At 34.9% G+C, this 60,996-nt stretch overlaps 1 protein-coding gene and 2 pseudogenes across 1 annotated transcript; 1 reads left to right on the forward strand and 2 right to left on the reverse strand.

Moving 5' to 3' along the window:
- Positions 1-23,728: 23,728 nt before the first annotated feature.
- Positions 23,729-25,738, reverse strand: LOC120214501 (heavy metal-associated isoprenylated plant protein 6-like). Its single transcript, XM_039212389.1, has 6 exons — positions 25,636-25,738; positions 25,376-25,529; positions 24,918-25,135; positions 24,730-24,808; positions 24,446-24,618; positions 23,729-24,304 (listed from the first exon to the last, which is right to left on the reverse strand). Exons 1-6 carry the CDS (start codon positions 25,642-25,644, stop codon positions 23,972-23,974), a joined length of 966 nt encoding a protein of 321 aa, XP_039068320.1. The 5' UTR covers positions 25,645-25,738; the 3' UTR covers positions 23,729-23,971.
- Positions 25,739-51,267: 25,529 nt separating this feature from the next.
- On the forward strand, positions 51,268-53,800 carry LOC120214502 (annotated as a pseudogene).
- Positions 53,801-55,475: 1,675 nt separating this feature from the next.
- Positions 55,476-60,664, reverse strand: LOC120214556 (annotated as a pseudogene).
- Positions 60,665-60,996: the final 332 nt, after the last annotated feature.

The following is a 60,996-nucleotide window of genomic DNA, read 5'->3' on the forward strand; positions in this document are numbered from 1 at the left end:
GATTATTTCAATGATTCCCTTTATTTCTTCTTCTTCTACGTGGTCCTAGTATGCCCTTGATCTGCAATACTCCATCTTGTATTTCTTGCAGGAAAGGTCCTCATCATGCCCCTAGGATTTATTGAGGTTGGGAATAAATGTTGGTTTTATGTCTAGGAAGGTAAAGTACATGTTTTGGTGCCTCGGGGAGGATAGAGGCATGATTTTATGGTTTCTTGGGGAAATGATGTCAAAGTTCAGTCTTGGTGTTATTCTGGGTAAGAAACACAACAATGGTTCTTTCGGCTTTGGATGGGACATGGAAGGTCTAATCTCGCCTCTTGTCAAAAGCATATAATTAATGAAGTAATAAAAGAACCTTTAATTCATTTGATATTCAAAGAATTACAATATTAAAACTTAATACACTGCTCATGATCTTGGAAAATGACGTAAGTTAATTTAAAAATCCTTTCAAAAAGTTAGGAAAAAGGACAAAAACATGATCAAAAAAGATGTTGCAAATGACATAAAGCTCCATAATGAATGAAATGATCTCTTCCTAATTTGGATGCCTTATTACTCATCTAATGTAGCAACACCTGACTCAAACGAATGTTACATATTATTCATTGATGCAGTGGCCTTTAACTCGATCGGGTGTTACACATTGTGCTCTGGTGCCCACTCGAGCTCGTCATCCATTGTTTCCATTTGTTTGTTCATGATGATGAGGAAGCAGTATGAATGAATCATCTTGGTATTACTGTCACATAACCTTCCATAAATTATTTTCATGTTTTCATAACTAGTGCATGTAAAATGCTTAAATAAACAAATGCGATGCAAATGCATGTATGCAAAAAGTGTCATTCCAGAGTGATCATCTTAAAACAACTTTCATTGAACACAAAGGTTTTGATACATCAAACAACTTTACAAATAAGAAATAGCTTTAACTCCTAACTTCTCTATCTCTCTCAAAAGCCAAGTTAACTTCCACTCATGTTCGGGTGTTGAGTTGTCCATCTGCCCCAATTTTCTTGCAAAGTCAACTAGATCAATCAACTTGTGAACCAAATGGCTTGCTTGGATCATAGCTTTTTTCATGACATTGTCTTTTTCCTCCATCTTACGTGTCAATTCTTAGAGCTGTAAATGAAGTTGTTCATTTTTCCTCGTAAGAAAATCTTCGTTGTTATGAAATCTTTGGGCAATATTTTCAAAATTATCTATCAACCTCATCAATTTCTTGTTCCTGGATCTATTGGCTTCTAGCTCAGCATCAACTTCACGCTTTTGGCGTTGATATGAAGCATCCATGTTGGCTATGGACAAATTCAAAATCTAATTCTCAGCTTGACATCTTTCCAAATCATTAACAGTTGTATTGCGTCTTTTTTCTGCAATTTGTAAATCATAAGAGAACTTCTTGGCTCGACCTTCATGCACCTTACAATTTTTTCTCCAGTGTTCAGCGTCTTTCTTCAGTTTAGTGACCCTTGTTATCCACTTTTCTGTGGTATTTCCTATACCAGCTTTTTTAAAGGTTATATTTATTATTTGAAAACCATCACGCATGGCTTCCATCTCTCTATTTAGTGACCCTTTGAACACTTTTGGCTCCACCTTAACAGGACAATCAGTCACCAAACCTAGTTGACCTTTCATTTTAAACTCCAAAACTTCATGATCCAAAAGATATTGGACTCGATGTTTGAAGGCGGTGCAATTCTCAATGGAATGTCCTTGAGCCCCGGCATGATACTCACAACGAACATTGACGTCATACCAATTTGGATACGGAGGCTACAAAGGCTTCACATAATGCGGGGCCACCTCCCAAACTTTTAAAAGTTATCATATAACTCCTTATATGATATAGGGATAGAATCAAAACGAAAGCCACCTCTCGGCTTGGATTGAACTGGAGTCTTCATGTTTATTTCTCTTGACACTATAAGTATACTCTCAAATGCCCACGAGTTCTGATTGTATGGTTTTTTTCATCTTTCTGGACTTCTACAGTTGTCACCATTTCCTTGGGGTCTCCAGACAACTTGTTGATACGAATGGTGACTGTGCGTGATTTCTCATATTGATTAGGATTAGGTTGTTCTAAAGTAGCCCTTTGTGTACTTGACATCGTATGACTATTTTTGTCGAGCTCAATCTTTTCTTTTACATAAGTCTCTTTTTCTTTGGCCAAAGCAGTTATTATATCTATCATCTTGGACATTTTCTCCCTTATCTCTCTTATCTCCTTTTGCTCTTCGTCGGACATACGATCCTCGGGCGCATAGCTCTCCATTATTCTCAGAGTTTCCTCATGATGCCATTCCTTAGCTGTGTTACTTGACTATGAAACCCTTTTTCCATCATGAAAACCTTTTAATATGATGGCCACTCACAAATTAACACCTTGATTATGTCATGAAAATATGATGCAAGCAAAAAGGAAAAATAACATAAAAACTAGTTAGTACGAAAAATGATAATAAGATGACAAGAATTATTATAGAAGAAAATTGCAAATTAAATAAATTAATAAGCTAATGCAAAACAAGAATGTGAATGCGAATGCAAAGGCACAAGGTGTTAATTCCAAAAGTGACCATCATAGAACAACCTTCATTTCGACAACAAGATTTCATTACACCATGTAGTCAAAATACAATTGAGATTCTTCATTTCTTCATTTCCTTGAGTCATACTCTTCATGGAGTCTAACATTTCACCCAAATTTTTCGGTGTACTTTATCACCTTTGATGACGTCGGATGTCCTTAAATTAAATCTTGATATCTTCATTTTACTTCAATGCAACATGGTCTTCATGTCTTTGTGAAGGGACTTCTCGTCCTTGTCCTTAGTATGACTGCATCTATCTGTTGAGGGAATATCTTGGCCTTCTCTCCTTTAAAGGAAATCTTCAATCAGCTTCAGATATCTTGATTCATCAGATGTCCTTCTTCATGGATCGTTTGAACATCTTTGGATCTCCAGGTTTTGACTACATGGTTAAGAATTTCTTGTCTCATTAAGACCAGCCTTCTTATTAGTCAATCACTTGCGAATTAACACCTTTGAATGATATAAAGATGTGAATGCAATAAAATCAAAATAAAATAAACATAGAACAAAAATGGGTTAGTGCACATAAGATAAACAACAAGATAGTAAGTACCATAAACATCAAATAAAACCTAATCTCACATGCTGGCTACCCAATCATGCTTTATCAGATCCTACCCAAACATGATATCTACCTCTATGCTTTGTTATTCACAAAAAAACCCTAACCGGATGATATCTAATTCGCATGCTAGTTTGAAAAATAAACCTAACCGCATGATCTCTAGTTCGCATACATTTATTCAAGAAATTAAAATTACACTAAAGAATGCTCAAATAAACTTTTCCTTGTGTACTCTCCTCACAAGATCATATAGTCTGGGTAAGGTTGTATATGGGTTCTAAGTTTACTACATACTGGGTTCGGTTCTAAAGTAAGAGGTCCTCAAATTGTCCTTTGTCGGTGCCCTTTGGGCTACCGAACCCTCAATCCTAGCTCATCACAGGCTTTCAAATAGAGTTCAATTCGAGGGGACACATTTCCTTATGTCATTGCGGAGGTGAAAACCTCACGAGGATCATAAGGCGTGAGCCCAATTAGCGTTTCACTATCTCGCATGGAGGTGAAAACCACACGAGGGAGTAGTTACTTACTCCTACTTAAATAGGACGGAGCGGGGTTTTAGCTCATGTTATGAAAATGCAGTTGTGCAGTGTGTGAGGAAAAGTGAAAACAAAGCAAACAACACTGAACAGAAAACTCAAGACCCTGAACAATTATTTAATTTGAAAACATTAGCAAACAAATCAGTACAACTATTTAGTGGTTAAGCAAATTAAGAATCAAAATGCAAACAAAACTTATTTAAAACCAAACAATGGATCAAAAACCAAATTAGAACGAACTTGTAATTTTATTTGCAAAGACAATTTATTAATCGACTAATGGTCTGACTCTCTAAAAGTCCCCAACGGAGTCGCCAAGCTGTCGAAATTGTTTTTTTCCCGAGTGAGATTTTGAAAACCGCTCCATTTTTAATTATCCCTTCATGATTAAATTTTAATTAAAAGTGAATGTGATTTAGAAAACCTCTCGTTTCGAAAATTTTGGGATTCCTTTAAAATAAAAACATACGGTTCGAGGACTCGCCACCAATCTTTGATTAGGGTGTGATTGGGCACCCAAAAACGTTTTGTCATTTTAAATAAAACAATAAATTGAGGTCTGCGTCACCAGAAAATGCTTTCAGGAGTTGATTACGCGTAGGGAATGATTAGCTCCCTCACAGCGCCCAAAATTGGTACCTAGTCGATTAATTAATATCTTTGTAATGAAATTTACAAATTCGACTTTAATTTGATTTATGATCAAAAAAAATAACAAAAAAGTGAATTTTATAATATTCAAAATCACCAAAATATATTAAATTAAAATTACCAAGCCTTTAGAACGATAAAGAATATTCGATTATTTAAAAATAGCGTGACCAAATCTTAGATAAGTTCTAACAATCTTTTCTCAAAAAATTTAAATAGCCGAATATTTTTTTCATTCCCGAGTTTTAAAGTGGTGAATCAATTTTTAGGTGTTACTAATGAGATTCACTTCTAATTTAAAATCGTCAAAAGTGGATATCTAATACGTTAAGACAACCCACTTAAAATAATTTTAAATTAAAAGGGTATTACCCTTAATCCAAGTATGTAATAATGTTGAGTTATGCACATGAGGATAACATACATTTCATACAAACTGAAAAGTATATATAAAAAAAATCTACATATTCTAATCAAATAAATTCACATGGCTTTGCACATATTAAATTGATGAATATAATTAAAGGATATAAAAACATCATGTGAATGACTATTACTATTATAAGAGATCTCATATGCACACATATCTATGATTATACATTATATATATATTTATAGAATATAGAAAGATTCCTCAAATAAAACATAGATTTACACGTATATTTATTATAATATGAAGTACATGTACAATACGAAATAAACTATATGCACTATCTGTATTTAAATTTATTTTAAGCATCTTAAGTCACATGAAAACCACAAAAGGAAATAAGTCATGACACGGCAAAATGAAAAGGATTAAAATATAAATTAACATGATTACTAATATTGAAATCAAGAATAAATCCCTAAACATGCATTGGATTGAAATTAAATGTGCATGAAATGAAAGAACAAAATTATAAACATGCAAACGTTGATTTGATGACGTAAATGAATTATAAAGAAAAATACGATGACCCTGTTATCAAATAACTCTAAAAATTATAACTAAAATATAAATTTGGAAAAACTAAATCAAGACAAACACAAATGGATAAATTTGAATCAGTCATTATTAGTGAATAAAAAAAACGCTTAAAGTTTAGGGGTATGAGAGAAATTTACCCTAAAACTATGATGGCTAAACATCAATTAACCCTAAAAGTTTAATATATAATTTAACTAAAATAAAAATCTACCCTAACTTTACACTAACAATTCAGTCGCACCAAACTCATCTTCATTCTCTTCTCCTCTCTTCCACACTCGGACGCACCCTCACCCAAAGATCCATCGCCGCCGTTCGGCCACCATACCTTGGTGCCTTTTCCAATCACAGCACCTCATCACTCTCTCTCTCTCTGTTGAAAACATTTTGATATTTCGATATAACAAATTAAGTTAAATGAATTTTAAGATTTTCCAAATGATTTTCTAAGTATATTCGATATAATTATTCGAATATCAAAACATTACTCCAAATATTTCAAAAATCATTTTTAATCCTTACTTAAGTGTAAAATTAAGTTTTAATCTTAAAACAATTTCAAAATAATCTTTCAAAGTATTTCGAACCATTTCAAAGCCAAAAATTCCAGATTGCTCAGAGGGAACCGATTCCTCCCCAAGGGGGTACCGATTCCCCTCTGAATGGTTTGGCTCTGAGATTTCCAGAATGCTCAGAGGGAACCGATTCCCCCATAGGGGGTACCGATTCCCCCCTGTTCAACGGTCGAAATATTTGAATTTTACACTTAGGGAACCGATTCCCTATGAGGGGGTACCAATTCCCCCCACGCTCCAAGCATTCTTATTAAATGTTTTCACACTTAAACGGCTATATTATCTTCACTAATCATCCCCAACATTCAGAAGTGATTCAAGGTGTATTTAAGCAAGCTTAGAAGCCATTGATCAACAACAAGAAATATCAAGCAACTAGAATCAAGAGAGAATCAAAGAGAAAGCATCAAACCTCAAGTTTGAGCATTTCAAGCCTATTTTTTCATTCAATATTCATTTTGCTTTCAAGAACACTTATTGTGCTCAATTGTATTCATCTTTGAGTGTTCTTTTCTTTGTTCTAGAATTGTTCAAATAATCTACCTTGTGAGGATTTCCTTGTAAGTTTGCAAAATTTGTATTGTTCTCTTTGGGAGAGAGTGTTCTCAAGAATTTGGGGTATAATTCTTGAGGGTTTGTAAGGTTACTTTTTGTCCTCAAAAGAAAGACAAATTAGTGAATTTGTGGAAAATCCTTAGTGTGGATAGCTAAGGTAGTGGACGTAGACTTTGATTGAGAAAGTCGAACCACTCTAAATCGTTGTATAAATCTTTTCAATTTTCTGCAAAAGCTTCCACTGAAATATTTATTGCCAATTCACCCCCCTCTTGGCCGATTCCGTCGATCGATTAACTCAACAATTGGCATCAGAGCCTAACTCATTTGAAGGTTTAATCGCCTCTTGAGTCGATTCGGGAAGATTTATATCGATAATCAAAGTCATCAATGGCCTCTGCTTCAAACTTCGACTCCGGTCTCGATTCGATGCTCGTCAACAAGCCTCCTTTCTTCAATGGGGCTAACTATGCCTATTGGAAGAATAGAATGATGTATTTCATTCAAGCAAGTGACATGGGAGTATGAAATGTCGTAGTAGAAGGATACATCAAGCCTCTCACTCATCCAAGATTGTGGAGTGAAGGAGAGACAAAAATGTTCCAGCTCAACTCCAAAGCCATCCATATCATTTTTGTGCTCTTGGACTAGAAGAATATGGAAGAGTTTCTTCTTGTACAACCGCCAAAGAAATATGGGACAAACTTCAAGTCACTCATGAAGGTATCTATGAGGTAAAGAAATCTAAAATTAGTATTCTAACGCATAGCTATGAAAATTTCAGGATGAAACCAAATGAAGATATCAAAGCTATGACGGATAGATTTTCAACGATTGTCAATGGTCTCAAATCATATGGAGAGATCATTTCAAATGAAAAGCTTGTGAGAAAGTTAGTCTACTCCCTCTCAAAATCATGGCAATCAAAGAAGACGGCAATCATCGAGTCTAAGGACCTAACATCCTTAACTCTTGAAGAGCTAATCGGTTCACTCCTCACCCATGAAATGATGCTTGAAGATGAGGTGGACCTTGATAAGATTGAAGATACACCAAAGGAGAAGGAGAAGAAGAAAAACATTGGAGTTGCTCTCAAATCCACAAAAGATGAGAGTGATTCGGATGAAGATGACGATGACGATGACGAGGAAATGGCATTGTTTGCCAAACGGTTCAGAAAAATGATGAGACCTTACCGAGGAAGAAAATTCAAACGAAATGAAGGCCTCAAAAATGAACCAAAAGAGAATGACCCAATCATTTTCTATGAATGCAAAAAGCCAGGGCATGTCAAATATGATTGCCCACAATTGAAGAGGAAGGGTCAATCAAAGAATAAGCACAAGGCTCATGTGGCTATATGGAGCGATGAAGAAGGTTCCGATGAAGAGGAACAAGAAGTAGCAAACTTGTGCTTGATGGCATTCGAGAAAGATTCTAAGGTAACCTCTAACTCATCTGATTTTGATGATTTATCTTATGATGAGCTATTAGAGGAATATAATGGGTTGGCTTCGGATTATGAGAAATTGTTTTTAAAATATAAAAATGATGTTTCAAAATTGAAAAATGAAAATAAACTCATATCCAAAACCAACAACGATCTTGAAAGTAAAATCAAAGATTTGTAAATCAAACTAGAAGAGTTTGAAAAAAAAATTAGATTTGCAAAATTTACTTTCAAAGGTCAATGATGATCATCAAAAGAAAATTGATGATCTTAAAACTTCTTTTGATAAAGTTGGAACCAAACGTTTTGAAATTGGAGAAAATTCGAAATCCAACTTTGTTAGAAAAGGTTTTAAAAACTACAATCATAGAGGTCCCCAAAGAGCCTCTAATGGAAAAACCGTTAGAAGTATATGGGTTCCTAAAGAACTCATTACTACTAAAGATAAGGATATCCTACACAAATGGATACCTAAGGGGACTAGAATTTTGGAAACTAATGAATATGGACCCAAAAGAATTTGGGTACCAAAAATTAGAAATTAATCTATGTTTGTAGGAAAATGAGCATTGCTACAAGGCACGGGAAACAAATTCAAACTCATGGTACCTTGATAGTGGATGCTCAAGACACATGACCGGAGACAAAAGTCGGTTCATTAAGCTTAACGCCAAAAATAGAGGAGAAGTGACTTTTGGTGATGATTCAAAAGGTCACATTGAAGGTATTGGTACTATTGGTAATACCTCTTCCATACAAATTAAAAATGTTTTATATGTGAATGTATTAAAGCATAATATATTAAGTATTAGTCAATTTTGTGATAAGGGATTCAATGTCATGTTTGATATTAATGGTTGTAAAGTCATTGACATTGTATCTAATCAGATTATGCTTGTTGGTCATAGAATAGGAAACATATACATGGTGCATTTAGATTCTATTGATATGACTAATTTGTGCCTAGTTGCTAAGGATGAACATGATAGTTGGTTATGGCATAGGAGACTAGGACATGCTAGTATGAGTGTTTTGCAACGGCTAATTCAAGGTGATTTAGTTCGAGGGTTGCCTAAGCTTAAATTTGATAATGATAAAATCTGTGATGCTTGTGCTAAAGGAAAACAAAAGCGTGTTTCTGTTAAATCCATTAATGACGTCTCAACTAGTAGAGTATTACAAGTGATCCATGTAGATCTTTTTGGGCCAACTAGGACTACTAGCTTGGGTGGAAAACAATATACATTTGTCTTGGTAGATGACTATTCTAGATATACTTGGGTTCTATTTTTAAGTACTAAAGATGAAGCATTAGAATAGTTTATCACATTTTCAAAAATAATCCAAAATGAAAAAGGTTACTCTATAACTAGTGTTAGGAGTGATCATGGCACTGAATTTGAAAATCTTAGATTTATTGAATTTTGTAATTCTAATGGTATTAGTCATAATTTTTCAGCACCTAGAACCCCTCAACAAAATGGAGTTGTTGAGAGGAAAAATCGAACTTTAGAAGAAATAGCTAGAACCATGCTTTGTGAAAATAATTTGCCAAAATATTTTTGGGCGGAAGCCACAAATACTACTTGTTATGTTGTTAATTGAGTAATGATTAGGCCAATTTTAAAGAAAACTCCATATGAAATTTTCAAAAATAAAAAGCCTAACATTAGCTATTTTCATCCTTTTGGATGTAAATGTTTTGTTTTAAACAACGGTAAAGAAAACCTTGGCAAATTTGATGCTAAAAGTGATGAAGGAATTTTTTTGAGTTACTCCTTAAATTCTAAAGCTTATCGAGTATTTAATAAAAGAACTTTAGTTGTAGAAGAGTCTATACATGTTGTTTTCGATGATAATCCCCTTCCGAGGAAGGATTCTTGTGTGAATGATGATGTAGGTGTTATAAATACAAATGATGTTAGACATGAAGTTGGAGAACCATCATCAAAGGAAGAAACGAAAAATGAGGAAACTCATGATCCTCTTGAGAATCCAACCATTGAAGAAAGGGAAGTATCTTATCCAAGAGAGTATAACTATGTCAAGGATGGTGAGATTATAGGTGATCCATCCAAAGGGGTAACAACTTGATCTTCTCTTAGAAATATTTGTAATTATGTTGCATTTATTTCATGCATAGAGCCTAAGAATATTAAAGAAGCATTAAATGATGAACATTGGATTATGGCTAAGCAAGAAGAATTAAATCAATTTGAGAGAAGTAAAGTATGGACATTAGTTGAAATGCCTAGTAATAAATCTATTGTAGGTACTAGATGGGTATTTAGGAATAAGCTTGATGAGAGTGGTATAGTGAGAAACAAGGCTAGACTTGTTGCTCAAGGGTATACTCAAGAAGAGGGCATAGACTATGATGAACATATGCTCCCGTAGCTAGGATGGAAGCAATTAGAATGTTATTAGCATTTGCATGTTTTCATGAATTTAAATTATATCAATGGATGTTAAAAGTGCATTTTTAAATGGTTTTATAAAAGAAGAAGTGTATGTGGAACAACCTCCAGGTTTTGAGATTCAAAATTCCAGATCATGTTCTTAAATTGACAAAAGCTCTTTATGGTTTAAAACAAGCTCCTAGAGCTTGGTATGAAAGATTGTCAAATTTTTTAATTGAAAATGGTTTTTCAAAAGGGAAGGTTGACACCACATTGTTTTTAAAGCATAAAGGTAAAGATTTATTAGTAGTTCAAATTTATGTTGATGATATAATATTTGGTTCTACTAATGATGTTCTTTGCCAAGAATTTTCTAAGCTAATTCAAAGTGAGTTTGAGATGAGCATGATGGGGGAGCTCTCATTTTTCTTGGGACTCCAAATCAAGCAAAGAAAAGATGGCATCTTCATTAATCAAGCTAAGTACGTCAAAGATATGCTCAAGAAGTTTGGACTGGAAAATGGGAAACCTCATGACACTCCAATGAGCTCTTCAACAAAGCTTGACTTAGATGAAGGAGGTAAATGTGTAGATGTTAAATTATATAGGTCAATGATTGGCTCTTTGCTTTATCTAACTGCAAGTAGACCGGACATTATGTTTAGTGTTTACTTATGTGCTAGATTTCAATCATGTCCTAAGGAATCACATTTACTAGCTGTTAAGAGAATCTTTAGATACCTTAATGACACTCCTAGTTTAGGACTTTGGTATCCTAGAGACTCTAGTTTTAGCTTGCATGCCTTCTCTGATGCGGATTATGGATGATGTAAATTAGATAGGAAAAGCACATCCGGTACTTGCCAATTCCTTGGAAATATGCTGATTTCTTGGTTTTCAAAGAACAAAATTGTGTTGCATTATCTACCACTGAAGCGGAATTATTTCAGCCGGTAGTTGTTGTGCACAAGTTTTATGGATGAAACAACAACTTTTTGATTATGGAATTGAAGTAGGTACTATTCCTATCAAGTGTGACAATACTAGTGCTATTTGTCTCACTAAAAATCCCATCCAACAGTCTAGAACTAAACACATTGAAATTAGACATCACTTCATTAGAGACCATGTCGCTAAGGAAGATATAATTCTAGAATTTGTTGATACTTTGCATCAATTAGCGGATATTTTTACAAAACCCTTAGATAACGAAAGGTTTTGGACACTTAGGAGAAAATTAGGTTTAACTGACATATCTTCACTTAGTGTTTAAAATAATTCAGCACTTTTAATAAATACTGAAAAATGCTCATAATAGTAATTTTTGATTGCATTCATTGCTATTAGTTAGGGGGAGTTTATGATTCTTGATTAATTTTATGTTCAAATATCGATTAAAGATTAATTTAATTGTTTGAACATAATTATTTTTCAATATATGAGTTGCCAATACCACTAGAGAAGATTAATTTAGCATTTTGAATGTTTAAAATCGGATTTTAGCATTTTGGTGCAGATGAAATCGATCCCCCCATGGGGAACCGATTCCCCCTTTGAAGGGGAACCGATTCCCCCTTTGAAGGGGAATCGATTCCCCCCACAGGGGAATCGATACCCCCTGTGGATCTGTTAAAATCGGGCAGAACACCCCCAAAACCCTCTTATTTTTCTTCTTGCCGTCGTTCCCTCTCAACTCTTTCCCTATCTCCATTCTTGCCTCAAATCAACGATATTAATCGGAATTCGAATCAAATATCATCTTCTAAACCTGTTGGAATCATTAAAATCGTGCAAACAACATCTAAATCCCCTCAATCTTCATCTTTCAAGGTAAATTTTTCTAAACTCTCTATTTCATTGATTTTGAACATAGGATTAGTTTTAATTAGTTCTAGGTTGAAATAGTGATCGGGAATTGATTGTTTAGTGATTAGAAACTAGATGTTACAACTAATTTCATCAAAAACACAAGAATTTTCCAAAAAATTTTAAATTTTCGAAATAAAAAAAAATTGTTGCTTTTCAAATTATTGTGTTTTGATTAAATTATGTTGTTTGTTTGAAAAACTATACATATATTGTTTCTCAAAAACCGTATTTTTCAAAGTTTCTCAAAACTTTGACCCATTAGGATTGATTTAGAGAACCTTGAAATATTGAGGACTCAATTGAGTTTTGGGATTAATTGAATTGCATACATTTGTTTTTAAATTGCAGGTTATTCGATCTATTCTGATTTCCTTCACCATGTCCAATCCTAAACGTGCTAGGTCTTCATCTAGTCGTTCTAGTCGTCAACCAAATCCTCCTCCTATCCCTCAAAATCCTATCCAAATCTTTCCAACTTGACTATCCAATTCTTGTTTCAATCAACCGGGTCCTAAAGATATCGTTTTTGGTTTACCATATTTTGACTCGTATAAGATTAGATCTTTGGTGGTTGCATTGTTTTGAACACAATATAAAAATAAACCTTTCCGAGATTATCTTTGCTGAGATTGTTGAAACCGTTAACCTAGTGCCAAATAAGAAACTCTGTTCTTCACTAGTTTACGGTTGTATCCTTAGTAATCTCTTTTCTAAAGCCGAGCTTCGAGTTGGTCTAGATGCCTCCTTTCCTCTTAAGAAACAAATCAATCTTCTTTCTTTAACAAGAGCGGGATGGGTCAAAGATAAAGAAACTGGTGAATGGGTTCGATCTTCTGCAACTACTCCGGGAGCTAGTTCTTCACAAGCTCCACTCGAAGCTGACGAAGATCCAGAGTTTGAACAATTAATGAGGGATATCGATGAAGCCGAAGATGAGCCTGAGCAACCCGAGGGGCACGCACAACAATCGACTCAAATGCCTCCATATTTTCAATCCTTTATGGAGACATTTGATTTCCGATATGCGACCATGGATTCGTGCTTTACTTCTATAGAGTCCCATTTATCCATAATGGGAGCTCAACAATTAGAGATTCTCTGAGAGATGCGCACAAACAACGCTTCGATGAATGAACGTATTGATGCACTCTCACACGAGATGGCCGCTATGCGAGCTCGTTTTCCTCCTCCCGATCCTCCTACGGATGTTTGATTCTATATTTTGCTTTGAACAAAAAGAATATTGTTTCAACATTTTGAATATTTTGGATTGTTTGATTTTGTGGATTGTTAGACTTTGGATTTGTTTGAATGTTTGAATTTATATATTTGGTTTAGTTAAATTCATTGCATCATTTACATCATTATTAGCAATATGACCAATTTTGCCATATCACATTGTTTATGAATATTGATTATGGAACTAATGGCTAACGTTTCTCTTGATTGTGATCTTAGCAGCTTATGCATACATATACCTAATCAATTGGCTAAATGATTTTCACGTTTCTGTGAATCTTTTTGATTTAACAAAAAGGGGGAGAAGTGTGTGTTTTAAGTGTGTTTTAAAAATGATAAATGGGAGAAGTGTTAAAGTAAGGGGGTAATTTCAAACCTTGATTTCAAAATCTTAAAATACTAAAATGTTTTGTTATATCAAAAAGGGGAGATTGTTTGAAAACATTTTGATATTTTGATATAACAAATTAAGTTAAATGAATTTTAAGATTTTCCAAATGATTTTCTAAGTATTCGATAATTATTCGAATATCAAAACATTACTCCAAATATTTCAAAAATCATTTTTAATCCTTACTTAAGTGTAAAATTAAGTTTTAATCTTAAAACAATTCAAAATAATCTTTCAAAGTATTTCGAACCATTTCAAAGCCAAAATTCCAGATTGCTCAGAGGGAACCGATTCCTCCCCAAGGGGTACCGATTCCCCCCTGAATGGTTTAGCTCCGAGATTTCCAGAATGCTCGGAGGGAACCAATTCCCCCATAGGGGGTACCGATTCCCCCCTGTTCAACGGTCGAAATATTTGAATTTTACACTTAGGGAACCGATTCCCTATGAGGGGGTACCGATTCCCCCACGCTCCAAGCATTTTTATTAAATGTTTTCACACTTAAACGGCTATATTATCTTCACTAATCATCCCCAACCGTTCAGAAGTGATTCAAGGTGTATTTAAGCAAGCTTAGAAGCCATTGTTCACCACAAGAAATATCAAGCAACTAGAATCAAGAGAGAATCAAAGAGAAAGCATCAAACCTCAAGTTGAGCATTTCAAGCCTATTTTTCATTCAATATTCATTTTCTTTCAAGAACACTTATTCTCAATTGTATTCATCTTTGAGTGTTCTTTTCTTTGTTCTAGAATTGTGCAAACAATCTACCTTGTGAGGATTTCCTTGTAAGTTTGCAAAATTTGTATTGTTCTCTTTGGGAGAGAGTGTTCTCAAGAATTTGGGGTATAATTCTTGAGGGTTTGTAAGGTTACTCTTTGTCCTCAAAAGAAAGACAATTAGTGAATTTGTGGAAAATCCTTAGTGTGGATAGCTAAGGTAGGGACGTAGACTTTGATTGAGAAAGTCGAACCACTCTAAATCGTGTGCAAATCTTTTCAATTTTCTGCAAAAGCTTCCACCGAAATTTTTATTGCCAATTCACCCCCCTCTTGGCCGATTCCGTCGATCGATTAACTCAATACTCTCTCTCTCACCACTCATGTGGCGCCACTCATCGGCGTCCGTCAGAGACCCTTCGATCGACGTTGCCAAGAGTCTCCTCCGACGAAGACTCCATCTTTAAAGCTCCAATGAGATTCGACCCACTATGGTAAACTAACCCTCACCTCCTCTTTCTATTTTGTTTTGTTTTAAAATTTATGTTTACTAAACTAATCTCGATCCCTATTCTTGATAACAGAGCCCGAGCCAAGAACAAATAGAGTCAACAAAACTCCACTTGAATTCGTACAATCCAAGTAAATTTCTAATCCCTCTCTATTTTTTGTTTTTCTTATTTATTTCGAAACATACATGCACACACAAGGAAATTATGAAAGCAATAGAGAGTAAAAACTAAAAATAAATACCCTTTTGATTCTGTGTATTGCTTTGGTTCGATGAAAAAGAGAGAGACTTGGTTGTTTTTTTTGTTTTCCCCCTTGCAGATTAGGATTATTTATGGTGTCGACCACGAAGATTTGAAGCAACTTTTCAATGTTTCTAAATTAATCAGAGAAGTGTTTGTATTAATCTTTGAGTGGGAGGAAAGCCTCATTTACACTGTTTTTTTTTCATAGACTAGCCGAAGCTCCACCACTTTTACAAACTGTTTCCCCTCTTTCAAAACCCAGATTCCCCTGCTCCAATCATTTTTTTTATGTGAATTGCTCCTCCCCTGTTCAAAAATCGAGCCCCCTATTGATCCCCCGTGTCTACAATTTGTTTCTCTCTTTTCTGTTAAAAAACCGAGCCCCCAAAAAATGTAATGCTCTCTCATCGTGATTTTTGCTTGCTTATAATTTATAATTTTTTTGGTTGCTGAATGATGAGATTTAGTGCGGAGGATCCTTGAATTATTTGGTAGGTAAAAATACCTAACATTTTATTTTAGTCTCATTTAAAAATGGATAGTGAATTTGGTGGGATGACTGATTTAGGTGCTATTTGCAGGTAATGGGCACTAGCATGTTGGTGGCCGACAGGTTGGTGCAGGTGCTTCACGTGATGGGTGTGTAGGATGTGAGTTGCTCAGGCGTGGTGCTTCACGTGGGAGCTAGAAATGACACGAGTATGGGTTACTGTAACCGGGTCTGGGTCGGGTTATAACCGGGTTGGATTGGCTTTGTGGGCTCTAATTTTGTTGGGCTTGACATGTAAAGCCTACAAGAGAAATAAAAAATAAAAATATTAATAATAATTAATAATAATAGTAATAATATAAAAACATGACGAAAAATGAGTGTCGACACAAGAAGTTAGGGTGTAAGGTCCATAAGTTGAAGAATTTAAAAGGTTTGGGACAATTAGCAGGGGTATCTTTAAAAAGCCATGCAATAGCCATACAATGGTCAGAGATTCCAGGTGCAAGAAATTCAAAAAAAGTGTTGAGGAAATTATTTACCCACATGGTATTGATGAGAACCTTGTCAAGCTTCTTCATTGCAAGGTAAGAATCAAGCTGTTTGTTGCTCCAACTGAAGGAAGGGCCAAAAAATGGGTGATCATGAAGGACCAAATCCTTAGAAACATCTTGGAAATCTTTCATATCAGAAGAAGAGTAAGGACATAGCTCATAGTCAGAGTTTTCATTCGGGGTGAAGTATAATGTTGAAGTCTCCTCCCAATATCCAAGGAAGATGACCTATACTTCTATTCAATTCTCGCATTTGCTGGCAAAGCTGTCTCCGGGTAATGCCAACATTACTTCCATAAACTGCTGTAATAATAAAAGGATTTCCAAGGAACAATCCTTTTGCAGAAATGATCTGGTCACAAGCATGAAAGATAGATAATTTCAATCCTTTCCTCCATAAAACCCATATTCTTCCATTAATAGCATAATCATAATTAGAACTAACATTCCAATTAGCTAATTTAGATTCAAAGATGTCCTTAGACTTATCAACTTTGACTCTTGTCTCTAGCAAACATAAAATATCAACATTATTTTGAGATGCCCTTTGAAGCACTCTATCTTGCTTTAGAGGATTATTAAATCCTCTAGCATTCCAAAAACTGATGATCATTGGGATGGTGATCCCAAGGTACCCCATCACCCCTAACTGAAAGACTTTTAACTTTTTCCATTATATCCTTCTCTTTCAATTTGAGATCATTAACTAGTCCTGCAACTCCCAAGGAAGTAGGTCGAATTTTCCTTGGATGGCCTTCTAAATTAGAAGAATTTTCATCATTCGAAGTTAGAACTTCAAATCTATTCCTTGATCCAGCTAATACTGCTTTATCCTTAGTAGGCCTTCTTCTACCTCACTTAGGAATTGTTTGTTGTGAGGCTGAATTACCATCATTCGCAGAAACAGGAGGATCAGAAGAATTGTTCTAACTATCAACAACAGAATCTTTGGACATTTCAGTAGAATCATAACTATTTGAATCAATGGTAGTTCCATTCTCATGGTGATCAACATTAGTATTTGATCCAGTAACATCAGGATCATGTAGAGCTTCAATTCCTCCAACAATTGGGGCTACTGACTTTGAAATTAACTCATCTTCTTCTTCCAAACTTGAGTTAAGACTGGAGCTAGATTTATTTTCTCCAAGCATCCCTTTTTACAATGTCCGAATACCTTGCATTTTCTACAACATGGGGACACCCAGGGTATCTCAACATAAATCGATGTAGAATGACCATCTTGTACGACAACATCCATATATTTGGGGATTTTATCGTTTACCCCAATTTCAACACAAAGTTTAGCAAATTCTAGTCTAGTTTTGGAAACAGTAATTGAGTCCATTGAGAGAGGGACACCAATGGCATTAGCAATCTAACTAAGACCTGCTTGTGAAAATAATTCCAGAGGAACGTTGTACAAGTGAACTCAGACTGGAATTTTTGATAAATCAAAATTAAGCCGTTTCAAATTTGGTTCCCATTTTCTAAGAATTAGAGGCTTGTTAAATATGTGCCAAGGACCATTTACAAGAACCCAATCTCTTGATGATTCAGAGTTAAAATAAAAAATGTTTCATTCAGAAATTCCAGCTTCCAGTATCTGAGGGGGAGGATGAACCGTGGGAATCTCGTCTCGTAATTTTGGAGGGAAAAAATTTAGGTCTTTCCCATATGAGCTTCCAAATAGCTTTCTCCAGTCCATTTGGCGTCTGAGAGAACACAAAGTAGTAATTGAAGGAAAACAGGTTGACAACCAGAATCGAGGACAGAAAAGACCACCGGAGACACGACGGAAATCTTAGATTCCGTTAAACCTGCTAACATGCACCCAAAGAAAACCACTATTATGCGCCACAGATCAAAAATGATCTCTAATATTATTGTTTATTGTTTAATCTAATTTTTATTAGGTATCATCTGGAATGGGATATGAAGTTTATGCGGGTACATCTCTGATCAAGCTGGTAAATCCTTATAAACCTAAAACACCCCTTTAGGATGACTCTTATACCCAATGGACCTGGGGTAAGTCCTTATGGACTTAAGTCACCCCCTTAGGACATAAGGTACCCCCTTAGGTTAGCTTCTCTATTTCGGTTAGGGTAAGTCCTTGTGGACCTATGGTATTCCTTTATGTAGGCTCATATGCCTAATGTGCATAGGGTACGATCTTATGGATGTAATTTAGGGGAACTTATAGAGTATTAATATGATGTTAAAATATGTTTTACTAAAAAATATTATTATTTTAAAATAATATGTACATCTTTCTCGACATATATTGGAACACACTAGACTCTTCAGCTCAACCTCTTGAATTTGTCTCTCTTCATGTTTTCCTTCAGGCTTTAGGCTTCTAGATTGTTATCTGAAGAATCATTATTGAAATTTCAAGCTCTTCACTAGAACCTATAGATGCTTAGATCACTAAGAAATTTCCATGTCTTATTATATATCTCTTTAGCTTTTAGCATCATTTGGTAGTTTTGTATTACTAAGCTTTTCTAAAATTAGTTTTATTATTTACCATTTCAAGTTAAAGGAAATGATCATGTGCAGTTACCCACATCAATAATGGGAGTTTCTTCGACGTTGCTTGTGAAGTACGGTATATGTGTAATTAGGGGCATGTAGGTCATTGTTTTTATATTAGAGTTTGAAACTCATTTTATAACTTGTATTTGTGAATTATGTTTTAATGTCCAAATGTTTTCTGAACTTATATTTTATTTTGATTTTGAAATTGTTTCATGGTCTTAAATGGTTTGATAAATTTTGAGTTTCCCAAATTTTATTGTGGGTCACTTTGGTGACCCTAATAGGACGCCTAAGATTGGATCGAGTCACCCGTATCAATATGAGGGTGTTACACAACCATATGACAGTGTTCAAGTATAGATTTATAACATAAAAATTACATACAATGCAATCATAACATGACTATTCCATCCAGCCTTCCTTAAATTTTAGTGTGATTAAATTTTACTGAGATCAGAATGCGGATAAATAAAAAAAATATTTACTTAGAAAATAACCTTTAAATAAACTTAATATGGAGTAATTGAAATTATATTTATGACATATGATCATTTTAAAAATTACATAGTCTCACAAAAATAAGTATCCTTAAATTACTTTACACTTGCATGAGTAGGGTGCTAATGAAAACGTAGGATGATGGTTTTTTAATAAATGTGTAATTATAGAGTTTGTACTAATATATTCTATATACACATAATTACTTTGATATCTAATTATTTTGAATTTTTTTTAACGATTAGAAACTACCATCGTAAACTAAATACATAATTTGAATTTTTCCTATAACATTGAAACTAGCCACTTTAGATCATATATGGATCATACATAGAAAAGGTTAAAGAACCCAACCAAGAGACTAAAATAGATACAAATAAAACTGATTGCATCGGAAAATAAATCACAAAAGGGAATTAAGCTATTGAAAGACCATCGAAAAACTCAGATCAAAGCCGAGCGTCGTGAGAAACTATCTACAAACGTAAAATCACGCATCCAAATTCAATTCAAAGGTCTATAGCAGAGAAAATCAACAAGATTTCGAATACAAACTTAAAGTCGGTGCCGTCGCTGGCTAAATAAAATCAAAGAAGAAAAAATTAATCTGATCTAGGAAAAACGATACAAAAAAAAAAAAAGGAAGACAAAAGAGGGAGAGAGCGGCTAAGGAAAGGATGAGTGACTAGGATTTTATCAACTAAATTTATTTTGTAATTGAATAAGATAATCACTGGGCATAAAATATAGATTAAATTATTTTTTATAGTAAAGGGATAAAAAAATTAATATAATACATAGACTTATTATATACTTTAATCTTCTTTTAAGCTAATTGGGAGGGAAAAAATCTCAAAGCTAATCATTAAAGGGAGAACAAAAGAAAGACTTTAAAATTGTGTAATTATTTCATCAAGCATTGTTGGATTTCTACTGTGAGGAGGTTGTCGGTATGTAATTGCAAGAGGAAGGAAATATTGAAAATCGATATTAATATCTTCAGTATCATCAATGATGCTTCCATTAATTCAAATTAAGTTACTCCATTTTCACATAATTAAGATTAGAAAAATAATTTAAATAATGTCAGTGCAGATTTTATATTTTGTATATATTTGGAATTTGTATAGTTCTTAAAAAAACTAAAAGATATAACAGTTTTTTTATTTATAAAAATAATTAATCCAATTAATATAAATTAATTTGATTGATTGAAAATTTGTTAACATTTTAGCAAAATTTTAAGATTTAAGTTTCATCATTAGGAATGTTAAAAATTAAGATTCATTCATAATGTAAATTGTGCAATAAAACACATAAGTAGTGATTTTTTTTAAAAATTTTGAATGTTTGTTGAGAATATTAAATTTAAGGTTTAGATAGATATTTGATAATTTATATAAGCTTAGTGATATTTTTTTTACCCATGAATAATTTAAATAAAGTCATTTTTTTGTTGAAAATTTTCCAATTTTTACCTTTAAATTCTTAACTTTTTTTTTTATTAAAATTGAACTAATTACTATGGAAAAATAGATTTTTTAAACTAACCTCATTTTTTTTATCTTTTTAATAGTATTAATAAATATTTTGCCATAAAAGAAGAAAGATTAAATCAGTAAATTAATCTTTTATTAGCAAAAAAGACGGATCATGAATATCTCAAAAAACTCAATTGAGAAGAGTAAAAAATAAGTAACTATGTTGATTTAAGCGGTAAGCAGTTTGATATCGTTTAAACAAAGTATCCAGCTTGATATCGTTTAAGTAAAGTATCGAGTTTGAGTCCGTGAGTATGTAAAAAATCTCTGTTGAGAGACTCTCTCACCAAAATCAGGTGTACGACGCGAGTCAATCCGGATTAGTTAAGTTAAAGCCTTAAAACCAAGAGTACAACCAAAATAAATAAATAACTATCTTCATTATGATCATATTTAACCATATAATTTGTCGTTTCATTTTTTTTTCCTACTATTAGTTGAAATTATTTACAAATTAAATTATTTTTAAATTATTTTCTCAAAATTATTTGTTTAATTATAAAAACCTTTGTTGCCAAAAATAAAGTTATGCTTTTCATGCCCTTTCACTACGATCAAACATGTATTTTGCACATGAATCAAATTATTTCAGTAGTTAAAAGAATTATTGTTATTCTTAGATGTCTCGGATTCGAGCATCAACGTTTACAACAAAGGTGATTAAGCATTTATTTTTAAATAATTGAGAGTATTTAGAACATATAATAATTTATAATCGCCTTAACTTAATAAAAAAAAGTGCATTTTGCATTCATGTATTCTCATAGGCTCGTCATTATATTCCTAATTGAGTTATTGTTATGTAAATCAACTTACCTTAGTTGTTAAAGGAATCGTCGTTGTTCTTAAAGGTCACAGGTTCGAGCACCAACGAATGTAGTAGGGTGATTGAGCGTTCATTGTCAAATGATAAAAAATATTTAGAACAAATATTACTCTATAATTAACTTAGCTTGATAAAAAAGAAGAAGAAAAATAAGGTATTAATGAACTTGAAAAACATCTGAAGACTATTCTTTTTAATTTTCAGTATAATTTTTTCTACTAAACTAAAGGTGGTTATAATATAATATAATATATGTTTGAAAGACTCGTAATCCATTTGACAACGAACGCTCAAACACCCTTGACATACACAATGTGCTCGAATCCAAGACCTTTTAGGGATAATAAATATCTCTATAACCATTAAGATAATTTGATTCATACTTTTTAGTAAAACTTTTAAATTTAAATAAAATAAAATAAATATATTATTTAGAGATTAAACACAAGGTGGATATATATTTATAAACAATTTTTTACTCATACACCCATAATTGTTTGCTAAATAAATAACCGAAGATTATGTATGTGTGTATATATATATATATATATATATATATATATATATATATATATATATATATATATATATATATATGTGTGTGTGTGTGTGTGTGTGAAAAAGATTACTTATATTTAAGTCTTATTATAGGAGAATACTATAATAATTAAAATTTTGATTTGCATCAGTAAATCCTTTTGTAATGTAATAATATCTCTGTTTTCAGATGTATGTAATAGTAAGTCTAATAATATTTATTTAGAGAATATTATTTTTAGGGTAAATTATAACATTGACCATTCGATTATTTAGTCATTTTTCTTTTATTATTGATTTTTTTAATTTTGTCAATCAAACTATCAAACTATTTAATAGTTGTCAATCAAGTCATTTGTCATTAAAAGTTGACGGAAGTATTGACGTGACAGTTAATAAAATTAGTATAATTCTACACTTAGTCCTCAATACTTGTTTATTTTATTATTTTGATCATAATTTTAATTTAATAAATTTAATACTTTAATCAAATTATGACATGTGTCATAATATGAATGGAGGATATTTTTTAATTTTATTTTTCACCCAATCTGATTGACAAGTGGTTTGATTGACATAATTAAATAATTAGATAGTCTGATTGATAAAATTAAAAGATCAATAGTAAAAAGGTTAAATATTTAAATAATAAATGGTATAATTTACTATTATTTTTATTTATAGTTATAACTTTACTGTAATTACAATTCTTCTGAGGAAAATAATTACCTTATTGGAACATTCTCACTTCCAAACTATACAAATTATTTCTATTTTCCTTTCGTCTTTGTTATGGTTTCCACCTAATATCGATTTACTTCTCTTTTATAAAGTCAAGTATATTTAATTAATTCAACTAATCTTTTCATCGTTGAATTGCTTTTTCTAAAAAAAAATATTTCTATAAAATTACATTTAATGCACGAGTCTAATTAAATTTTAAATTTAATCTATTTTATATGAAAAATACATTCGATGGAAACCGAATGAATTTTTATAATAATAAGGTGAAGAAAAATAATTATTCGAATAATATATACCAAATATTATTTGCCCGAACAGAGTAATTGTTACAGTAAAAATTCAACCTAGTTGTTGCATCAAATATATTAATTGTTAAGGGATAGAGTGCCCCTCCTTAGGTCTTAGGTCCTACCTTTGAAGATTGAAACCTCCCACTCAAGCCCTTCTTCACAAACAAAACCTAACCACTCATTTTTCTTTATTCTAAAATTTACATATAAATATTTAAATGAGTTTATCATGTAGTATTTTTTTAATTAATCGTTAATATTTAATCTATTCATCAAATAATTCAAATTAAATTTTACAAAAACTTATAATAAAGACGATCATTCTGATCTAATTTATAATTTATTTTTGAATAATTGAAGATATAAAATATTTTTGAAATATAAAATATTTTAAAAAAATAAGAGGAAAACCATGAAAAATTTTATTTTCATTAATTGAGAACCAACAAAAGAAGCAACCAACGACCATCCCTACACCAACCAGCTCCTAGCCAAGCCGGCCGGTTCTTCCCTATAAGGTCTACTCTATTAATTACCGTTTATATGGTTCACTTTTTGAGCTATCTATTTACTTTTATATCCCTAGAAAGTTATATTCTTTACATTTTGGCCTTTTTATTTTTTGGATTTTAATTATGATCAGAGATTTAGATCTCACATAACGGAACAGGCGTTGGGATTTTCGTCACTGAACATCTGAGGTGCATGTAGGGGATGACGTGGATCCATCATATACCCTTGATCGGTATGCCCTGGATGAGGATGCAGATACCCTTGATTCGCGTATCCGTAATCCTGATGATGATGATTCCGATACTCTTCGATCGCATAACTCGGACCAGCGTACGCGTTTCCGTCCGACCAGTACATTGGCTGGTTAGGATAGCCGTATCCATGGTACTCCATCTTGCTCACCTCCATTTTCGCTTCACCACCGCCGTCACCTTCTTTCTTCTCTCCGCCGTCTTCTTTTTTCTCCCCTCCTTCCTTTTTCTCTCCGTCGCCTCCTTCCTTCTTCTCGCCTGCTTCCACTGCTTCTTTTGCTTTCTCTTTCTTCTCGCCTGCTTCCACTGCTTCTTTTGCTGTCTCTTTCTTCTCGCCGGCTTCCACTGCTTCTTTTGCTTTCTCTTTCTTCTCACCGGCATCGTCTTTTTTCTCACCGGTGTCGTCTTTCTTAGGAGGAACCACTTCTACATTTCGTCTTAACTTTTGCTTGAGGTAAGGGACCAGGTCTTTCACGTCCATTGTGCCTTTCACGGTTACCAAATCTTTAGCTCCATCGACGTCCACCGATTGAACTCCTGTTTCAATTTTTTTTTTTAAATCATGATTGCCTTTTGTTTAATTAAACAAGATTTCATTATCTTACCTCATTAATTTAATATTTAATTAATCACGATTAATTAACTTACCATCAACCTTCAAGATGATTTTGCGAATTTTATGAATGCATCCATCGCAATGTGTTCTGATCTTCAACACCGCCGTACTCTGTAAATAAATAAACAAAAGTTAACCAAAATTAAAATTTCCTCATATAATTCGCGTGTCTAACTGACATACGCACGTTAGAACAGTTTTTTGTTGTGGCTAAAATTACCTCTTTAGGTGGCTTTTTTTCTTCTTTTTTCTCTTCAGGTTTCTTCTCCGCTTCGGGCTTTTTATCGCCGGCGGCGGCATCTTTTTTAGGTTGAGGAGAAATAAGGTCGACTTTCTTCTTGGTTTTCTCAGCCAATCTCTCTCTGATTTTGGCGGGATCAATTTTGCCAATCACCGTCAGTTTGTTGGCTCCATAATCCGTCTTCACATCTTCCACACCTTTCACCGACAACAACGACGATCCGCGTTAGGTAATTTTCGGTTAGATTTCCAATTACATCAATGTTCCAAATTACTTTTTTTTCTTTTATTCTAATTAAGGTTGAAAAGATAGCACCGACATCCAATTCTATCCAATTTCCGGATCAAAATATGGTGAAGAATCCACAAGGAGTAGCTAAAAGGAATTTCCTCCAAATTTTGAAACATAATTATGGTTTTTTAACTTTGATTAACTACCTTCACAATGCTTAATCGAACGTTTGATCTTCTTGGCACAGCCTTCACAATGCATATCAATCTTGTAAACGGCGGTGACGTTGCCGTCATCTTTCTTAGCGCCGACATTGGCGGCGGGCTTCTTCTCGGCTTCAGGTTTGGCTCCTTCCTTTTGCTGGTAAAAACAAATGACAAAGCAATGTTAAGCAAAACGAGAAACCAAAATCTTTGAAGGATTGAAAGGGGGAAAAACATAGAATGCCCAAGAGCTAGTAACTAACCTCACCCATGGGTTGACTGAAATTCTATTGGTTTAACTGGGAGAATGAGAGTGTTAGTAAAGACTAAAGAGCTGGTAGAAGGGGAGAACTGCAGGCAAAGAAGCTCTAATATATAGACAAGAGAGGCGGTTTATGGGCTATGTATGATAATGTTGTATGTTATGTATGGTGGCCCAGGAAATGTATCATGATGATGGGTTTGGCATATAAGTAATGAAGTCATCGAGGGTGGGGTAAGCCGCTTTTTGACTGCATCCTGAATGTTTATCTCAATGACGAAATTACCCTTATCAATGGGGTTAATTACATGATTGTTCACTTGTGTTTGAATTTTGTCCACTTTTACACACTAATTTCAAAAAATATAATATATTATCACTTTTATTATTATTTAGTTAAGATGTGGTTGTCATGAGTTAACCATCGTTAATAGATAACGGATTAAATGACGTGGTATTTTAGTATAATCACATATTTGGTCTATGTTATTTACATATTCTCTCAATTTAGTCATACTTTTAATAAATTAAAATAAAATTAATCTCTCAATCAAATGATAGTATGTGTAATTGGTACCACATGTCGTGCTACATATCACCGTTCAATTTGAAGACTAACTTAATTGAAAAATATTTTATGTTTATTTTAATTTAAAAATATACATTAAATTCATAATATTTTATATATTTTTATATTAAGTTAGTCCTCCAACCAAATAGTGAAACGTGGCACGACATATGGTACCAATGACACGTGACATTATTCAATTGAAAGATTAAATTTATTTTAATTTATTAAAAATTGGGTTAAATTGAGAGAATGTGTAAATAATATGAAGCAAATATGTGATTATATTAAAACACCACGTCACATAATACGATAATTGTTAACGGTAGTTAATCTGTGGTGACTAAATCTTAATTAAATAAAAACGAAAGTAATTGTATCTTAATTTAATAAAACGAAAGTGGTCGTACATTATTTTTTTTTTTTGAAACCAACGAGGAAAAACGGACAAAACACAAACATAAATGATAGATCATGTTATTAACCCAAAATATCATATTTAAGCTATTTTATTCGGATAGTTTTGGGATTTCACTATACATCTCACATGTGTGACGGAGACCGGAAAGGTTGGTGAGTTTGAAATTTAGGGGAAGAACGTTTTAATAGGCCGTAATTGAAGTGAATCCACGTGAATATATTTAAGTGGTTCAATATTATTTTAATTTATAAATAAAATGAGATTTGAAATATATAAACATAGTGTCCCAACCGTCTTTCGGGTAGGCTCAAAATTGGGCTTCGACTTAAAATAAAAGTGTTAGAGCCGTCACCGATCATTTAAAAATAATATTTAGGCTGATCGGATACCATATTATCTTATCTGCGTTTTACCAGAAATATGTCGCGTTCGGGAGTCGGTTACAGTCAAGGAAGGATTAACACCCTTGTAATGCCCTTTCGGTACCAATTAATTTATCGGTTATCTAAATTGCGAAAATTAAAAATTTAAATTAAAATTAAAAAACCCGATTCAAATTACTTACCTTTGATTGGTTAAAGTTGTCCCTAAAAAGTCAAGATAAATATTAAGTGGTAAAATATATAAATATAAAATAAATAAATAAAGATAAAAACGAAATAAAAAAGAAAAAAAAAGTTGAATTTTGCAAGTAAAAAAATCTCAAGAAAATAAATATTAATAAAGTATAAAAAATCGAAAAATAAATAAATACATGAACAAATCAAAATCAAAAGGATCAAATTGAATTAAATTGGAATTCAATGACTAAAATTAATGCTAAAAAATGAACTGCAAGAGAAAAACACAAAAATAGGGGTTAATTCGTAAAATATAAAAAAATAAACAAGGATTAAATTGATTAAATTGAAAATTCGAAGGCAAAATTGAAAAATGTGACCAAAATTCGTAAAATATTTTTAAAAACTATATATTATATATATTTTCAAATATTTTCAAAAACTATATACTATATATATTTTCAAAATCGTTTTCAAAACTATATAATATATGTTTTTCAAAAACCGTTTTCAAACTATATAATAAGTATTTTTTAAAAAAACTGATTTTTTAAAAACTATATTATTATATATTATTAAAATGAGTGTCTACACATTGTATGTTAAAAGTAGGATAAACTATATATTTACTCATTTAATATTTTGTGGTTTCATTTTGGCCACACAATTTATTTTTGCAAAATCACACTCAAAAGAAAATAAGTATAATTGTTGACTTGACATTATCTTATGATGATATGTTAATATCTCCGTTAAGTTTTTAATGACAAATGATCAAAATAAAATAAAATATAAATTTAGATATAATTTTAAAAAAATAATTAAATAACCAAAATAGAATCGTAAAAGTAATCGAATAACTAAATATGCAGTTTACCCTAAAAGAAGTAAGTGAAACCACAGTAATTAAGATCGGGGAGCGGATTTTTCAAAGAAAATTATTTGTAAACCGTTTATTAATGAACCTAAATAGCGTTTTTATTACAATACTCTAGAAGTTTTAAAGTTGTGCTAGAATATTTCACTTGAATGTTTGACGATAAGTGTTGGGTTATAATGGTGTGATCCATGAGTGTCGCATGTAGGTTTTGTTGTTTCTACTTAAGGTGGGAAATCCCTTTCAGGGTTCAATTTTGTTTACTTTTATTTACATATTTTTCTTAAGAGAAATCTTGATTCATGAGGCTCGGATGGACCTAGGTAGGCTCGGATAGACTAGGTAAGGTGGGTGAGAGCAGTCGTCCACATAAAAAATTTAAAATATATAATAATTTATCACCTAACTTAAAATTTTTTAAATTATTATATATTTTAAATTTTTTATATATAATTTTTTAAAATATATTTTCGTCATATTAAAATTTTTTAAATTCAAATTTATCTCCTAATTTAAAATTCTACGTACGTATATGATGGGCTGATGTTTGGACTTTTCTTGATGAATAAGGCTGCACTGGACTTTTCTTGATGAATAAGGCTGCACGACTCACATTTCGGCTTCCATTTATTACTTTCAATCTATTCTTTTTCTTCCCTTGTTTGCGTATGGATGGAGATTTTTCATATAAATAATGTGCAAATTGCAAACATAAATTAGTAAATGAATCAAAAACTCAAAAAAAAAAATATTTACTCGTGTTATACCGGCCCATAATAATGCTAAAATTAAAATGGTAAAGTATACAAATGGTATCTCAATTATAGGTACTGCTTTATTATATTTCTTAATTATTAAAAGTTACAAAATGGTCATCGGACTATAGAATGTTGCTTTGTTGAGTCTCTCGACTATCAAAAGTTATAAAATGATCATCTGATTATTCATTATGTTTTAAACTCGTCTTTTTTCGTTTTAAAATTTGTGGTTGTCTAAGTTGCACGTTAACATGATGATTGGGATATGATAGACGTTTGAGATTCTGAGATCATATTTTATCATTTCAGAGCCAGCAAGTTAACGCTCAGCTCAAAATACCGTCAATATTTGAACGAAAAAAGATGAGTTAAGAACATAATGACTTTTGGTAGTCGAGGGACACAACAAAGCAACACTCTATATTCAGAAGATCATTTTATAACTTTTAATAGTCGTGAGACTTAATAAAGTAGTATCTTATGGTCGGGAGACTATTAGTATACTTTACCCAAATTAAAAATAATATTTTTTTTAAATTTAATGATCTTCGGTTGGATAACAATAATTTTAAAAAAAGTTTAATATTATTTTAAATTTAAAATAATCATTTTGATCCAATATGAACAGATATATTTTTAAGTATATATTTTATCATATTTATGGAAATGGTAGTGCGTATATATACACTTTACAATTTCTTTCTTTTCCACATTTCATTTTATTGTTGAATGTTGTTGTCTCCCTCCTAAAACTCTTTTATCGTCACTTCGTTTTCATTCTTATTCTCCTCTCTATTTTCGATTTTATGTTTTTTTTCTAAAATTTTGACAACCCAAAACTTATATCCATCGTGCAGGATCATCCAATCTCTGAACTTTGTCTATCTTCCCTTAAAAGTTGCCTTCAAACACAACCAAATTATATTCATTTTGGTCCTAGTAATTCAATTGTTAATTAACTTGAAATCAAGTTAGTTTGCATTTCTTACGTCAGTGTGAGGTTAATTTCACTTCGATTACTTCTTCGCTTATAAATTTTTAATATGTAACACGTCAAATTCAATCCAAGTATTTAATGGGTTCACGAGTGTCACGTTCGGTCCACTAAAACGACTTATCAAGTTATCATTTTAAAACTTTAAATTCGTTGATTTAAATCAAATGATGATGAAAACATAAATACAGTTATAAAATAGTTTATACAAAATCAAAGTTTTAAAGTTTAAATAGTATGAAGTATAAATCAAGAGTTTACCAACTGTCTCAAAGGCAGAGTCTAGAGAGCATTTGCTCTTCGATTGTAGTTTTGCAAAAGGTCTATGGGGTGCCATTCTTGCTTTATGTGGTATATTCCGTAGGGTCAGTAGTTGGTATGGGGAATTGGCTTGGGTGACCTACTGTCTCAAAGGTAAATCTCTCATTGTGAGAGTGTTTAAACTTGTTTAGGCAGGTCATGTTTACTGCATTTGGAAGGAGCGAAACAACAGGTTATATGGGGGTAAAGCAAGGTCGGTGGATGTTGTATTACAGGATATCAAGGAAGTTGTTCGGATTCGGATGGAGAGGAAGACTGTCAACAGAGCTGACCCGAGAAATGTTGCCCTCTGTGTAAACTGGGGTATATCTTAAGCTGAGAGTTTCTGTCCTTTGTTTTTACCTGTTGTGTTGGTTATTTAGCATACGTTGGCTGCTCAGGCTTTGTATTTTTTTGTTTATTGTATGCTGTAATTTGTAGCAGGTCTCCTGCTTTCTTAGGTAATGAAATGGAATTATCCACACACAAAAAAAAATCAAGAGTTTACGTACTGAAATCAAATTAATAAGAGTCCTACCACAAGCATGTCACTACAGAGAATAAGGTTTATACTCTGAATCAAGTAATGTTGAAATTCCTCTGAATATGTTGAATGTCTTGATTCTCACACAGAAACCAACGACCTACACACAAAAATTAATTTCAGACAATGAATTTTACTAAAGTGATACAAGAAGTTGTATACAGCACGGACGTCATTAAGGTGATATAACATCACCTAATATGGCAGTTTATATACGAGCGTCGTCAAAGCGAATATTCTATCAGTGTAGTCGTTTGAATGCTCCTTATGGCCACTAAGATCTGTCACCAAAAATTTCCACTGAAGGCAAGACAAACAACCATCTCCATTTCACATAAAGAAATGGTTTTTATCACTCACTACTACAGCAAAACAGAGTAATAGCGGCGTTTTTTAATCCTATAGCGGCGTTTTTTAATCATATAGCGGAGTTTTTAAGTGCTGCTAAAAACACTTGCGGCGATAGGAAAAATGCCGCTAGAAGTGCCGGTGAAAGCAGCGCTCTAAAGTTCACGACACTTGAGAACAAAAAATGCCGCAAAAGGTCGATATCTATAGCGGCATTTTCGGAACAAACGCCGCAAAAGTTCGATATCTAATGCGGCCTTTTCGAAATAAACGCCGCAAAAGGTCGACATCTATTGCGGCGTTTTCGGAATAAATACCGCAAAAGGTCAGATCTATAGCGACGTTTTTTATACAAACGCCGCTAATTACCTTTTTTAGCTAAGATTAATTGATTTTGCATATTTCATTTATGCTCTACATCACCTAAATTTAATATCATGTAGCTTTATCTAATTAACAACAACCATACATTTTAATTAAGACACAAGTTATGCAGAAAAATACTTAACAACAAAATAAATTAAAGTTTGTAAACATAATATTAAAATTAAATGTATTGTAGTTTGACATTGTTCTCTAGAATTTAGTCTAGGTTCTTTCACTTTCAATTAAAAAAAATATTGTTCACTAGAATTTAGTCTTCATTGCTCCTTCGTGGGGAAATGCCGCAAAAAAAAAAACAGTTTTCCTTGTTTGATGAAGTATCATTAAGTTTTTCTTCCGTGTAAACTGTATACGGAGAAGCTCTTCATCCATTTCACCAAATAAATCCCCTAACTCCGGTTCACCAAGAAGACTCCTTGCACGCTTCAATGCTTCACTTGAAACAGATAACGACCTTCCACCTACGGTATGAAACTTCATTGGATGTGGCTTGGGAACTGAATCAAACATTAAAAAAATTAAAATAAAAGAGAGAATCGTTTACTTGGAGTAACAGTAGAGGCAATGTCGTCTTTATCGAGGATAGATAATGCTTTTGCAATTGAAGATTCTTTCAACACCACAGATTTCCCCAATTCAGTTCTAAACATCGGGTATTTATCCACTCCTCTATCATCGTTCTCAATAAGCTTCGAACATCCTGCATGCGTACGATCTATGAAATTTGTGAGTACAAAATAAAAATATAGCAGCAGACAGATTCAGAGATTATTACCTTGAAGTAGGAGATCGGCCATGGAAGGGTACGGAGCAATAGGAGTTCCTTTCAGGTCATCATCGAGTTTCGATGGCAAGAACGGACCGAAAGCCTCCCAATGATAATTTGATCCGTCATCAGAGCAAATACGCCACGTGTACATTTCGACGATAATTTCTCTTACTCTATCTTTTTTGTAAACTAGTTCGAGTGTCCTTAATCTATTATATGAGAACTAGTACACGTGACTTCCTAAGGAGCAAATAGCATAATAAAACTTTCACATGAACGCATAGTATATGAAGTATGAACCAAGAAACAATTCTTGCATAAATGGGTTAAAGACTATTGAGCCCAACACATGATACAGCTAGTTCCTAACTCTTGCTTATCAGCCCAACACATGATACAGAAAATTGAAATAAATGAGACCTTCAATTGGTCTAATTTATAAAGTTGACAATTTCCTTCTTTATCTCGTGTACACTTACTCCAACTCTGAAAATAACATCTTTATAAAGCTTCCTTACCGTGCTTGAAAGCTCCCATAAATTTTTAAAATTAGAAGGAAAGAATTCAAATATAGAAGATGTATTAATACAAAGATTAACTTCCTTTTGTACCTACAAGATAGATATGATCATGAATAAAACTGGTATCGAATAGCCCCATAAATGTGAAGTGTTGCTAGTCGTCTGGTATCAAATTTCCAATCCTTAATGACCTTTCTTCTCTTATCCTACAACTACTGATACCTAAAGTCAGTACCAAGCTGCTTTAAGGCAGGTACTATTCAATCCAAGATATTGTCCTGCTCCTAGCAATGACATCAGTGATTTAACAGAAATATTTACCACTTAAAGCTCTTACATCTCTTGGATGAACTACAGACGCAGTGCATTCTATCAGCAAAATAAATTTTAAAGTAATCGAGCATTTATCTGTAAAATATAAGGAAATTCAGAATGTACCCGAATTAGACCAGAACAATAAAAGAACGTAAATAAAGAAATTCATCAAGCATTCACAACATAAAGTATTTTGTATTGCAGAGTCAAGAACCAGGAATACAAGAGCAGTTATCAAATTATTTCTTGTTTTAAAGCACCTGCTAAAATTAAGGTGAGGAAGGAAAAAACATAAAAAGGGCTAGAAATTTGATCCCCTTTTCTAAAATTAAGGTGATGAAGGAAATGGCACTTACATCAGTAAAATCAGAAGAACGGCATGGGCAGCCCATTGTTAGCCAACCGATCTCGTTCCTAATGACAGAACCGTCTAGCAAGGCTCCACAGATCGCCCCTTTGCACGACCGACAGGTTAACTACCCCGTCAAGAAAAATTGCCCAACACAAAAAAGAGTCATTTCCATACTAAAAAACTAAACACCCAAGCCCAAACAAAAATCAGGTGCCTCTTAAATTTATTGAAACATTCTTTGTTTACTAGATCTTCATTGAAAGATAAATCGTAGTTTACACGATTCTTTCGACGGAACAATGTAGATTCAATAGAAATTTTAAACATACACAGAGAAGGATCCATCGACATGATCAATCACACAAAAAAATCCTAAAAGGAATTACTGAAATAAAAAAATTGAAAAAAAATAGAACGAAAAAACAGAAATGAAAGAGGGGAATGAGAAGAATGGTGATACCTGGGTTGAATGTAAGGGGAAGATGGATCGAACAATGGAGGTCGAAGGATTAAAGGATGAGAGAGTTGGATGCGAAGAGATAAAAGGGAGCGGAGATGTATTTCAATGCCCAAACTGAATCTATGAAATTAGGGTTTTGTTTCGATATGTTAAAGTAGTGTTCAGTAGCAGCGTTTTTCTACGTAAACGCCACTAGGTTATATGACAATTTCGACGTTTGGTATTAAAACGCTACTAAAGTACGCTTCTATAGTAGCGTTTGTAAACATAAACGCCACTAAAGTACGAGTCTATAGCGGCATTTGGTATTAAAACCCCACTAAAGTACGATTCTATAGCGGTGTTTGTATAAAAACGCCACAAAAGCTTGTCTATAGCGGCGTTTGTGTAAAAATGCCACGAAAGTCTGAGTCTATAGCGACGTTTGTTTACAATTGCCACTATAGTACGAGTATATAGCGGCGTTTGTATAAAAAAACGCCACTAAAATACTAGTTTATAGCGGCGTTTGTATACAAACGCCACGAAAGTCTGAGTCTATAGCGGCTTTTGTATACAATTGCCACTAAAGTAAGAGTGTTTTGTGGTGTTTGTCCAAAAACGCCGCTACATGTAAAAAATTACCGGCGTTTTCTATAAAAACGCCACTAAAATACTAGTTTATAGCAGCGTTTGTATACAAAAGCCATGAAAATCTAAGTCTATAGCGGCGTTTGTATACAATTGCCACTAAAGTAAGAGTGATTTGCGGCGTTTGTCCAAAAACTCCGCTACATGTAAAAAATTATTGGCGTTTGTTTTAAAATGCCGCAACATCCGCCGCTAAAAACCATTTTTGCTGTAGTGATTAGAGGTCCCAGGTTCGAACACCGATGATTATATGGTATTTGAACGTTTATTATCAAATGGTTGAGAGCCTTTAGAACATATATACTACCACTTGTAATCACACCTATTTAGGTTCAAATAGGATATTAGAATTGAACTATTTAATCATAAGGATATTTTAGTCTTTTAGGACCTTATCTTAAACTTATAAGTCATTTTAGGAGAGTTGGATTAGGCCCGTAAACGAATTGAATGAACACGAAAAAGGTTATGGTCATGTTCGTTCGTTTCACTTTAACCGAACAAACAAACGAACACGAACAACTAAATGAAAAAAAAAATCATTCATTAAGAAATTTAGGTTGTTTGTGTTTGTTCATGTCCGTTCATTTAAATGATAAACATAAACGAACATAAACGAACGAACATAAAATTAATTGAGTTTATATTTGAGAAGAGTTTTTTTATTTTAAAAAAAAATTAGGATTTTATATTTCCTTTAATTGATTTGAGAGCTTTTTATTTGGGTTTAAAATGAATTGAGTTTAAAAATATTAATGGGTTTAAGGTTAAAATTTATTAAGTCTTTATATTTCAAACGAGTCTGGAGAACATAAACGAACGAACATAAATGAACATAAATGGACAAACATAAATGAACGAATTATAGAACGATCACAAATGTAAATGAACGAACGAGCATTTTGTTCGTATTTGTTCATTTAATTAAACAAACATAAACTAACTTTTCACCGAATGGTTCGTTGAACGTTCGGTTTGTTTACATGCCTAATTTGGATAACTCAAAAGAATCCAATTGAATCATTTGTATTGAGTTAACCTTTTTTTAGAACGGATTGAGTTAACCCTAAACATGCCAAATGAGGCCAAATCAACTCTAGAGTTTGGAGAGACTGTCAATTTTGAAACTTGTCCTAGAGTTTTAAAACTCTACTAGAGTTTCAAAACTTTTATCCATAAATTCTCAATATCACATGCTTTAATCCTGGTTTCGATACTCAATCCTTAAATTTTAATACTTGTTGGAAAAATCATTTAATAAAAGCTTGGAGACACTCCAAACTAACCCTAAACTTGATTTAAGACCCTTCAAACTCACCATACACAGCCATCAAATAGGTATAATATACATGCTAAACTATCATAAACAAAACAAACACTGTATCAGATCAAGAAATATTTTTCGAGTGACATACATATGTTAACATTATAAAAATTTTAAATAGGGTTCGTATAAATAAAATTTTAGAATTGGCACCGTCAATAAAATAAGTAACTAATCAAATAAAACTCAGATTTTAGGATATGCACGAAAAATTTCAGAGTGAACACCATTAATAAAATAAGTATTTGATAAAAAAAATCGAATTACAGGATGGTAAGTTGTTGCTTCCCCACTGATATTAAGTAACTAAGCAATTACATTACTCTTATTCACCAACATTTCAAAGTTAGGTGTGTATTACCTCAGATTTTAAGTAAGAAGAAGCATCACGTTGTAGCTCTAATGCCTTTTCCTTTTATTTAGCTTTAAATGGATCTCCAACCTCTCTTGCTATCTTTAATGCTAGAATGTAAAAATAAACTTAGAGATGTAAATGAAAATAAGGAATATATTAAAAAAAGTTATTCCTTTCATAAATTCTAAACAAAACTGAATTCGTCCAAACTATCATTTTTGGCATTCTTGAACTCATCTTAAAGTTCATGAAGAAAGGAAGAAGATGCTTGCCTTCAATGACATGAATGATGGAAATAGAGTAAGAAAAATAGGTGCTTGGAAAGTAAAGTTTTTAGCTTTTATGAGAGAAGAATACGAAGGAATGGAAGAGATAGAAATGGGAAGAGACAATATAAACAAGAAAGTCGAAGAGAGGAGTACTAAGCTAAAATAAATAATAAATGTCTTTTATAAACCCACGTGCAAATAAAATAAAATAAACTACCCATTTAGTACCTAAACTATTAGTTTTAGTCAGTTTTAGTACCTAAACTTTTATTTTTTTTCAAAACCATACCTAACGTTTAATTTGTTTCATTTTAATACCCCCGTTGTTAAAAACTTAACGGACGAGTTGACGGAAGACCAATCCAAACAGTGGACCACAAGAGAATGACGAGTCAACCAACATAGTCCAATTTCAGGGCAATTGGATGGTTGACGACAGAGATCGAATGATGAAGAAGTCAAAGAGTTCATCGTCAATTTAGGGAGATTGAGGCATTTTCTAGAGAAGCGGAGGCCAGAGTCACGTTCGGAGATTGGAAAGGCGTGGGCTGGAAAGTTTGGGCTTCATCGGCTGACAGAAGCAACAACCGACCATTGTAAAAGCGGCGAGCTCATTCCTTAAGCTTTCAATAGTGGGATACTATTGTTGGAAATGTAGACTGTAAAATGAGGCGTTAGCATTGACAGGACAAATAAAATATATAATCGAATGAATCGAACAACTAAAATTGTGTCGTGGTGAAAACCACTGCCTTAGAAACAAATTCATCCGATGTGTGTAATCGCTACTTCATGCGGATTGTCCCTCGAGGTTAACACAGTCACTCCTGGATCTTGTACACCTAAAACTGGAGTGGATTGCCGATGATATTGCTCTAACGATGGCAGAGAAAGGAAACACAAAATGCTTTAGATTGAGAGGATATGAGAGATTTGAGAGTGAGTTGAGAAGCTTACAAAGCCTCTCTATTTATAGGCTTAGCTTCAGGGATAAAAATGTCCAATGAAAATCATATATAAATATGATTTAATTTCGAATTTAAACTTTGTTTGAGAACTGTTACAATTCACAGATAAATCAGACCTCAAAATAGTCCAAATTCGAGCATTTGTTCTCAGCTGTTTGTAACTCGTATAATTACTTCTATAACTTATCTAATTATACTTATAATTGGTCCAATAATTAGTTGTTAATTCCTTTTGAACATATATGTAAAATAGTCCAGATACATCTAACGTTACACATGTTTAATTTCAGAAACTAATTGTTTTGATTTTAATTTTTAGACAGCCAATTAATCAGTTGTTACTCTCTGAAAATATAAAACGAACAGACCATTGAGTTGCCTATAAATATCAGAGTATTATTCTTTCACATTCTTTACTTGCTCATAAACTCTTGCGAATTTTCTCCAAAACGATAGTATCCACGCGGACGTGTCTAAGACACATATTGCCACAAGCCTCGACCAAGGCCAAGACCACGAGCCGAGACAAACAGACGGCGACGCGTAATATTGCCCCTTGTTCTCTATCACTCAACAAGGGAGGGAATAATGAACATTATAAATACCCAAGCCAGTGGTATTTCCCACTCAATGTGGGGTAGTGTTTTTACACATTACAAACATTCCCCCACTAATGTAAAAGAATTCTTCTAAAACTCGAAATATAACCATCTTAGAAGAGCAACAACGAAATTAGTTGCTTAAGCACTAGTGAACGTATCTTGAACAAGTACATAGTGATGATGAGCAATCATTTTCTTATATAAGTGAAACTAGTCTTGAACTTTCTAAGATAGGGTAAACTCATAACACACAACTAACCCCTTCATTCACCGAAGTCCTCGATGTATAAGATATATATACACAAGTGTATATTTGGCCATCTTACCTTAGGATTTTAGTAAGTGTACTAGAAAAATAGCCTAATGTTTTTCATAGAAGGTGGCTAATCTTTCTCACTTACGTAGGTTATTTCATCAGGTTTATCTAAACATAAACCACCCTAAAATCGAGCTATGAAATAATTAAAAGCATTTTACAACAGTTCAACCTCTCAAAGGTTATGGTGATTTTCTTCAAGTTCATTATAAATGAACCACCCAAACTCTGGGATAAGAAATCATTAAGAATAAATATTCAATCTCATTAATAGGTGAATTCAATATGTCCTTCTCACTAGGACCATCCAAATTTTGGATTTGAATTCATTAAGAGTTTTCATAAAAACCCAACATTTCAAGCTGTAAGTTCATCTTGTCATTCTCAATTAGAACTAGCCCCTGGGTTATGAACTTATTAAGAATCAAAGCTGGTAAATTCATCAAGTCTTTCTCACTAAAACAACCCAATGACTGGGCTATGAATTTATGAAGAGCAATCAAGCTCATCCTGTGCATGTACATTATTCATCATAGGTATGTAAATATACACTATGAGTCTTTCCATGGTTTAGTTTGACAACATTGAACTTATTTAACTAAGTTGGGTATCCACCATGAATTCCTTAACCAATGGGCTTTAAACATATCCCCTTCGGCAAATCTAAGACCAGTTTCCAGCTTAACCCTTTGGTAAGGGGATCTGTTAGGTTCCTTTTTCAATTTCTCAAACTCTAAATAGAGTAATCCATTTCTTATTAAGTGTCTAATAGATTCATGTCTTACGCTAATATACCTCTTCTTACCATTGTAAGCTTGGTTTTTAGCCATACTAATAACAGCTTGTGAATCACACAGTAATGACGCTGGAGGAGTCAGTCTTCCCCATAACTGAATTTCTGCTAATAAGTTCTGAGCCACTCGACTTCTTGCCTAGCTAAGTCAAAAGCTATAAACTCTGACCCATAATGGAACGAGCAATATATGTTTGCTTCGTAGATTTCCATGAGATCGTTGCTCCACCTAAAGTAAAAATAAACCTACTCGTAGAGCATACCTCATCATTATCAAAAACACAGTTGGCATTACAATACCCTTTTAAAACCGGATAATAGCCAACAAACTCAAGTTTTCAATCCATCTTACCCTTAAGATACTTAAATAAGCGTCGAAAAGTAACCCAATGTTCACCACTTGGGTTGTGAGTATATCTACTGAATCTACTCACTGCGTAGGCAATATCAGGCTGAGTATAGTTTATTAAGAACAATAGTTCCAATTATTTTAACATATTCTGTTTGGAAAACGCTACTTCCTTTATTTTTAAAGATATGTATGCTAGGGTAATAAGGAGTTCGAACGGGGATGAGATCCAAATTGTTGAATTTCTTTAACATATCAATATAATTTGTTTGACTTAAAGAAAATCAATTTTCTATTTTGGTAATTTTGACTCTTAAGATTACATCGACTTCTCCCAGGTCAATCATCTCAAATTTAGTAGACAATAAACTCTTTGTTTTGTTAATGGACTCAATGTTAGTACTAAAAATCAACATGTCATCAACATATAAGTTTATGATGATGCAATCAATAACAAAAATCCTTGAATACATGCATGCATCAGAATCATTCACAAAAAAAACCAAAACTAAGAATAGTTTTGTAAAATTTCTCATAACACTATTTAGGAGCTTGCTTGAGGTCGTAAGTGACTTTTTAAGTCTATACACTTTGCCTTTCATACCAGATGCCTTAAAACCAAGAGGTTGCTCTATATAGATCTCTTCATCTAGATCTTCATTCAGAAATACAATCTTCGCATCCATTTGATGTACTTACAACTTGTGAATAAAGGCTAGTGCAAATAATACACGGATCGTTGAGATTTTTGTTACGGGAGATTAAGTATCGAAGAAGTCTAAACTGAATTTTTGAGTAAACCCTTTAATAACTATCTTTGCCTTGTACCTCTGGATAGAACCATCTAGTCTGAGTTTCTTTCAAAAAGACCCATTTGTGTATGATAATTTTAAATCCTCTAGGAAATTCAACCAGTTCCCAAGTATGATTAGACATTATCGATTCTAGTTCATCATTGATAGCATTTTTCTAGAAACTAACACCAATCGATCTTATAACTTCCTTATAAGTCTTAGGATCCTCATGTAACAGAAAAATTTAAGTTATAGAATTGGATAATAAATTTAAATCATTTATCTCAAAAATAAAGGAAGTTATAAAGTCTGGTCCAAAAGATGTTTCTCTTCTTTATCTTTTACTTCTTCTAGGCTTAAATTCAATCTCTTGAGAAGACCTAGCAGGTACACTAGAAGAAGTGAATGGTAATTTTTTTATTTGTTTTTCCTCATTTAATCTAGGTTTCTTTAGTGGAAAATTATTTTCAAAGAAAACATCATCCCTAGATTCACAAATAGAGAAGTATTGTAAACACATGAACATGTATGCGACATTGTTTGCAGCATACCCTATAAACATTGCATCAACAGTTTTTGGTCCGATGGTAGACTTCTTAAAATCTGGCAAGCCCACTTTAACCAGATACCCTCACACTTTCAGGTATTGTAGATTTATAGCATAGTCTTTCCACAATTTGTATGGAGTATAATCCAATTTCTTGTGAGGTACTCGGTTCAAAATATAACTTGCCAATAGAATGGCTTCCCCACATGTTGTCAGACAATCCAAAACTTATCAACAATGATTTCATCATCTCTTTTAAAGTTATATTTTTTCTTTCGGCTACACCATTCTGTTGAGAAAAATAAGGAGCAGAAGTTTCATGAATTATGTCATTCTTCTCACACACCCCTTCTAAGAAGTTTGATTCCTATTCACCAATTCTATCGGATCTAACCTATTTAATTCTCCTAGCTAAGTGATTCTTAACTTCTTCCTTATAAATAAGAAAGAAGTTCTCAGTTTCACCTTTAGTTCTTAGGAGATATACTTTTGTGTATCTTGAATAATCATCCACAAAAATGATGTAGTAGTGTTTTATTCCTTTACTTTCGGTGTTTTTAAAGTATGCTAGATAAGTATGTAGAAGTTCCAACAGTTTAGTTTTCCTCTTAAAACAGTCTTATAGCGAGGTTTAACATGCTTGGCTTCTACATAAATTTCACATTTGTTAAAGCTAGTTATGTATAATTTATAATTTAGGCAGAATATTCATATTTATTAGTTTCTTTAACATGTCATAATCTAGCATGCCACATATCAACAATTTCAATAGTGTAAGCAGAAGTGGTAGCTTTATTCTCATTAAGTTGAGTTTCTATGACAAATAAACCCCCATTTAAAAATCATTTCCCAACATAATCATTATTTCGGGAAAGTACAAGTTTATATGCCTCAAAAACTAACTTAATGTTTGTCATATTCAAAAGTCTACCACTTATTAAATTTCTACACATGTTAGGTACATACAAAACATTATTTAAGGCTAAAGTTTTACCGAAAGTCAGCTTGAGTAAAACCTTGCCTTTGCCTACCACATCAAAGCTGCTAGAGTTTCTCATGTATACACATTCACATTCACCTTCATCCCCATCCTCAAACTCAGTGAAAAACTCTCTCATTGCACAAAAATGTATGGAAGCGCCTGTGTCCACGACCCACTCAACATTGCTCTCCACCAAATTCACCTCTGAAACCACCGTTGCGATAACATTATCAGTATTGCTCTCCGTAACGTTCAGTTGTGGTTTATTCTCATTCTGGCAGTCGAAACGATGTTGGCACTCGTAAGCTTTGTGGCCAACTTGACCGCACACATAACACTTGATGGATTTTTCTTCAGCTTTGGGCTTCTATGGTTTTTTGAAGTATTTTCCCTTCTGGGATTTTGTTTTCTTATTCTGATTCCCCTTTTTCGCAGTCCTTTTATACTTAGACCCTGAGGCAGCACTAGATTCAACCAAGTTATCTTTAAAAGATAAATTACCGATAGAGTTAGTACCCCTATCCTTTAACCGATTAGCCTCCTCTATTTTTCATGTGCCCCACCAGCTCCGCAAGTAAAATGTCCCTCTTTTTATGTTTGAGGGAGTTGCGATAATCGGACCAGGACTTGGGCAGATTTTCAATCAGAATGTTAGCTTGTAACACTTCACACATTTTTATTCCTTCAACCAGGATGTCAGAGACCAAATTTTTGTAATCATGGACTTGATCCATAATCGGCTTGTCATCGATCATTTGGAATCTCAGCCACTTGATCCATAAACGACGTACTTTTTGATGCCCACATCATCAACATCATACTTTTTCTAGAGCGTATCCCATATGACCTTGATGCTTCTTTCTTTGAGGATCATGTCGAAGAGCGTGTTCAACATGTGGTTTAGGATATAGCCTAATACGGTCCTGTTATCTTTTTTGTACTTCTCGACAGTAGCGACGATAGCAACAACATCAAAAATAATAACGGAATTAGGCGGGGTCTCATCACCAACAACAACAGTAGCAGTTGGAGTAGTAACTGGAGTAGGTCGTGGTGGCTTCATTAGCACGCCAATCCTCTGGGACCACCTTCGGTAATTTGAGGCATTAGCACTAACAGGACAAATAAAATATATAATCGAATGAATCGAACAACTGAAACCATGTTGTGGTGAAAACCACTGCCTTAGAAACAAATTCACCCCAATGTGTGTAATCGCTACTTCAGGCAGATTGTCCTATGAGGTTAACATGGTTACTCATGGATTTCGTACACCCGAAACCGAAGTGGACTACTGGTGGTACTGCTCTTCTGATGGTAGAGAAAGGAAACACAAAATGCTTTAGGTTGAGAGTATATGAGAGAGTTGAGAGTGAGTTAAGAAGCTTACAAAACCTCTCTATTTATAGGCTTAGCTTTAAGGACAAAAATGTCCAACGAGAATAAGATATAAATCTGATTTAATTTCGAATTTAACTTTGTCTGAAAACTGTTGCAATTCACATACAAATATGGCCTCAAAATAGTCTAGATTCGAGCATTCATTTTCAACCATTTGTAACTCATACAATTACTTCTGTAACTCATGTAATTATACATGTAACTGGTCCAATAATCAGCCATTAATTCTCTTTGAACAGAGATGTAAAATAGTCTAGATACATCCAACGTTACACAGGTTTAATTTCATAAACTTACTATTTCGATTTTAATATTTAGACAGCCAATTAATCAATTGTTTCTCTCTGAAAATAAAAAAAAATCATTGAGCAGCCTATAAATATCAGAGAATTATTTTTTTCATATTCTTTACTTACTCAGAAAACTCTTGCGAATTTTCTCTAAAAGATAGTATCCGCGTGAACATGTCACGTGCCATGAGCTGAGCCGAGACGGAGGCGGTGGCGCATGAGATTGCCCCTCGTTCTCTATCACTCAACAAGGGAGGGAAGAATGAACATTATAAATACCCAAGCCAGTGATATTTCCCCCTCAATGTGGGATAGTGTTTTTACGCATTACCAACTACTATATTGAAACAAAAACTAAATTAAAAGTTTAATTACTAAAATGAACCAAAATTGATAATTTAAGTATTAAATATGTAATTTACCCAATAAAATATACCGGTTCATGTTCAATGTTTTTCTTGAATAGGGTAATTAGTATTGTTAACCCTAATGAGCTAAAGTTCAAAACCTTATGTTTTACTCGTAAATGAGCTTATCTTCTTATCCTAAATGACCACTAGAGACTGCAGGTGAACATTTATTGTAAAATAGTTAAGAGTGTTTAAAATAAATACTACTATTTGTACATACTTTAGATTAGTAAAAAAAATTGGTATAACAAATCTAAAACATTTACTAGTTGAGTTTATTGGGAATTAGATCAACACACAAATATTAATTTTAAATTCTTTTTATAATTACTGGTACCTAATTTATTAATCGATTAATCTAAATCATTCGAATGTCATGATTTAAACCTCTAATCTTACTAAAATGATCTAGTGCATCGTCCACTAGATCAAGTAATTATTGGTATTGATTTTTTTATTTTTTATTTGGTAACAAGAAGCCTCAACAATTAGTGGCGGTAACTTCTCCTCATCTCTGTTTGGTCAGAGTTGAGGATACTATGGGATTCAACTGGAGGGTTCGGAAGCACAAAGTGCCCCAGAGGTTAACGTCTGCCAAGTTTGGCAATGCAATCAGCTAATTTATTAGCTTCTGGAGGTATCAGTTTAACCGTGATCATCCACTCACGGCTAAGGTAATGTCTAAGTCTTCTCATGATCGAAAGCTCATGCGGGGAGGACGGAGATCCGAGACATCTCACCGCTTCACTGTTGTCGAGTTCCACCGTAATCTGATTAAGTCCGAGGGCCACGCTAACTCGAGTCCATCCAGGACTCCCCACAGCTCCGCTTGGAGAACTAGGCAGTGACCAATATTCCTATAGAACCCCGAGATCCAGTCGCCATTGTTATTACGGATAGCTCCACCACACACCGCTTCCTTCGTTACAGGATCCATAGCTCCATATGTGTTTAGCGTAAAGCTATTCATATCGGGAGGTTGTCAGGGTATTGATTTCAAATTTTGAATCATTACATAACCTACAATGATTTATAAAATTATACAGTATTAATATTTAAAATATTTAATATAAATTTAATCAAATACTTTTAATTGAAAATAATTTATATTAAATATTTAATACATTAATAATTTATAATTTTTATTTAAAATTTATTAATTTTAATTTTTTAAAATAATATGTTATTGACACGGGGCTAGAGTGTAGGCTAGCTGGTCCGTGCGGCCCTTAGTCGCTTTGCTCGGTTGCTGGGCGCTAAGGCAGCCTTCAAGCTTAAGCTTGGTTGCTTAAGTTGTTGTGAACGTAAGAAAAAGAATATGGACGGAAATAAGAGGGGGACGAGAGTATTTGGCTTGGAAGCCGGGTTAGTCTTATTTCCAATAGAAAAGAATGAATGAGTACAATGGGGTGGGGAGGCCCCTTTTTATAGCGAGAATCCCCTACAAGCTTGATGGCTAAGTCTACTTCTACTCTAACTAAAAGTACTTCCCTACTTAAGTTAAAACTCTAAAGGATGTGTCCTACTTGAACAAGGATTGCGGCTTAGTCCTTTTTCTTTGAGGGGGTCGGATTTAGCTTGGGGAGGGCCCGAATCAGGTGGTGTTCGGCCTTATCCCATTCTGCCACGGGCTTGGCATGTTTTGTGGCGATCTTGGTTTGTGGCTTGATGCGTTTGGGCTTCGGAGTGCCTTGGTGTGTGTCAATGCGGGCTGGATGATGTTGGACTCGACTTCAAGGTTGCGGTCCGTGACATTCTCCCCCACTAGTTCTAGCGACGCCCTCGTCGCTTGGCTTGCGTGGAATTGTTCGATCTTGTTCTTGAATTGCCATAGGGCTTCGGCGGGTTCCCAACTCCCTTCGCTTTTGGGGAGCCCTTTCCATTGAACTAGGTATTCGTGCCTTGGTTTGTGTCCCACTCGGTGAACTGCTCTTTCAGCATGGATTACTTCCACTTCCCTTTCGTAAGATGCTTTTATTCCAACGGGAGCTCGACGAGAGATGCTTCGGTCGGGATCATCCTTATCCGGATGGAATGGCTTGAGTAGGCTCACGTGTAACACGGAGTGAGCTCTGATGGTTTTTGGCAAGTCTAACCTATAGGCCATGGTGCCTATTCGTTTTAGGATCTTAAAGGGTCCTTCATATCTTCGCACCAACCCTTTATGTCTATCTTGGTTGCGCAAGATGTTTGTGAGTTTGGCAAGGACTAGGTCACCCTCTTGGAAGTTTACGTCCCTACGATTTTTGTCTGCCCACTTCTTGGTACGTTTCCCTGCTTTATGCAGACAGGCTCGGGCTAACTCGTAGCTTTCTTGCCATTCCTTGGTAAACTGATAAGCGGATGGGTTGGGTCCTTGGTACCCAACTATAACCGTGTTGGGTGTGAGCGGTTGTTGTCCATTTACAATCTCGAACGGGCTTCGATTGGTTGCTTCGCTCTTTTGCAAGTTGTAAGAAAATTGTGCCACGTCCAGAAGCTTTGGCCAGTCGCTTTGGGTAGCACTTACGTAGTGCCTAAGATAAATTTCTAAAAGTCCATTGACTCTTTCAGTCTGCCCGTCGGTTTGTGGGTGGACTGTAGTTGAAAAGTTTAGGCTTGTCCCCATCAGTTTGAATAACTCGGTCCAGAATCTGCCCGTGAATCGGGTATCTCGATCGCTGATGATCGTTTTGGGAACACCCCAGTATTTCACCACATGTTTGAGGAACAAGCGAGATGCTTCCTTGGCTGGGCATACTTTAGATGCGGGTATGAAAGTCCCATACTTGGAGAATCTATCAACTAACACCATGATACTTGATAGTCCCTCTGAGTGTGGGAGTCCAATGATGAAGTCCATCGAGATGCTTTCCCATGGTCGCTCGGGAATGGGTAAAGGTTGTAGTAACCCTGCTGGTTTCTTTAGTTCTATTTTATCTTGTTGGCACACAAGACATGTTTTCACGTAGGCCTCGACGTCCTCTTTCATGTGCGGCCAGTAATAATGTTCGTTTAGCAAGGCCATTGTTCGATGGGTCCCTGGATGTCCTGCCCACTGGGAATCGTGGCATTCCATAAGGAGCTCCTTGCGTAGCTTTCCGTACTTGGGCACGTAGATGCGGTGCCCATGGGTATATAGTAGATCTCTCTCAAGCCAGAATCTTCTAGATTTGCCTTCTTTGGCATATTCGATTAGAGATTTGGCTTCATGATCTTGCGATAGCCCTTCCTTTATGTGTTCTAGCACTTGTCCTTTTGGTGAGCTAATGACTTCGATGTTGTACTTTCGACTTAAGGCATCGGCTACACAATTTACTTTACCGGACTTGTGTTCCATGGAGAAATCAAATTCGGCAAGGAATTCTTACCAACGAGCTTGTTTGGGGGACAATTTCTTTTGGGTCAGGAAGTAGGTATTTGCGATGTTGTCGGTGAACACTACAAATTTTGATCCGAGTATGTAGTGCCTCCATAGCCGTAAGCAATGGATTACAGCAGTCATCTCTTTTTCATGGACTAAGTATCTCCTTTCAGTCTGGTTGAGTTTTCGGCTTTCATAGGCAGTTGGGTGTCCATCTTGCATGAGGACTCCCCCGATGGCAACATCGGATGCGTCGGTGTGAACCTCGAAAGGTTTGTTGTAGTTTGGCAGACACAACACTGGCTCGCTCGATAGAAGGAGTTTGATCTTGTCAAAGGCCTCTTGGCATGTTTGATCCCAAGCCCAAGGCTTTTCTTTCTTAAGTAATTCGGTTAATGGTGTGGCGATCCTGGAGTAGTCTTTGACAAATCTTCGATAGTAATTGGCCAATCCTAGAAAGGATCTTAGTTCGGTTACCTTGGTTGGTGGCTCCCAATTTTCGATGACTCGGATTTTTTTTTATCCATTTGGATCGTGCCCCCTCCTATGATGTGGCCTAGGAAGGGGACTTTCTTTTGGGCAAACGAGCACTTCTCTTCTTTGACATATAGCTCATTTTCTCGTAGGACTTGGAACACTTGCCTCAGGTGCTGGATATGTTCATCCAATGTCTTGCTATATATCACGATGTCATCTAAGTAGACCACAACAAATTGATCGAGAAAAGGTTGTAAAACCTTATTCATGAGGGTACAAAAAGTTGATGGGGCGTTTGTAAGGCCAAAGGGCATCACGAGGAATTCGTAGGAGCCGTAACGTGTGACACATGCTGTCTTTGGCTCGTCTCCTTCGGCAATTCTAACTTGGTAGTATCCTGATCTCAGATCTAGCTTGGTGAACCACCTTGCATCGCCAAGTTGATCAAATAGGTCTGCGATGAGGGGGATTGGATACTTGTTTTTCACGGTGAGCTTGTTTAAGGCTCGATAGTCTATGCATATTCGTAAGGTCCCATCATGTTTCTTTTGAAACAATACGGGTGCTCCATAGGGTGCCTGGGAGGATGTAACCTGCATCGAGGAGTTCCTTTAATTGTCTACGCAACTCTTCTAATTCTGGTGGAGCCATTCGATATGGAGCTTTGGCGGGCGGTTTTGTATTTGGCAAAAGTTTTATCTTATGATCCACCTCCCTTTTTGGGGGCAATGCCTTGGGAAGTTTGAGAGGCATTATGTCTTCGAATTCGGCTAATAGTTGTCCTACTTCTCGTGGGACATCTTCGGTTGTAATTTGTGTCTCGCTTATTAGTGATGCCAAAAATGTCGGCTCTTTCTTGTGCATAACTCTGGAGAATTGTATTGCGGATAAGATCTTGGCTCCAACTCTGGGTCCTCGATTAATTGGAACAATGCATTGATGCTTTGGGTCCAAGATACATAGACAGTCGGCAAAGGGGACCGGGAAGGCATTGATCTTGTCGAGAAAACTTAACCCGAATACCACATCGAAATCGTCGAGGGGGATCACTTTGATGACTTCTTTTCCAGTCCAGCTTCCGATGTTGAGTTCAACTCCTTTGGAGATTCCTGTGATTGGAACCTCTTCGGCATTTACAGTTTTGATGTAGCCACTCGTCTTTTCTATGTGAAGGGCAAGCTTACTCGCGACTTGGTTGGACATAAATAGTTCTGAGGCGCCGGTGTCCACAAGGGCACTTAGTTTCTGCCCCTTTATGGAGATGTCCACGAACATGAGTCCCTTTTTCTTTCGACCCTTCTTGACTTCCATGATACTGATAATGGATCCAAGTTTAAGAGTCTCGGCTTCTTCTTCTTCCTCATCGGATCCATCGATGGCAGAAAGTTGATTCTTTTGGGGGCATTCTCTAGCCAAGTGTCCCAGCCCCTTGCAATTGTAGCATTGGATGGGTTGTTTTTCCCGTTTTTCCCCTTGTTGGGTTTTGTTGTTCGATGGCTTTCCAGGACCACTTGGTTCTTTGTCCGATTTACCTTTGAATGGTTTCTCCTTGTCTCCACCTTTGGCTTTGTATTTTGATTTAGAGGAGTCATGCTTTTGGACCCCAAGTTCTATGAGTGACTCGGCGGTGGATAAAGCTTTGGCGAGATCCTTGACTCCTCGACGTTCTAGTTCGTTCTTCGCCCATGGTTTTAGCCCATCCATGAAGGTGAAGAATCCGTCCTCTTCGCTTAAACTTGGGACTTGAAGACTTAACTCGACAAATTGTCGAACGTGCTCTTTCAGTGAGCTATCATGTCTAAGACGCCTTAGTTTTGATCGTGCCTCGTTCTCGGCATGGTGGGGATAGAATTGCTCTTTAAATTCAATTTGGAACTCCGCCCAAGTTCCTATGGTGGTGTCGTCTCGCTTCATCTCGGCACACTTGCGTCGCCACCATAAGAGTGCTAGATCCGTGAGGTAAACAGCAGCAATGTTTACCTTTTCAGTATCATTCTCGATACCCATGGCTCAGAAGTATTGATCCATGTCCCACATGAAGTTCTCCACGTCTTTAGCCGATCTGGTCCCCTTGAATTTCTCTGGCTTAGGGACTTCGGCTCGGCCCTTGGGGGTGCTGGTCATCATGTTGCCAGCCACGACAGCCTTGCACAAGGCCACCTCGGTCTTGAGTTGCTCAATCTCCTTCTTGAGATCTTCGACTTCGGTCCCTGAACCTCTATCATTGAGTTCTTCGACCTCTTGTCTTAGAGCAAGTATTTGGGCCTCAACAACATCCTCTTGTTGAGAACTCTTTGAGTCAAATCCATTGAGTGCCGCTTGCATATCTTCCTGGATATGTTCCAAGGCTTCAAGCTTCTCGAGATCTAGTGACCCCAGCTTCTCAAGATCGATGGATTCTAACCGATCCAAAACCTCCTTGGTCTCTCTCGCAGAGTCCTCAAGTCTGGTGATCTTGCCTTGGAGCGATGCGAGCAAGTCTTTTGACGTTCCTCGCTTCCTCTCTGGGTTGCGAACCTCGACGCCTTCAGGTGCTGCTGGTTCATCGCTTTGAGTAGCCATCTCGTCTGGTTACGAGCCTAGCTTTGATACCACTTGATACGGGGCTAGAGTATAGGCTAGCTGGTCCGTGCGGCCCTTAGTCGCTTTGCTCGGTTGCTGGGCGCTAAGGCAGCCTTCAAGCTTAAGCTTGGTTGCTTAAGTTGTTGTGAACGTAAGAAAAAGAATATGGACGGAAATAAGAGGGGGACGAGAGTATTTGGCTTGGAAGTCGGGTTAGTCTTATTTCCAATAGAAAAGAATGAATGAGTACAATGGGGTGGGGAGGCCCCTTTTTATAGCGAGAATCCCCTACAAGCTTGATGGCTAAGTCTACTTCTACTCTAACTAAAAGTACTTCCCTACTTAAGTTAAAACTCTAAAGGATGTGTCCTACTTGAACAAAGATTGTGGCTTAGTCCCTTTTCTTAGAGGGGGCCAGATTTAGCTTGGGGAGGGCCCCGAATCAGGTGTTGTTCGGCCTTATCCCATTCTGCCACGGGCTTGGCATGTTTTGTGGCGATCTTGGTTTGTGGCTTAATGCGTTTGGGCTTCGGAGTGCCTTGGTGCGTGTCAATGCGGGCTGGATGGTGTTGGACTCGGCTTCAAGGTTGCGGTCTGTGACATTATTATCTAATTCATTAATGATATATAAGATTATAAACTATACTTTGATCAAATATTGATCTTTTATGATTAAAAGTTTTCCATGATGTAAATCAAGCCATTGAATATATTCTAATAATTTTATTCACATTAATCAACTTACCTTAATGATTAAAGGAATCATTATCGTTCTTAAAGATCATATATTTGAACACCAACGACTACAGTAGCGTGATTGAGCGTTCATTATCCTTAACTTAATCAAAATAATAATGATAATTTTATTCGAATCCAATCCGTATTTAGACAAACTCGGCTCGAATTTACAACGTACAGGACCTCATCTACGCCCTTCATTTTCCTCATTCTAATTTTAGTCAAATTGCAACGGTCAGGATTGTTTAAATGATTTGTGTGGAGAAGCTGGAAATACTACATCCGGGTGGAGAAAAGCAGAGGAACAGCCAAACACCGAAAAGAGCGGGGAATCGAGCGAGTCAAACGACTCGATTCCGGTCCTATAAATAAAATCTCATCCCCCACTTTAATTCAATTCCCTCTTTGGAGTTTCGATCGCATTTTCTCTTCTTTCAGATCTCATTAAAAGGTAGCCTCCATTTTATCCCTTTGTATATTTTTGAATTTTTGTATTTTGGATTTGCTACTGCACTCTTCTCTTGTTTAGAACAGATCTGTTATAATATTATTGAGGTTTTCTGTTTGATTGTTAATGGAACCGGATTCATTTCATTTGAGAAGGAAACCTATTTTTTGTTTCTATATGTTTAGATTAAGTGAATCTGTTTGCTTTGCTGATGATCTCTCTCTCTCTCTCTCTCTCTATGCGTTAATGTTGAATTGTTGCTTCTAGTCTGCGTTTTTTGCTTTCACGAGAAAAATGGAGAAATCTTGATGAAATAACAAGTAATATGTTGAAACAAAGTGTATTGTTAGAATTACATTATCAAGATGAGCAATGATCAAACGTCGAGAGGGATCAAATTACTAAACTTCAAAAAATACGGGCTTATTAGTTGTTTAACCTCAAAATTTAGAGGCGCAGTGCCTAATTTGACTAATGTTTAAACTCGTAGCACTTAAAATGCTATTAGACCAAAATTATGGGAGATGATTTGGCTCGTCTTATTGTTTGGAAAACTACTCAACACCTCTCTTTCCATTTTGTCCAGCAAGCATGAACTATAGAAGTCGTCAATTTATTCATATCAGTACCACTTAAGCCTTCATTTCCCACCATAGATAGCAGCAAATCATCCCAAGTCGTGAGCTTGTCCCTTTCTATTTTAATTCTTGCATTCAGTCCAAAGCAGAACATGTTCAATGGATCGGTACTGATTCTTATTTTAACCAAACTGAGATGACCCTCTTCCACGTGATATCTCGGACAATATGAGATGACCCTGGACCCCTCTGCATCCTCCAAATCACTTTCTCATCTAGCATAAAATAGCCAGTTCTAACAATATATTCACCATTTGATGTACCAGGCTATATAATCCTGTCTTCTCTTGCAGAAACTTTTGTCTTTATATTTTTTGAATAGCAATCATTTCTAATTGTCTTTGTATTTTAATTGTGTGTTTCATCTCTACTCTGACATTTCTAATTGTCTATTTGTTCTTTTTAGAAACCTTTGAGAAAGCAGAAATATATTTACAATCAAATTGTGCATTAATTTCTCATACAGTGACATTTTTAGTTGAATTCAAGACTGATGAGGATATTTGCAGTTGTCTTTTAGTCACAATCGTTTGTTTGTTTTCAACTTGTTTTTTCATTTAAGTGACATTAATATAGTGCCTTGCGATTTCTCAAAGTGCAGTTATGGATACCTTTCTATTCACTTCCGAATCTGTCAATGAAGGCCACCCCGATAAGATATGTGACCAAGTTTCAGATGCTATACTTGATGCATGCCTAGAACAAGACCCAGAAAGCAAAGTAGCTTGTGAGACTTGCACCAAGACGAACATGTCTATGGTCTTTGGTGAGATCACGACTAAGGCGAAAGTTGACTACGAGAAAATTGTCCGTGATACTTGCAGAGGTATAGGGTTCACATCAGATGATGTTGGCCTTGATGCTGACAACCGCAAAGTTCTAGTTAACATTGAGCAACAGAGTCCTGATATTGCTCAAGGAGTTCATGGCCACCTCTCCAAGAAACCAGAGGAAATTGGGGCTGGCGACCAAGGTCACATGTTCGGTTATGCCACGGATGAAACCCCTAGTTTATGCCACTAAAGCATGTTCTTGCAACCAAAGCTTGGTACCAATCTGACTGAAGTGAAGAAGAACAACACATATCCATGGCTGAGGCCTGATGGCAAGACCCAAGTGACTGTTGAGTATCGCAATGATGGTGGAGCCATGGTCCCAGTTCGAGTTCACACAGTTCTCATTTCTACCCAACATGATGAGACTGTCACAAATGAGAAGATCGCTGCAGACTTGAAAGAACATGTCATTAAGCCCGTTATTCCTGCAAAGTATCTCGATGACAAAACCATTTTCCACCTCAACCCATCTGGCAGGTTTGTTATCGGTTGACCTCATGGTGATGGGCCGAAAGATTATTATCGATACCTATGGTGGCTGGGGTGCTCATGGTGGAGGTGCCTTCAGGAAAGGATCCATCAATGGTGGACCATAGCGGTGCATACATTGTTAGGCAAGCAGCAAAGAGCGTGGTTGCCTCGGGTCTTGCTCACCGTTGTATCGTGTAAGTATCCAACACAATCGGTGTGCCTGAACCTTTATTGGTTTTCATGACACATACAAAACAGGCAAGATCCCAGACAAGGATATCTTGTAATTGATCAAGGAGAACTTCGATTTAGGCCAGGAATGATCCCTATCAACCTTGACCTGAAGAGAGGAGGCAAGTTCAGGTACAAAAAGACCTTGCTTACGGTCATTTCGGACATGATGACCCGGGTTTCACTTGGGAGATCATCAAGCCTTTTAAATTTTTTATATAAAACTCAGCAAATGAATATAGTAGCCATGATTCTATAATACAACATAAGAATAAAGAAACATGGGAAATTTTTTATATAAATTTTTTCTAATATTATTATTACTATTCAAACCCTTCTTTTTAATGAGCACCATTTCTGCCAGTATGCTTTGTTCAATGACATCAAATGAAGATAATTCATTCATGAATGTCACCACAAACGATCGTGAAGCTGCTCTATGCCGGACCGAAAATCTCATCCACTCGTTAATCGCCTCGATAAAAATGGAGCATAGGTTTATATCGAATATGTTGCGTTGTTTCAGGGCATTCATCAATACCTGCATTAGCGAAAGATAGCTTTGGGAATTGGTAGCTTAACTCGCAAAATGCAGGCACGATCTGGCTACAAACACCATACCTGAAACCCGCAAAAAATTAAAGGAATCATGAAAATCCTTCGTTTTCTCAATTCCTAGCCCAGTTTTATAACTACCCATTTCCAAATTCTGTTGTCACATGTTGCGGAATACAGTCGTCGGATAGAGCAAAATCATAATTGATAATTTGAAAAAATAACAATAAAGATAAAAGAAGACATATATTTTACGTGGAAACTCTTAAATAAAATAGGATAAAAAACACAAATAAAGATAGAAAAATTTTATTATAAGAATATAAATTACAACTTCCTCGATCTAACAAGAATAAAACAATGATAATTATCTCTTGATAAAAAAAAGAAAAACAACTTTATAAGAAAACTTTCTAATTTCTCTAGTACTAGAAAGATATTGTAATGGTTTTGGAATGGTTTTAAAACAAATTTATAGATAAAGCTTAAGGATCAATCTTGTAAATAGTTTAAAGTTTAGGGACTAATTGGATAATTTTCCACTTGCCAATTGTCAACCGCAGTAATTTTTGAAATTTTACTCTGCAGCAATTATTGCCTCCCTTTTTTGACTTCCAACATCACATGTACATTTCGAAAAACAGCTCGTGTGCTTGACGATGACGAGGAAAATCTGACTTCCCATGAGGCTCCATAATTAATCAGTCTGCATATACATCAAAAAAGGGAGGAATAAGGTCGGTTAAAATTATTCAATTTTACGAAGATTGGGAACGGGTTGTATTAATGGAGTTTTAGAGGAGTTGATACGAAGAAGAATGTGATGGGAAGAATCATAGATGTTGGCATGCTTATTGGGAGGCAGAGCCAATACAAGACTGTGCCTTCCAACCCTTTATTGCTGCTATCTCCAGTCTCCCATTGTTTCCCTCAAACACTTAACTCTGTTTAATTTTACCAAAACCAACACCCTCAATTTAATTTAGAAAAAAGGAAACGTTGGCGGTAGCTGCTCTGCCTTGTTGGCAATCTATGGAAGTAACGGCAAATGCAAACCACAGGATCTGAAATTCAAAGCAATCTATGGAAGTAAGGAATAAATATAGTTTAAAATATTGAAAAATCTTGATGGCCAATGACACCAAAAATACAAATTGTTATTAGTCCTAAACTGTCACTCTGGTTTTCACCATTGTCACAGCAGAGCTATTAATGTGTTCTTAAACATGACATCTTATGTCTCCTCCCTTCCAGCTATCTTCCTTTCTACCCATTTCGATTCTGAAACCGCCAGTTACGGTTGCACGAGTCATACAAGCAAAACAAACAGCTGATATTAGTCTAGTTGACTTCGGAGAATGCCCTGAGATTGATCTTCCTGCACAATGCTTCAACAGCTGCTTCAACTATAGATGCATCCTGAAAAAAATGGGAAGCAACGCATCGGTATGAAGGTTAACGAGAAACATTTTGTATTGCCACTTATATTTCTCATGTACCTTGCCCTCGAAGCTAATTATGAGAGGACCTTGTCTTGATCTGCGGAAACAACCTTGACGATGCAAGTAAACATCGTTTTTTCCATTTTGGAAAATCTAAATGACTGCAGATACCCTTCTTACCGATGTAAAGGTCCAGAAATTCAAGAAAGTTTTGATAGGGTTTGAGCAGTTTCTACCTGCATTTTTTTTGGTCGAGCATGAACATGTTAAAAGCAAAAGAATCTCTATGTTGAAAAGAAATCAATTTAAATCAAATCCGAAAGGAAAACAGATTATTGACAACAGCATGAGATTGTAATGTATACATCTGTTAGATTTGTTGTCAAGCGCTTGTTGAGTATGGCTCCATCGTTTCTAAGAAGCCATCCGATCTAGACAATTCGATCAGACAGTCCCACTGATTGTCCAGCTCGGATGCATTTGTTGCAGAAATTACAATTACATTACGACATTTGATCTACACAGAAAATCATCAGATAAATTAATGATTCAGGTTCATTTTTTGTAGTGAGGCTTTACACAGAAACCTACCAGGGGCACACCCAACTTTTCATGATGCAATAGTTCAGTGATGCCTTCCGGTAACTGCGCCATCTGGAAAAAAGGCACCAAACGATGAAGTCCCATACCAAAACCAAAAAAACTACCTACCAAGCATATCATGTAGAGCAGTGCTCGAATTCTGTGGAACACAAATAAAGAAATATATGTGAAAAGTAACTACTAACAGTGCTTTAAGGCAGAATTATGGTAAAACCAGCTTTTGATCTTACGTTGTTGTTTCCTTATACAAACGCTAAAACGGTATGGGATTTCATGGCTGTGTAAGTTTCCCGTTAAAACCGTAAATTTCCCTTGTTTACCAAAAAAAATAATCTCCCGATTGCGAAATGTAACTATGGATGGGAATGATATATTCTGTCTGCTAGATGTTGAGACATGATCCTTACATATAATGCATGTGCAACGAAATCCAACGATATTTAGGGTGTAAATCAAGCTTCGAAGCACTTTACCTCATTCCGATCACCAGTGCATTGGTCACCAATAAGATGCCTCAGAAACTCCTCAAACTCTTCATCAGGAGCCTACAAAACAGGGTGACTTAACAAAGTTTACACAACATTTCTCACAATTAAACCATTAGGTTTCGATTGTCAAAACAAAATTGCAGATTTAAGGCAAAATTCAGAAACTTATGAATACATTGGTAAGCCCTATGACACAGGCTGGCAATATAAAAAAAATTACTTAAAATAAAACTACACACCAATCGAACCCCATGGTCACCAATAAGATGCCTCAGAAACTCCTCAAACTCTTCATCAGGAGCCTACAAAACAGGGTGACTTAACCAAGTTTACACAACATTTCTCACAATTAAACCATTAGGTTTCGATTGTCAAAACAAAATTGCAGATTTAAGGCAAAATTCAGAAACTTATGAATACATTGGTAAGCCCTATGACACAGGCTGGCAATATAAAAAAAATTACTTAAAATAAAACTACACACCAATCGAACCCCAAATGCCTTTGCAACGCCTGCTAAAGTAACATCAGAATGCAAGTATCTGGTATTTAGAAAAGTTGAAAAAAAATATGTAACTGTAAGATACAATTAGCTGGTCGAGATTGTACAGTTTTCTAAAAAGCTCCAAAACATTTCCACATAAGAAACTTTACGATCAGATGCCAATGTAGATTATTTCGTTAAATAAGCAACGCCCCGCAAAATCACATTTAATCAAGGACAAAAAATATAGTAAACTTACATCATTCCTAACAACAGAAGCTTGTGATGTCAACCAACCTATAGAATGGAGCTTTCTGCACAATGAAGGTCCCAACTGATCCTCAACAGTGCCAAACCTGAGCTATGTAACAGATATAAACAATACCATAGGATTTCATCAATAGCAGTACATTGAGAGAAGGAAATAGAAGTTCAGAAATCCGGATATATGAGGGAATATCTACACAAGACAATCATCCATTTAGAATTTGATATGTAGTTGTAGTTCCTTTCCCTCTTCACTAACACAGAATGACCAAATCAACCCCCCATCCCAAACGTCCCTCTAATATAAAAAGACCACGAAGGACTTACAGAATCTCATCCCCGACACCAATCACTGAAGCAGTAAACATCCTGTTTTTCTGTGAATTCACACCATCTAAGCCATTGTTAACAGCTGGACAAAGAGTGCCATCTAAAGTAGATTTCTTTTTAATTCGTCCCGCCCTTTCGAGTCTTCCATCGGAAAGTAAATATGCAGGTTTAAATTTTTCTTTGCTGGAGGTGCTGCTGATGGAAAGCAATGCATTTGGCACTGTATCGTATATGCTCCCAATTGAAGTATAACTGTGAAAATATAGATGGCAATCAAATTGAGAATGGTTTGATAGTAACAAACATATAATAAAAAGAAAAAAAGAGAAATAGTGATGATATTTCATGCAAAACAGAAGAATCATTACCCTTGATCATAAAGACTACAGTATTGAACATTGCAGGTTAAGAGGAAAGCCCATACATCTCTGCCAAAGAGCGATAAACAATTCAAATTTATCCCAAACGAAAAGCATGTGAAATGCAACAAAAAAGCAACTTCGCTCGCCCATCAAAATAGAGAAAGTAAGAGCAAAATAATCTAAGAGACATTGCTCCATTTTTCTCGACCCTTTTAGGTCCCATAAGATTTTGCATGTTGCAAAGAACTTTTCAATTAACAGTTACAAGGGGGATTAATTGAAAGACCTGTACGACCAGTCCAAGATCGGATTTACTCTCATAAAGGGCGGCCATCCTGGTGAACTAGGGGAAAACTGCTCTTGTCCTACCTGCAAGAATTTAAAGCCATGTATATACATGAAGTACAAGCCTTTTTAACGTATAAAATAACAGAATTTTAGATGATGCAATAAAAGTAAAAGTAAAATATATAGCTAAGGTATAATTGTATGATAAAGAATTTACCGCAGTAGGATCCCCAATTCGGACACCAAGAAATATTGCTCTGATTGGTTTAGCCTTTAGCAAAGCCTCCAATCCAGACTTGAAATCTGTGCAGATAATATCCATTTGCAAGCCATAACTGGCCATAAAAGAAAGAAAAACAACAATACCAAGCTACACATCAGAACCTGTACAATATATTATAGAATGATAAATCTTTTTTTGAGAAAAAAAGAATTCTTACATCTTGGATGTGTCATAGGTAAATGTATTTATTTCAGGGAACACTGAAGTGCTCTCAAAATAGATTGTTCGAATTGGAAAATCAGTCAGAATCCCATTAGAACAACTTTGTTCCACTCTATGCAAAAAATAGCCAGCCCTAAGAAGGTGCAACAAAACCTATAACATCAAAGGATGCTGTAACTATCAACACAAGAAAATAGAACGGTTACTTTGAAAAATGTATGCTAAACTTACAGTAGAATCTTTTCCGCCATTGAAGCTGAAAGCAACCTCTTCAATACTGCAGAAGAAAATTTTTTTAGAACTTAAAAGCACCCGCAAACTTGCTTGTTGACAAACAAATAAGAATGATTTACTATTACACAGAAAGTCCATAAACAACATTAGAAACTACTTTCTAGTACAACATGCCGCACAATGGATCAAACCTATAATATACCTTTTTTTAACATCAACAATAAAAGTGTATGCCGAGCAAATGATTGCCAATGGACTGCACACTTATTTGTAAGATTGTATCAACTATTCGAACTTTACAAAAACGCTTCAGGATAATATTTAGAATGGAGAAAAAGTTTTATCTAATGTCATCCTTGTACCAGAGGTGGACAAAAACTCACAAAAGCAAGCCAGTTAAACCAAGTCTTAATAAGCCTATTCTATCACCACGACTTTTCCTGTGACGTGCAAACATACAAAAAGCAATGAAAGATAACATCCTCTCAGCACGACACGTGCAAGAGGACAGCCAAGAAAACCAATCAGAAAACTAGAATGCACTAGGAAGCAATTCGACAAACTATCATTAATTCAGATCCGATCAAAACAAAATAGATTAACTTCAAACAATCCAAACATGAATCTTTACATGGGTCCACCACGCAAATGATATCAAATAAAAAAATGCAACTCCTACACTATATTGAATCAACAATGAATAAACCAAACTAATTTCAAAAGCATCCATATACGAATCTTTACATCTTTACTTTACACAAATGTTATCAGATCAAAAGTGATATCATCTCCGCTAAATTGCATTGAAAATTAAAGCATTTCCTAATATGAATAATTCTCCCTGAAATTAACATTAAAGGCAGTCTTATTTAGATATATTAGATTGAAATTGCATTGAAAATTAAAGCATTTCCTAATATGAATAATTCTCCCTGAAATTAACATTAAAGGCAGTCTTATTTAGATATATTAGATTGAAAATTCGCTTGCTAGAAAATGCAGGATACCATGATCCATAAAATTACTATAAAAAACATGAGAACCAAAAAAGGAACCTCCCAATTTTTGGCTTAGCAAAATGGTCAACGAGTAAATTAAACCCAGATGAAGGTAAGGACTCACGAGTAAAGAGCAAGAGCTCTTTTAATAACATAGATGGCGTTGTTGTACTTGGTCTTAAGCCTCCTATCATCACTTTCTCTGACTGCTTTATCGATCTCCATATCTACACTGCCAAATCAAAAGAACAAAAAATTCTATTTAAGCAATTGGGGTTTATAAAAGCCTCAACAGAATCACATAAAAAAGGGTTTAAACATTGGATCATTGGGGAATTAATTGCCTAACTATTTTCCTTTTCAGTATGAACTCTAAACAATGGGAAAAAATTCAACCTTTTAGAAGAAAGGACCTTCCTAGGACTTCAGAAAGCTCTAAAAACAGATTCCTCCTCTTTCCTTGTTATTTAATGAATGAAGATTTTGTAAACAAACAAATTTGAAGAGATTTTTGTAGAAGGCAAGGGATGGGATTGTTTCGACGCCACAAGTTGTTTATCTAAAGAGGGTTTCTGGTTGTCGTGATTTTGTTTGCATTGACATCTTGCTATAAAATACCCAAAAAAGGAAATGAAAAGAAAATGATGCCTTTAATCACCTAAAAGAAAAAGAATAAAAATTGGGTTTGATTTATAAATTTTCAAGTTTTGATTCTTGAAATCAGGGGTGTAAAAAGTTGTCCTCGATCTGTAAAATTGACTCAAACCGACTCGAGTCAAAATTATTTTTGACCTATGACGATCTGAAACCGACTCGAGTCAGAACTGGTATTGACCGGAACCCGAGTTGGACCTGAAAATTGTGGATTTGAACCCGACCTGAACCCGAATTGAATCGAAAATATGATATTCGAATCCGACC

This window comes from Hibiscus syriacus, unplaced genomic scaffold (genome assembly GCF_006381635.1).
Source record: "Hibiscus syriacus cultivar Baekdansim isolate YM2019G1 unplaced genomic scaffold, ASM638163v2 tig00110065_pilon, whole genome shotgun sequence".
Taxonomy (NCBI): domain Eukaryota; kingdom Viridiplantae; phylum Streptophyta; class Magnoliopsida; order Malvales; family Malvaceae; genus Hibiscus; species Hibiscus syriacus.

Coding starts and splice junctions, on each gene's coding strand:
- LOC120214501 (XM_039212389.1), bottom strand. Junction 24,619..24,729: donor AATCATCTTGAAGGTTGATG/GTAAGTTAATTA, acceptor AAATTGAAACAG/GAGTTCAATCGGTGGACGTC. Junction 24,305..24,445: donor ACGATGCCGGTGAGAAGAAA/GAGAAAGCAAAA, acceptor GGAGAGAAAAAG/GAAGGAGGGGAGAAAAAAGA.